At 39.9% G+C, this 60,309-nt stretch overlaps 1 protein-coding gene across 1 annotated transcript; it reads right to left on the bottom strand.

The window, feature by feature from the left end:
• Positions 1-13,830: 13,830 nt before the first annotated feature.
• On the bottom strand, positions 13,831-48,373 carry ANKRD55 (ankyrin repeat domain 55; the record flags this gene model as incomplete). The annotated part of the gene is made up of 11 exons (XM_083351174.1): positions 13,831-14,117; positions 18,948-19,049; positions 20,422-21,074; positions 23,387-23,554; positions 25,437-25,621; positions 26,863-26,991; positions 28,056-28,116; positions 33,792-33,901; positions 34,681-34,811; positions 38,715-38,837; positions 48,334-48,373. 11 exons carry the CDS (start codon positions 48,371-48,373, stop codon positions 13,831-13,833), a joined length of 1,989 nt encoding a protein of 662 aa, XP_083207300.1.
• Positions 48,374-60,309: the final 11,936 nt, after the last annotated feature.

Raw genomic sequence — 60,309 nt, 5'->3', positions numbered from 1 at the left:
AACCAGAGGGGCCAACGAGTGGCGGCGGCCAACCAGGACTGGAAGTGTTCCGGGTGTAGCTGCTGCACACCCAAGCCGAAATGCACCGGGTGTGGTGGCAACCACACCCGGGCTACCTGCAAGTTCCGAACGGCCAAATGCAGGGCATGTGGCAAAACCGGCCACATTGCGGCTGTATGCAGGAGCCGAAACCGCGATAGCCTGCATAACATGGACACGGAAGACCATCGACTGACAGGTGCACGTCAATTAAGTGTTCCGACGACCGGCGGGCCATCTGTAACACAGGGACCCGCCGACCATTACTCCCAAAAATCAGGCTGGACATCTGGCTACAAGGCGTCCCCTGTAAAATGGAGCTTGACTCCGGCTCAGCGGTCTCAGTGATCTCACATGAGACTTTTACTCAAATATGCAGCCGGAGTAGCAGAGGGCCACCTTGAGGCCATCCAGCCTCACACTAACCGATTTCCAGCAAGCACCAATCAAAATTAGGGGGGGACGCTACCCTCAGTGCAGTACGGGGAGTTCTAGAAGCAATTGGATGTCTTGGTGGTCGAGGGCCAGAGGACTAGCCTCATAGGGTTAAACTGGTTTAAGGCCCTAGGCATCGGCATCACAGGCATTAACAAGATCCAAACCCACAACATCGAAGCTGTCTGCAACGTGTTTGCAGATGTATTTGATGAGACCCTAGGGAAATACACAGGGCCACCCATCACCTTCAAATTAAACCCCAACGTTCCCCCCATTAAAATCAAGCCCCGGAGGGTACCATTTGCCCTGAAGCACAAGATAGAGTGGGAGCTAGATAAGCTAGTCGCGCAGGGAGTCCTAAAACCGGTTGAGGGAGCCGAGTGGGAGACTCCAATAGTCAACCCACTCAAGGCAAACGGAGAGGTGAGGATCTGTGTTGACTATAAATGTACAATCAATCTGGCACTAAATCAGCATGCTTACTCGATTCCAACAGTCAGCAGCATACTCGCGTCTCTCCAGGGTGGCACCATCTTTGCCACGCTCGATCTAGCGCAAGCGTATCAGCAGCTCCCAGTAAACAGGGAAACGGAGGACGCACAGACTATAGTTACCCACAAGGGGGCATTCAGGGTAGACTGGTTGCAGTTCGGAGTTAGCGTAGCTCCAGGCATCTTTCAGGAGATAATGGAGCGAATGCTCAAGGGCATCCCTGGAGTATGCCCTTACTTCGATGACATCCTAATCGCAGGGGATAATGAGGTTTTGGCTGAGCGTTTGCAGGAGGTTTTGGGAAGATTCAGGGCTGCAGGTCTCAAACTCAAAAAAGACAAGTGCAGCATTGGCGTGACAGAAACTGATTTTCTGGGGTTCAGGATAGATGCTCAGGGCATCCACACTGCAGCATCTAAGGTGGGAGCAATTAAAGGAGCTCCTACCCCCCAAAATAAGGCAGAGCTATAAGCTTTCTTAGATCTGCTCAATTTCTACCACACATTTTTACCCCACAAGGCATCCATTGCAGAACCCTTGCACAGGCTGCTGGATAAGAACACTGCATGGAACTGGACCAAGACACATGACAAGAGTTTCAGGGCTTTAAAGGACCTTTTAGCGAGTGATGCCACAATCACTCATTTTATAGAATCCAAGTCCATTTGCATCCCCTGTGATGCATCCCCTTATGGGGTGAGCGCTGTCCTAAACCACCTAGAAGACAGTGGGAAACAAGTTCCCATTGCCTATTACTCCAGGACGTTGTCAGTGGCAGAGCGGAATTATGCCCAGATAGACAAAGAAGCCCTGGCAATTGTTGCTGGAGTAAAGAAGTTCCATGATTACCTGTATGGCAGAGAATTCATTATATTCACTGACCATAAGCCCCTACTAGGTCTTTTCACCACAGATAAACAGACCCCCCAAATTCTGTCCCCCAGAATGCTCAGGTGGTCCATTTTCCTGTCGGCATACACTTGCAAGCTGGTCCATAAACCCGGCAAGGAAATGGGCCACACTGACGGGTTGAGCAGGCTACCTTTAGCCAACACTGAACCCGATCCGGCTCCCGCGGCTCAAATATTGGCATTACAGGATCTGCCTGAGTGTCCCATCAGTGCAAAGGACATTGCAGCAGAAATGCCTGCTGACAAAATTCTGAGTAGGGTTCAGACGTGGGTGAGCACGGGTTGGCAGGATAAGTCCCCAGGCCCAGAGTTCCAGGCATACTTCAACAGGCGTCACGAATTGTCTGCCCACAAGGGATGTTTGTTGTGGGGGTGCCAGGTCATCATTCCGAAAAAATTAAGGGATAGGGTCATACAGTCACTCCACGAGGGGCACCCCGGGATTGTGAGGATGAAAGCCTTAGCCAGAAGCTCCCTGTGGTGGCCAGGGTTAGACAAGGCAATAGAAGAACAGGTAGCTGGTTGTTACAACTGTCAGAGGTCCCGGCCTGAACAGCCCCATGCACCAGTCCACAAGTGGGAGGCCACGCACACTCCCTGGTCCCGAGTCCATATTGACTATGCGGGACCATTTCAGCAACAAACAGTGGTAGTGGACAGCCACTCGAAGTGGTTGGAGGTGGTGCCAGTAAGTAGCATGACCACCGTAAGGACGATCCAAGTGCTAAGGGAATTCTTTGCCACACATGGCCTCCCTGATGTGTTAGTCTCTGATAACGGTCCGCAATTTACTTCCACGGAATTCCAGGTGTTTACGAAGACTAACGGAATTAGACACATCACGGCCGCCCCGTTCCACCCGTCTTCTAACGGTATGGCAGAGCACATGGTGCGCACAACCAAAGACGCTCTGAGACGCATCATCCAGGGGGACTGGAGGCAAAGGTTAGCACAATTCTTACTCCATCAACACACCACACCCTGCACATCCACAGGGAAGAGCCCAGCTGAACTGCGTTGGGGTAGAAGGCTCATAATAAAACTAGACAGACTTCACCCCGACAGAGTGGCAGCAGAGACAGATCAACCCAAACGCCTCAGAGAATTCAGCAGCGGAGAGCTGGTCTGGATGAGAAACAATGGGACTGGACATGCATGGGTGCTGGGGGAAGTGATTGAGAGAACGGGGCCATTGTCTTTCATAGTAAGGGTGGAGGGGGGCCGTCAATGGAGAAGACATGTCGACCAGGTCAGGAGGTGAGCTCCTGAGATTGCACCAGGCAGCACCCATCAAACGGGCCTCCTGGCAACGCGCCCCAATCATCTCAACCAACCCGACACAGAGGAGGCCAGCGGGGACACTGACCTTTGGACCATAGGACCTACCAAGACATGTCAACAACAGAGCCAGGGGGACTGGGCGTCAGGAACAACTGTGGACCCTGGGGTTCCTCGTGCTCCTAGACAAACCAGCAACGGGGATAACATCACACAGGACTCGGGGGAAACCCTGAGGCGATCAGGCCGGGCGCACAGGCCCCCTACTTACCTCACAGACTATGTGCGGACGTGAGGAAAACAAGGGGCCAACAAACAAGTGTACATAGTATGTTGGGGGGGATGTTCAAATGGATCGGCAATGTCTATTCTTATGGGGGAAGGGGTGTAATGTATGGGGACCGACATACACTTACAATAATTCCAGGAGGCGCTGTGCTGGACAGCTCCGGCAAGGAGCTGCGCCTGGCGGGAAAACCAAGTAAACCTATTGGCTGCCAGCCAGGCGGGAAACCACGGTTTAAATCTATTGGCTGGTACCCACCTGGACAGGTATAAGAGGGCCCAGGTAGCCCCATTTTCCCCAGCTCTTTCCACCTGCCATCCAATAAAGATTCCATTGTAACCATCGCCTGCGTGACTCCCGACTTAACATCCCCCCCATGATAAAGGGAGGCGCCAGCAGTGGAATCTACATATCTGAGGGTTCCTTTCCTGATTTTACACGCACCTCAGTATCAAAGCCCAGACAAGAGCATACCAATTTGTACATCTTCAAAGGAAGGACACATTAAACCCACAGGTACACCCCCCCTCCAGATCACATCAAGGACCAGTCTATAAAAACAAGTCTTTGGACTCCATTTCTTCTTTAGCTACCCCTAAAAAACATATTTTTGTTTGTGGGAATAAAATCTTTCTTACGGTATGTCTGGATTTCATTTTTTATTTGTTCTTGTGCCACTCCACCCCAAATTATTCTTTGAACAATGTAATTGTAATTTCAAATAATTGTTCAGATAGGATTTATTGGGGAGGGCTTCAGGGGTTCCTAGTTCTTTTGGAATTATGAACAGAGCTGCAATGTTGAGTGTGTTTCTGAAGTATTGTTTCACGTAATTCTGGCTAAGCAGCAGCTGGGAAGGCTTTATCCATTCAGAAGATGGCTCTCATAGAGGATCTATTCTAACCAGTTATAAAGCACTGATTTACAAACATGTTACCTGATATTCTTCCTAGCCTACTTCTACTGGAGTCTTCTCCTATCTACTTTGACTTTCCTCCTTACAGCCACACTTACTTTCCTGAGAGTAGGAAAGCACTCCTGGAAGTGAAAGGTAATTCTCAATGTTTTATTTTCAGCTTCCCAGGTTTTAAACATTTTAAAAATAGAAATTACTGGAAGCAGATCCCTTTCTGAGAATGTTTGGCACCCCAATCTGCCTTTCTGGGAGCCCTAAATGTATCTTAAGATTTTATTTGGTGCAGTTATCTGTTATGTTTTGGCAACAAAACTAGTCGAAATAAATTCCTAAGTCACTTTTCCAGGTACATCAATGTACCTGGTGATGTATAGGCTGCCTGTGCCTCTCCCACAACCCTGGGGGCAGCCTTCCAAAGTTTTTGATTGTTATTTTACTTCATTTATTTTATGTATATCCTTTCTATTGGGAAATACAAAGGGCAGCTAACAAAATTTACTTTTTAACATGATCAACATTCATTAAACTCTTGGAATCAATGAAAAACATCTTAACTAATTAATTTACATTCAACAATATTTAGATTAAAATGAAAATAAAACAAATTTATTATTTTGAGAGTATGATCTTTGGCATGCCACTCAGCCAATATACCATAATCACCATAATCTATCTCAAAACAGGTTATGAAGTTTTGATTTAAATGTACTTCCTCAATTCCACTTGAACGTGAGATCTTTAGTCATCTCTATGAAGGCCACATGGTACTTCTTTTCTTGTTGCCTTGAGGGAAACATACTAGGAACTGGCTAAGTTTCTTGGAGAGAGTAGCCTTCCCTCTGCTCTAAGGATACATTAAGGACTAGGTTTCATTTCTCCCTTTTTGATTATTCTCTAGAAGCAATCTAGAAGTTGACTGCAATTTAGTGCAGGAAGCCAGATATGAGCTAACTGAAAATTAAATATTATATATATGTCTTGCCAGTACTTGTTTCAGCTTTTTGCTAGGTTTTCATAATTCTATAGTTAACAATATAGTTAACCAGGCTTCTCAGGCTGGTTCTTCCAATCATGGTGAAGTACAGCTCCCTCAGTCAGTATCATGGGAGCTGAGCCACCTCTGAAAAGTGCCAGGTTGGGAAAGGCTGCAACTGGGATGACTGAATTCAACTGAGGACCTTCCTTTGTGGTTTCAATTGTTGCACAGCTACAGGAGTTCCCTCATCTGCACAGCTCTTAATGGTTGTTGCCAGTATAATTGCCTGTAAGTCACTTCGGCTAACATACTGAAATGTAACTTCAATCCTATTGGTTACACATGGAGGGTGCTATAAACTCCTTATGATTTTTGTATTTTTTCCTGTTTTCCTTGTCCATTCCCAATACTATAGTGGCTACCCTCACTGAACTAAAAAAAATAAAAATAGTCCACTGTTATTCCAGTAAGGTATCCCTTTCCTGCCTCCTTTACTTACTGGATGCTCTTGGCAACATACATTACCTTTGTTTTTGTACCATTTCTAGTCCTATTTGTTGTGCTTGGATCTTTCCTATTCTTGGTCAGAATATGCCTTCTTTCATCTCATGTCTACTCTACATGGCGTGATACTTTGATTTCCATTCCCCCCCCCCCCTTAAAATCTGGTTATAAATTCCCAAACAAGCAACTATTGTCTGGAATATGTCATTGCTCAATTTCCGTTAAATCTATTTTTGTTATTATTGCTTAGGGGTTTCCAGCCTATTTAGCAAACTTTATAGATATCAACTGTCTCTAAACTAATTGGGAAATCATTGCTTCTGAGAACACAGAGTTTGGGCAGAAGATTTTTTAAAAGCTCTGGAAACAGTGATGATAATTCAAATATATGGATAATCTACATGTGGTCATTCCTATCCTGATTGTTTCCCATCCACCTGTCAATAGAAAGGATCCAACAGTCAGAAAAATTAGAAAACCAGGAGTATGATTTTGATTCCACTTCATGAGATCCAGTTGTTAAGGTTTTCCTAGGATAGGGTGCCTCTCTACTCAGCCTTCAGAATGATATGGCTGACAGTTTAGAAGGATGAAGGAAAGCAGATTTAGATTTTAGATTTTATTAGATTTATATACCGCCCTTTCCCGAAGGACTCAGGGCGGTTTACAGGGCATTTTAAAATCATATCAATATAAAATACAAAGTTAAAAGAGAATTAAAAGATTAAATTATCCCTGAAAATAAAACCCCAGTTAAAATTCTCAGCCTGGGTCAGAGAGCTCAAAGAGCCAGGTCTTCAGGTCCCGGCGGAATGAGCGTAGGTCAGGGGCAGTCCTAAGCTCCACGGGCAGCTGGTTCCAGAGGGCAGGCGCACCCACAGAGAAGGCCCTCTCCCTGGGTGTTATCCGCCGGCAATCTTTTACCGGCGGCACCCTGAGAAGACCCTCCCTCTGCGAGCGCACTGGACGAAGGGAACTTGATGCTGGCAGCAGGTGTTCCCTCAAATATCCCGGACCTAAGCCATACAGGGCTTTATAGGTCATCACCAGCACCTTGAATCTCACCCGGAGGGCAACCGGAAGCCAATGCAGCTCACGGAGTAGAGGTGTTACATGGGAGTATCGGGAAACCCCCATCACAACTCGCGAGGCCGCATTCTGCGGCAGTGTAGTCAAGAACGAAGCGTGAACTAGAAAGCTGGTTCTGCCTGCTTTATACCTTACCTGCTAAAGAAACCAAATATTGCCTAATTTAGATAGAACCCTTGCATATATTTTGCAAGCAAGAGCAGCTTGAGATAATGACTAAAAAGTCAAGGTGTGATTTTATCAGTTTAAATTCTAATTGCAATTCTGTGCTTTTATAACAAGAAATGGTGGTCTATTATACTGAGCTATACTGAGGTATAGCTAAGGTGTATCTGTGCCTCGCTACTACTGTATCACACTGTGCTACTGAATTTTAGTAGACTCCAGGTTTTAGGAGGTACTGGGAGAGGAACAAGCTATTTATTGCCTGCTGTAGTGGCCATATACAGTAGACCATTGCAACCAAACTGGATCTAGTTCCTGTAGTATGGTGTGTTTTAATTTGTTCCTTATTTGACTTCTTGGAAACCCTAATCTTTGCCTGAGTCTAGGAATATTGTAGTGTTCTAAATTCTGGCTCGGACCTAGTCTAGAACTTGGTATGTCTTGGTTCTTGGATCTGGCTATGTCTTTGCTTAATAGTTTCAGTGTCACACCCTCTTATAGTATAGACCTTGGACCATTTGGCTGTTCATAATCAAATAATCAAATGCTACTTTTTTATGTCATCTCTATGAGAATTCTTCAGGGTCCCATATATTCCACAGGCAACTTAGAAAATAGCCTATTGTCCCCACTTTCCCCCCTATTTTGTAACTCAGACTGGTTGTGTCCATTTTAGGAATTACAGGTAATCCTCGAGTTATGAGTGTAATGGAGCCTGCACATTCCACTCATAACTCGAAAATTCGGAGTGAATCTTGTACCTCGAACGAGATCACTCCCTTGCTCATTAAGACACATGCAGCTTGTTAAGTGCACATGAGGTATCTCAGGGTAGGGATGGAACAGGCCCCCAAGGCCTTCCCGACCAACTAAGATACCTCATGGTTCCTCCTCCCTTCCTGCTGCACCAGAATCACCTGGAAGAGATCTCTGCCACAGTTCCTGCTGCCACCCGGATCTGAGGCTAGAGGACACTTCCGTGGCCCGGTTTTGGCACCGGGTGCCTTCTTCAGGCCACTGCTGCCCGGATCTGAGGCTGGGGGATGCTTCTGCGGCCCTCCAGGGGCCCAATCCAGGCACCGGATGCCTTTTCCAGGCTGCTGCTGCCTGGATCTGAGGCCGGGGGATGCTTTCGTGGCCCTCCGGTGGACTGATCTGGGCACCAAAGGCCTTCTCCAGGCTGCTGCCACCTGGAAACATTATCTGTTGCAGAGAACAGAGGCCTAAAGTACAATGAGATCATGCGAGGTCAGCAGTGGGAGATCTTGCCCCACTGATCTTGCATGATCTTGCATTACTTTAGGCCTCCATTCTCTGTGAATGCACTGAAGGCCTGGAGCCAGGAATACTGTCCCATGATCCAAAGCATAACCTAGTTGTCCTGAACAATTAAATTAGATAGTTTCACACACAACAGTACACCAGTCTCCAATTGTTTTCCAAAGTAATAACCTTGGGTTTAATAGTGGTAAGAGGTAATATTTTTATAGAAATAACATATGCAGAGAATTATGATCTGTATGCCCTCTTCTTTGTACTAGCCTCCATTCTGCTGTTTAGCGCTATTTTCTGGATTTGGGGTAAATTAATTTAGAAGCTCTCTCATTTCCATCCATATACCAGAAGCTTTAGATTATTTTGGGTTAACCAGAAACTTGGTAATTTCTGATAGAGAGTAGAAAGGCAGAGCATACATTACAAAATATATCCCTAGTTCTTGTTTACAAAATTATATTTAGCATATTAACAGAAAAATAAACACAAAAAAGGATTAACCAGAATGATATTTATCTCTTCATAAACCCATAGTTGCTCCCCCATCTTTTCCCTTTAGTAAGAGCTCAATTTCTGCTTTATAAATTAAATTATAAATTTAATGAGCTCAACACATTTCATAGTACATTTGCAGATTTAAGACCAAACAAAATATTCACTTCTACTGACTGTCCTTCCAGCATTATCTCATTAACTTCATAATGAAAATAAGCTGAACATCTTTTATATCTTCATCATCGGACTGATCCTATCTCTATGGATGGTGAGCAACAGGAGGCTGAAGGCATACATTGGACATACTATTGAAACTGAGAAAGAGAGAAGTCTGAACTGTTTCTTCAGAATTCCTAAAATGTTGCATACTATGGGAAAGCAGAGTAGCACCTATTCCCGTGACATTTTGCCCCTTTATTGCCATGCTGTTTTCTCACCTATCAGACCTGTTAACATCTGCATGCTAAACAGAGAGAAGATTTCCTAAGCTTGTTTCTGCCAACTAAATACCTTGTGTTGGTTGTGCTTTGTAACTATAATTCTATCCTTTGTATCATTTATCAGTGCCAAAGTCACTGGGAAATGCATTTGTATTTCAGGGAAAGGAACATTTAGAAAAACGATACAATACTTCTGAAGAAACTTTTTTAAAACAACAAAATCTATTGACCAATAAAGTCACACATTCACAATAATATTTCCTCATCTGACCTTCCAGATACCCATTCAATTGACAAGCCAAACTTTTCTATATTTATATCATCCTTTCTCAGCAAGGCTATTGAGAAGGTCAGGGATTTTGGCAACAAAGCACTTGCATTTCCTAGGAAATTAATCTGTACTGGAAGCGAGGACCACAATCAACAGAGAAAAGCCACACAGCAGTCTATGGTTTGTTAGTTTACCACAGCTCAAAGCGTCAAGATTGGTTTTAAGAAGCTTGCCTTTTGGGCCAAATATTTGAATGCTGTATTCTGGAGCTTGTGAGGGTGAAGATTTCTTAACTAACAGACCGCAAATATATTTTCAAAGCCATTTTTTCTACTGGGACTGTCATTTTTAAATATTTTATTTTTAATCTACACTAAAGGTCAAAGGATGAGAGAATAATTCAAGATAAAATGCATGTTTGGTCTGTAGAAAGTCCCAGATTAAACATCTGGATCTCAAGAAAAGCTTTTAACCTACACTAAAGGTCCAAGAATGAGAGAATAATTCAAGATAAAATACATGTTTGGTCTGTAGAAAGTCCCAGATTGAACATCTGGATCTCAACAAAAGCATTTGAAAGGCTATTTCTTATGATCTAGAAGAGAATCCACTTTAGTGCCATCTGGACTAGGAAAATTGCCCTGCATTAGTGTAAAGGATTCACGTTGAGGAATAAAATAATTGAATTCAGTCAATCCCATATGAGGGAAGAGATGAAAGGGTTTGCAGATTCATTAACAAGGGTGAAAGGTTGAAGCTTGGCTCTTTGCTTGCAGATGTTTAGTACCTACCTAGGTAACATCATTAGTGCTTATGAATGGGGATTTGCCCCCTGTTTATGTATAGTAGCTTGCCCTGCCATTTGTGTATGTATGAGAGAGGGTTAGTATGGTTTTCTCTTTGGTAGCTCCTTGGTTAGGTTATTGTTTTCTGCTGGATTCTTTAGTGTTAATCTCTGCTTATCTGAGCGTTGGCTGGTTGAGGGGATGTCATCCCTATAATTTCATCTTCTGCAGCTTTTTGATCTTTGATTTTCTGGAGGCACTGTAGTAGATTATTGATAGAATATCTGCTCTTCTGTATGAGATATCCAAGCTTTTTTTTAAGTACTTTGGCTATGTTGAAAGTTGGGGTCCCCAGTTACACACCATTAAAAAAAAGACAAGAAAGAAACAAAAAAAGATCAGAACACATCTCTTTCAGTAACCAACATTATATGTGTAGGGTTTTTTAGGATGGCGGGAGGGAGAAGAGCCTTTAAATTAGTGTTGACTCCTGACAATTGTCTGGACTAATGTAATAGAATGTGTAGATGACCTTGGGGACTGAGATGCTGCCTAGGAAACAATCAACAAGAGAGGCAGGAAGGACCCACCCTAATGGGTAAAGCAGATTAATGTGGCAGCAGGAACTTTCAGGCTTGCAAGCCTCTGTTAATGTAGTTTTACAATAAATTAGTTTATCTAGCCTGATAGGGTTGACAGCTGCCCTTGCAATTTTCTTGGCAATGTTTTTTTCAGAAGTGGATTACCCTTGGCTCCCTCCTAGGGCTGAGAGAGAGTGACTGGCTCAAAGTCACCCAGCTGGCTTTGTGCCGAAGATGGGACTAGACCTGCCAATTTCTGGCTTCTTAGCTTGATGCCTTAACCGCTAAACAAAACTGGTTGTTATATATGTAGGATTTCATAAATTACACATGCTATATCTATTACAGAGATATAGGTAGGAAAATTATCCTGGTCACACTTTTGGCTTGTTATTTATATATCCCTTTTTATTACTAAGACATCAGCTGGATTCTTTTGTATGTCCAGTGTAAGATCTTTTTCCATGTGATTCCTATAGCCTGTCATTATTACCATAAATCCACTTTCAAACCAGTCTCAGTCATGTTATGTAATACTTGTTCCTCTTCCATAGCATCTTTTAAACACAGACTATAGAAGGAGACACTGTTAAAATTAACTTCTGGGTCAGTTATTCAAAAATATCCTTCAATATATCTAATGTTAACATTTTGGTTCATTCTGCATTAGAAGGTGTAAATGTTCTCCTTCAACTGTAATTTTTAGCTCCTTCTAGTTCTCTTTAGTGTCTATTTTTTAAAGTCTTACCTTATGATGATTTTTTTGAAAGAATTAAAAACAAAAACATTTTCTCATGGGAAGGATTCTTTATATTACAAAACCTTATTTCAAATTTATTGGTGCCTTAGTCCATTTATAATGTAAAATCAAAATTCTGATGACATTTTTGCTGTTTATTCCAGAATTTATTTTAAGTCCTTAAACTTGTATTTAAAACTTCTTTCACTAAGGACTGAAAGAAACTCATCTGGTACTGTAAAATGTATCAATCCAAAGCTTTCTAATAACTGAAAAATAGTTAGCAAGCAATTTCTGAAAATGATTAGGAGCTGTGGTGACACAGTGGTTAGAATGCAATATTGCAGGCTAATTCTCCTCACTGCCAGTAGTTTGATTCTGACTGGCTCAATATTGATTAGCCTTCCATTCTTCTGAGGTTGGTAAAATGAGGACCCAGATTGTTGGGGGCAATATGCTGATTCTGTAAACTCCCTAGCCTTAGAGAGTGTGGTAAAGCACTATGAAGTGGTATATAATCTAAGTGCTATTGGAAGTGCTATTAGAAGCTGAATTTTCTGCCAATCATGGCAAGAATTGATAATAAAACCCCAAAATGTGCATGATCAACTTGAAGCTTAGAGTGCAGATAATCTAAGACGGAAGCAGGGCCAGTCCTACTGTGACTATTGTGTACAGATTTTCATGCATACTTCCTTAAAAAATGGGAAACTGACAAAAATAACAGAAGGTTGGAAAAATGAGGAACTAATTGTACCCAGATTGATTCAGGCCTGAATGAATCTAGTATGCATACACACACAGAGACTGTTTTATGCACAGATTTTTTTTCTCACTTTTTGTGATCATCAGATCTATTTTCAATTGATAGTCTGTTTACAAACCTTCTGTCTTTATGAATTAAATATTGGTGTATAAATTACATATGTTATTAAGAATGCCATGCATTCTTTGTAGCAAAGAGCCTTGGTGGAGCAGTGGGCTAATGCCTCCTTAAGTAACACCAGCTGCCTGCAATTAGTGCAGGTTCGAGTCCCACCAGGCTCAAGGTTGACTCAGCCTTCCATCCTTCCAAGGTAGGTAAAATGAGGACCCAGATTGTTGGGGGCAATTAAGCTGACTTTGTAATAATGCTGCTTGGGGTGTGTGTGAAAAAACCCTAACAAGCAGGCATATACATAGAATGAAGGCTACTGCTAAGCTTATAAGCCACCCTGAGTCTTCGAAGAAGGGCGGGATATAAATGGAATTAAAATAAAAAATAAAAAAGAAACTGCAGCAGTAGATGATCATGAAAGTGCAGATGAGCATTATGTAACTATGCCTTCCATCCTTCTGAGGTAGGTAAAATGAGGACCCAGATTGTTGGGGGCAATTAAGCTGACTTTGTAATAATGCCGCTTTGCGGGGGGGGCGAAAGCCCTAACAAGCAGGCATATACATAGAATGAAGGCTACTGCTAAGCTTGTAAGCCGCCCTGAGTCTTCGGAGAAGGGCGGGATATAAATGGAATTAAAATAAAATAAAAAAATTAAAATAAATAAGACTAGCTGATGTTCCTTTAAAATGATTATATGGAAAATCCCTAAATGGGTAGATACATGTATTTGTTGATTTTTGCATATTATTTCTTTGCAATTAAAATTGCTGAAAGAAGAATCCTGTTATTTCGTTTCATGTCACCCCTGTTTTCAACTCACAGATGCCCTAATAGCCAACAGTTCCAAGAAGAAGAAATGTTGAAGTTGGTGCTTATTTAGAATTGAGAAAATAGCAATATTCATTCTCATTATGTCACACCACTTATTTGTACTGAAAAGAAAATAAAGTTTAACTTCTACTGAAATCAACAACACTTCAGAGGTGAAAGGCCTTTAATTGATCAGATATATTAGAATGTCATATTTAGAAACCTCTTGGGATTTATTAGACTTGTATTGTTTGATTACTTTGCAGTTAGAGCAAAATTTAGATAGTAAAATGAAGTTGCATTTCCTTGTCTTTGTTTCTCCATGTATTATGTTCCCAATACATGATAAAATTAAATGGATCAATACATTGGAGTAATAAATATCTGATTTTAGCCCTCCAGCAGTGGATTAGAAAGCAAACATTTAGTACTTTTAGTGCTTTTTATTCATTCATTCATTTTATTCATGGTCACTGAGTGAATCACAATGTGATTGATCAAGCATTTCACTCGTGAAGCTGGATCCTTTCTGGCTTGGAATGGCTGGCAGGACTTTGCTAGTTCCAAGAGGCTCAGTTGATTGCAAGGATAAGAATGAGAATGGAAAATAAATCTGGGAAAGGCTTGCTTTTGCAGACTTGGTAGCAAATGTTGGTGGCAAAACAGATGTGTCAGTTCTCAGTGAATTTAAGGACAGTAACTTCAACTCTTTGGCACTTTGAGGAATTTGGTTGATTGTTAGCTGGCCTGAAAGAAAGTACAAAGAGAGACATCAGAAACAAATAATAAATAATACAGACTGTGTAAAATGAATAATGTTGAAGTTAAGAAAAAGGTAGATTTTGTACTAAATGCATGTAACAATCTTAGCTGCGGCACTTGCAACACAGAATCACAAGTTGGATGAACCTATTTAGGCCACCAAATCCAACCAACAAATTAAAGCCCCTCCATAATACTTCTGCTTTAATGCAACTAAAGAAGCCCATCCCCTTATTAGGTAATTGGTTCCCATATTTTTATCTGCAAGAATACTGCATATTACATACAGATAGTCCTCAATTTACAACAGTCGGTTTAGTGACGATTCAAAGTTACAATACTGAAAATGTGACTTATGAATGTTTTTTTACACTCACGGCATCCACATGGTTATGTGATCAAAATGCAGATGCTTGGCTCATATTTATGATGGTTGCAGTGTCCTGAGGTCATGTGATCGCTTTTTGTTACTTTCTGACAAGCAAAGTCAGTAAGGGAAGTCAGGTTCAGTTAGCAACCATGTTACTAATGTAACAACTGCAGTGATTCACTTAACAACTGCGGCAAAACAGGTCGCAAAATGGAGCAAATTCACTTAACAACTGTCTCATTTAGCAACAGAAATGTTGGGTTCAATTGTGGTCATAAGTCAAGGACTGCCTGTGCTACCACAAGACCCTTGCTTGTTATAGTCCTTATTTTTCTTACCAGTTTTACTTTTTGCCATGCAGACCTGCACCCCTAGGGATAGTTCTTTATCTTACCTGCAGTAGGAAAGCCCATGGGGACTACAGGCACAGAAGAGTTCATCTGTCATCCTAAAATACCTTGAGATAAGAGGTGGCCATGACATACCTGCAACATTCAAATTATTTGAAGCCAAGCCAATAACAAAACTCTGTAATGGCCAGCTGGCCCTTATCCAATTCTGCACCATTAGAACTTACACAATCCACATTTTTAAGATCAGCCCTTCAGGATCCTAATTGTGTCTCTAATGCTATCCTGTTACTAGAGGCAGGCTTCATGAAAGTGGAAGCTAGAGTGTGGATGATCATACTCAGCTATTGGCTCCCTTCTTTTAGATCAGGGGTGTCAAACTTGCAACGTCACGTAATGTGTCACGAGATATTTCAACTTTTTTTCCATTGCCAGCAATGGGGTGGGCGCGGTTTCAGCATGACGCATCCGGCCCATGGGCCGGCAGTTTGACACCCGTTTTAGATCTTCAATTTTTATATACTCTTTTAGTTTTTAATTCATATATCTTTTATATCATCATAATTTGTTTAGATTTTTATTTTTTTACTCTTGATATATTCTTTATGATTTTTAACGCTGAACTCCAATTTCCTTATGCTGGTCTATGACCGTAATAAAGATCTAATTGGCTTTGAAGATCTACTGTGGAATTTCTTTTGGGAAGGTTTAATCTCTCCCTCTCTCTCTCATGAACTTTAAGAACTTTAAATCTCTGAGCAAAGTTCATAGTTCTTCACTGATATATGAATACTAAAGCAACATTTTTAACATCGGTAGATCTACCAGCTGCAACTGGTAGATTTATTTTGCACCTGTATAATTAATGTTATTTTTGTTTCTTTCAAAATCATATAATCACTAAATGAATTTCAGTTTGGTTGTCTGTACAGAAAATGCCATTGCAACCCTTTTTCTTCCATTCCTGCCTTGGCTGTGAAGGATATGAAATATTTCTGAATGCTTCAGATTTAACTATGTTAAAAATTTGTGAGGAATACATACAGAGTCATGCAAAGTACATGCAAATGTATTTTCTCAAGTGATTATCAATTTAACATTTGCATAAAAATGCAGCTAACAGGCTCATTTTCAAGAACAGTGTTGGATGTTTTAATCCAGTGAATGGATTAAATGTTATAATTTGAGATGTGCCTTGTAATATATGTTTAGCTATAAAAATCACAGGATGATTTATAATCTCTTATTACTTACTAGGGCACTTCCATATGGATTGAATTTCCTAGCCAGCATGGAGTCAACATGGAAGTAGATGGACCAGTCTCTGCTCAGTACAGGTAGTCCTTGACTTACAGCCACAATTGAGCCCAAATTTTCTGTTGCTAAGTGTGATATTTGTTAAGTGAATTTTCCTCCATTTTACGACCTTTCTTGCCACAGTTTTCAGGTGAATCACTGCAGTTGTTAAGTTAGCAACAGGGTTGTTAAATGAATCTGTCTTCCAAATTGACTTTGCTTGTCAAAAGGTCACAAAAGATGATCACATAACTCAGGGACAGTGCAACTGTCCTAAATATGAATCAGTTGCCAAGTCTGTGAATTTTGACCACATGACCATAGGAATGCTGCAATGGTCGTAAGTGTGAAAAACAAACATAAGTCACTTTTTCAGTGTAACTTCAAACAGTCATTAAACGAACTATTGTAAACCGAGGACTATCTGCATAACAATTTTCTATGTTTCTGAGTTGGCAGAAAAATAGCATGAGAAAAATGCAAGACTTTGCTCTCTACTGCATGCCATAATCCTGATCTGGATTGCTCATTTTCTCTCCTAGAAACACTGCATTTAGCTGCTATTCCTTTAAAAGAACTAGATATTTTAAAATAATGCTGATGATTTTAATTTTGTAGGTAGTCCTTGACTTATGATCATTTATTTAGTGGCTGTTTGAAGTTATAAAAGTGCTTAAGAAAGAGACTTACACCCTGTCCTCACATTTACTATTTTGCAGCATGCTTGCAGTCATGTGATCAAAATTCAGGGACATGGCAACCAGCATGTATTTACAAGGGTTGCAGTGTCCTGGGGGCTCACATAATTTGTCTCCTTCCCAGCTGGTTTCTGACAGGCAATATCAATGGGGAAAGCTGGATTCACTTAATGACTGTGTGATTCATTTAATAACTGTGTTGATTTGCTTAATGACCGCAGCAAAAAAGATAATAAAATTGGTGTAATTCATAGAACAGAATAGAATTGGAATGGAACACAACAGAACAGAACAGAATAGAAGACTTTATTGGCCAAGTGTGATCATACACACAAGAAATTTGTCTCTGGTGCCTAAGCTCACAGTGTACATATACTGTAAACAGCAAATAATAGGTCATAAGTTATAATGAATACTCATTTAGCGATGGAAGTTTTGATGTTAGCTCTGGTCGTAAGTTGAGGGTTACCTCTATCTTTTTGTTTCAGTATTCACTTTTGATATTCTTACTAGAAGATATCTTAATTGCACCTTCCTAATAAATAATTGCAATAAAAGCCCCATCTTGCATGTCAAAAGGTAAAGGGGCCGGTGCTCATCTCCATTTCAAAGCCGAAGAGCCATTGTCCAAAGACATCTCCATGGTCATGTGGCCGGCATGACTACATGCCAAAGGCACACGGAACGCTGTTACCTTCCCATGGTAGTGGTCCCTATTTTTCTACTTGCATTTTTACATGCTTTTGAACTGCTAGGTTGGCAGAAGCTGGGACGAATAACAGGCGCTCACTCTGTTACGCGGCACTCGGGATTTGACCCGCCAAACTGCCGACTTTCTGATTGAGAAGCTCAGCGTCCTAACCCACTGAGCCACTGCATCCCTTGCATGTGATAGCACTACCCAAAGAACCTAATTATCAAATTTTTAGAAGCATGCACTGTTCACAGACACTATAATGCTGAAGTATCTGGGAATTGTCTCAGATCAATAGGAAAAACCAGGTTCCCATACTACTACTACTACTACTACTACTACTACTACTACTACTAATAATAAGTTGAAAGGGACCTTGGAGGTCATCTAGTCCAACCCCCTGCTCAGGCAGGAAACCCTATACCATTTCAGGCAAATGGCTGTCCAGTCTCTTCTTAAAAACTTCCAGCGTTGGAGCATTCACCACTTCTGGAGGCAGGTTATTCCACTGGTTAATTGTTCTAACTGTCAGGAAGTTTCTCCTTAGTTCTAGGTTGCTTCTGTCCTTGACTAGTTTCCATCCATTGTTTCTTGTCCTGCTTTCAGGTGCTTTGGAGAATAGCTTGCCTCCCTCTTCTTTGTGGCAGCCCCTGAGATATTGGAACACTGCTATCATGTCACCTCTAGTCCTTCTCTTCATTCCCAATTCCAGCAACCGTTCCCTATATGTTTTAGCCTCCAGACCCCTAATCATCTTTGTTGCACTTTTCTGTACTCTTTCCAGAATCTGATACATATTGTAGAATATGTATGAAAGACATATTGCAAGTGTCTCTGTAGAGCTTTCATTGTCCTTGTATGAATGATAAACTATTGGTAACTGATATAAATGATGTAAACAAAAGCAAAGGGCAGGTAATGGAGAAAATTGTTGACAAAACCTTGAACAAATCAAAGACCATTGAAAAAGAGACTGACAAGAGTCAAAGTACTACATATTATCAGTAAAGACATAAACATAAGATTTTTTTTAAAAAAACAACAACCCAGAAGATAGTCTTGGAGAAATGATGTCTTCTGGGTCCAGAGTCAGAAGTATTAGACTGACCCAGATTGGATCCTGCAGAGTCAGAAGTTGACTGAATCAACAATAATTTGCTACACATGTTGTATGCACAAACCTTTGTATCCTCCTCTTGAAAGTACATAATGATAGGCTTGAGGTGGTCAATTACTGCAAGTGATGAATGCAGAAGACCTGCACTGTCATAGACCATTTTCTAATAGTAAAAAAAAAGGCAGCTCTGCAAAGGTATAATATTTTATATCATCTATATCATATATTTTCTGCATTAAGGGAAAACTTAGAAACCTTAAAAAGAAAAGATCTTATCCCATTGTTCTTACCTTTCTGATCATCGTGTTTTACTATGGGGGCCAAGTTGTTCCTTACAGCTGTTAGGGATTTTACACTAGGAAGTTCTAAAGTGGTACGCTGAAATGTTTTCCCTACAAAAGGAAGTATTATACACACACTTAAATAAGTTTCCTTTGAAAAGACATAGAAAACAATATATGAATGGGACTGAGAAGAGATTGGAGAATCCATATTCATTCTCTATGTCCACATAGCATATGATTAGTGCAAAGTATGATCACCCTGTATAAAGAATATATACTTAATAGAGGCTGGTACAAGACATTGCTTTCCTAACAGTTGCAAAAGTTTATTTAATCCTGCATTTAATCCTTACAACAGTAAAAAAAACCAGGGCTGTTTTCAGAAGCTGAAATTGCTGGGTATCTCCTAAAGAAGATTTTTGTTTTAAATTAAACTCAATAATTCATGCTGTACTCCATACAAACTATAGAATCATATAAAAATATTAAAAATCTGAGAAAATTGTTTTATCTTTTATCAGTACCTGGAAAATATAATAATACTAAAGTTAGTTTATCTGAATTTCATGTGAAACCATGAAACTGTTCTCATTTTATTTCTATTCTGAGAGCCTTAAAGAGATGGCTAATTCATATATATACTAGTAACCTACAGTATACTGCAATTTATTTAGTTCTGTGTCAGGACCCACCCCAAACCACGTCTTAGGAAGACAAAACTCTTGGAGTCAAATCTAGTCCAAAAAGAATCTTTACTATGACATGCTTGGTTGTAGGAATACAAGACAGGACTTATTATTTTCCACCAACTAAACCCTTATAAAGAGTTCCCGGTTTAACCCCCCTTAACCCCATTTGGTCAGTCCCCCATCATTTACCTCGTATCATCCCTCTCGTGGGAAAAAGGAACTTAGGACCTTTTATGTTTATTGCTCCCTTCCATGACACAAGCCAGATGCTAGCCCCCCCTTTTGTTTCCCCAGTTCAAAAGGCTTCTCTTTTCCTTTGAAATGCCTAATACCAGTTCAATACACATCCGTTTCCTCCTCTTCAGGAGATGGCAGAATCCATGGAATAATGTTTTAAACATACATTTATGAATATGATATAAATGGATTCTGACATTCTGTGTGTTCTGTAGTTTGACTTGTTCCTTACAAATTGATAATTTATAAACCAATATAATGATCATTATTGAATAAACCATGCTTTCCTGGTGACAGTGCATTGTGTGGGCAGATATACAGGTATGTGTTTTTAAGGACCAAAAGGGACCATGGTTGATAGTTGTCTGAAAAAAATCTACTGCATAAGCCCCTTTGGAAACTGAGTTCATTCCTATTTCTTAAGGGAAGAATCACTCTTCCGCATAGATTTGGATATTTCATTCTGGAAACTACTATATATTATGATACAATTATTTTCAGCATACCCAGAATTCCTTTAGCTCACACTAAATAAACAGTGTGGAAAAAATTACCTGGTGACAAATTAGGCAGATGGGGAAGATGGGGAGGACATACCACATGATGGGATCTGTTTGGAAACAATCCTTCTATCAGTTTATTATCGGAAGGCACAGACATCCAGAGTCTATATGTGGGTGTTTGGTTTTTGTCAATTTTCCAAGGGCTGTCAAAAGCTTGTTGGCTGGTTCTTTGGCTTGACAAATCATGTTCACTTCTGCTTTTTTGAGACCAAGTTGCAAAATCATTATCCATATTCATGCTGGAGATTGTAGTGAGAGAAGTTGTTAAAAAAGAATGACTCACAGTTATGGGTGGGAGACTTTCTGTTCTGACTGGTGGAAAGCCACTGCAATCTGGTGTATTGTTTTCTGAAATGAGGTATTTCTTGACGTCTGCATTTCTTTTCTTGAGGTCAATAGCTTTCATGTACTCCTTAGATGAGCCATCAAAGCTGGAATCCATTATGCAATCAAATGTGGTGATAATCTCATCTACTTCTGAGGTCTCTTCTCTCTGGGATCTGTCTCTTTTCTTCTCCTTCAAATTGACTTTCCAGTCCCCTTTTTTCTTTTTAGAGGAGAAGATTTGGTTAAGCATGCTGAATCTTCCTTCCTTCTTTGATAATTTATTGTTCTGGGAGGAAATGTGATGAAGTAGCTCAGGTCTTTAAAGAAAGAAAAGCAGATTGTATCAACATTGGAATTTTATTGTTAGGACCATAGATTAATATTTGGGGTTATTAGAAATGAAATTCCTTCTCCAAAGATCTTTAGTGTCAGTATGTATGTATGTATGTATGTATGTATATGTGCATGTGTGGGCATGTGTGTGTGTGTGTGTGCTGATACTGATTTTACAACATTCATATAAAAATACAGTATGTACAGCTGGAAGCACTTTACCAAGTATAAAATAACGTATAGAAATACAATATTTTACAATATTTTAAAAGATGTTATCAGGAAAAAGGAGAGGTCATCAAAAGAAGTAACAAAATCATAGGCAAATCTCTTTCATCTAATCTTCATAAAATGTGGGCAAATAAATATTAGGTGTAAAGAGAATCTTGAACTGCCTTAGCAGCTAAGTAGCTACCAGATAAACATAATATTGTGATTCTGCATAGAGAATTAATTTTAATTTCATAGTACCCACATAATGCTTGCATGGGATTCTTGTTTTAGCTTTTTTTAAAGTAACGTCACCCTAAGTAATATATTTTAGCTAATTTAATTAATTAATTAATTAGATTTATATTGTGCCTTTTCACCTTAAGCTGAGTTCTGCTTTCTTGGGTGATTAGTTGAAGTGGGTCCTGACAGTATCATACATATAAACATGCATTTTTTTCTCACAACAATCTTTAATGTAAGTTGATGTGAGAGAAAACAACTGGCTGAAGGCAAACATGAACAATCCAGCATTTAAGCTCAGTTCCACACTGTTAAGCCTGTGCTTAAATAGGTGGAGGAAAGTTTGTTAGATTAGATATATTCGCTGCCTTGAGTTATTTGTAAAACAGTAAAGATGGGATACAAATTAAATAAAATAAAAATTTCCACTGTTGAATTTTACAACCCAGGATATAATGCTGATTATACTTATTAACTGGAGTAAGACACGTTTAGCGTCCAGAAAATTAGAGAAAACTAATGCAAAAAATTATTTTCTAGCTGCGCTATTCAATTGCCAAGTTAAATAAATTTTTCAAATCTTTTAAAGTCCTACTAAAAGCTGATATATCTATTTGATCAGGTACTGCAAGGAAAAAAAAAGGTTATATGTGTGCGTGCATGTGTATGTATACCAGCAAATATTGATTTATTGAAGTGCTTTTAATACTTTAAAAAATGCTATCTTCTAAACTGCAATTTATTATATTTGTTCTGAACCTAATTTAAAATGTGTCCTAAACAGCTATGAAATATAATGATCAACTGATGCTGGTTTCATATTCCTAGTTAGAGTCATTGGTTGTGTACAGTATAACAGGATTTTTCAAACTGTTTTGCAGAATTTAATGTGGTTTCAGGTGGAGAATAAGGGTGGGGAATGGCCAATTTTTAGCACTAAAACTTTCCATATTTTTTTAAGTAATAGTTTCTGTGGCCCCAAAAAGTTTGGATATCTCTGCTATATTATACTCAAAGCTGTAAAACATGGTGGTATCAACAGTGGAATACAGAATAGAAGAAGCAAACCAAGAAAGTACTTTAAAAAGGATGTATAGTTTCCAACTTTCTGCACAAAGTACTTAATAGAACCTCTTCCCAAGATATAACAACAGGAAGTTCTGTTCATGAGTTATATAATTTTCTTTCTGAAAGAAAATTCATTTGGGCCAGGCATTAAACTATTTTGGTATAGCTATGATGGATTAAGATATAGCCTGGGATATCCACTTTGAATACAGAAATAGGAAAAAAAAACATTTAATATGTACATTGCATGGTAGCTTACAATGATCCTCAATGAAAAGCATAATCAGTCATTGATAAATTGCAGAATGCTCATATTCAGCAGTTTGAATATATTCATACTCAGCAATATGCTCATATTCAGCAGTATGAATATGAAAAAAATTGCAGGATTTGGGTATGGCTAGTCTAGAGAAAAGAAGGACTAGGGCTGATAAGATAGCAGTATCCCAGTATTTGAAGGGCTGTCACAAAAAAAAGGGGGTCAACTTATTTTCTAAAGCAGCAGGACAAGAAACAATGGATAGAAATTAATTAAGGAGAGAAGCAACCTGGAATTAAGGAGAAACTTCCTAACAGTGAGAACAATTAACCAGTGGAACAACCTGCCTCCAGAAGTGGTGGGTGCTTCATCACTGGACGTTTTTAAGAAGAGCCTGGACAACCATTTGTCTGAAATGGTATAAGTTTTTCTGCCTGAGCAGGGGGTTGGACTAGAAGACCTCCAACTCTGAATTGAAAAATTTGAATCTAGTTTATTATAAAGGAAAGACTCTACCTGTTTGCTTGAGAGAGCAGTGCAATGCATGCTGTGTGTCCACAATAGATGGCATACGATAGAGGTGTATTCTCATTGATATCCCTGGAGCTGCTTTCCACCCCCAGTTGTAGCAGAGTCTTAACACAGTCAGATTTTCCTGCAGCTGCAGCCCAATGCAAAGGTGTCCTAATGAAAATATTAAGTAAAGAAAAGTCCATACAGTAATGGGCAGTTTAAATTCAGAATTAGGTAAGAAAATTGGTATTGTTTTCATTAACATGCATGGTAGTTTCTGTGTCACCAAAATTCTTAAAGAGAGTTAATTGACCATGTAAAATTCAAGGGGATTAATATTAGCCATAAACAGACTTGGCCCTACATGGGATTTAATTCATTCTTCCATTCTGCCAGGTCAGTTACTATATGGAACTTCTGATAGCTGTGATTAACTAAGCCTTTCTTGATTTAAAGACAAAAAGATCTCTAGAAGTCTTTCATATATTTACATGGCCAGCTTAAATTAATCTGTTGAGATGATTAAGCTCTTTCAAAGTTTGACCTTGGCACATAGTACCAGTTCCTTTAAATGCACAGGCATGTCAGAGACAAATGGCAACAATACAGCTTACCCCAGCCTATAAAACAGGTTTCTTGGGAGCAGTGAGGTCAAAATCTTTTTTAACAATTGCATATGAATTGCCTCATTGTTTTACTCTGATAGCCTCCATGTAGTTGTTCTGATTCAAAAGAGTTAAATTAACTCCTTTAAACCTCAAGTTTATTTAATACAACAACTTACAACAACTTACGTTGAGAGGCTTCCCATTCTGATATAATTTGGCACTGGTCAGTAGGATTTTCTATCAATATTAATATTTTACCACATATGCCAATACTTGAATTTTGAATTCCCAGTATGAACTGAGTGCAATTTCTCAATCTGATAATTTAAATAAAAATATTTCCTTTACTGTATCATAAACTAGTCAGGGCTTGCAGTATTTTCCATCCAAGTGAATGGCCAGGTCTATACTAGCTTAGCTTTTCAGTTTCCAAATAATTCACACTAAATATCTGAACTTTATTATTTTGAAAATCAAAAATTAAATTGTTCTACATTGTGTTGTCCAGGTATTCATCTTCTTCTTATATACAAAACACAAAAATCCCAAATTGTTTTTCTGTGATTTTTCATTTAAAAATGCAGAAATAAAATTCACTATTAGTTTTAGTACTGCAATCCTTCAATTGATAACAAGGGGAAAGTTATAAAATGAGAATGCTAGAACTAAAGATCACCTAGATCAGGGGTCCTCAACCCCGAGTCCGTGGAACAGTACCGGCCTGCGACATGCCAGCAACTGGTCCGCACAAGCAAGGAAAGCAGGCAGTACACAAAACCACGCCCCCCCTCCAGTCCATGGAAAAACCTCTCTCCGCATAACCGGTCCCTGGTGCCCAAAAGGTTGGGGACTTCTGACCTAGATAGATGCACTGCTCTGCAGCATTTTTTCCCTATTAAGGACCTCTTTTCCTTGGGGAGAAAGATTTTACAGAAGGTAAAGCTAACACCCACAGGGAGTAGGACTAGAGCGAAAAATCAGTGGAGATAACCCCTTCCTTCTGAGAGGCTCCTTTGTTCCCATTTTCACATTACTTTTCCCTTCTATATTTTCTGACAATCAGCAGGATGGAGGAAAGGAAAATTTCCTCCCAACGTTTGAACTTGACAGGGTTCTTGGAAAGGGGCTGCCAGTTGCTCACCATGTTTTAGACGACATTTACAAGCCCTTCCCATTCCCTGTAATCCCAGTTTTGCAAGAGAGGCCTCCTACTTTATCTGACTTAATATGTCATGGGTAGTATGTGCATTTATTAAAAACGTGACTAGCTGATGACAGAATAGAGGTCCCACTGAATACTGTAGTTGCTGTTTAATAAAGAGTAGGCCAAGGAGAAACTCTTTCATTAGGATCCCTTGTTGCATTCAAAAGCAGTCAACCCTCTTTCAACTATGGGTTAGGCAAGCAAAGCCCCAGACAGCTCTTCTCTTTGTTTCCATGGCTACCTGTCATCCACATCCAGTGCCTGCAGGTTGCATTCTGGGATTTTAGCCAGCTCACTAATAACATCACTGTATCCTGAAGCAGCTGCAACATGAATGCAAGTCTTCCCATTCTCATCATCGAAGTTTATTATTGATGGGCTTTGATGGTGGTTCAGGATAATAGAACAAAGGATCCGGTTTCCACTCTGAAAACCAATCATAGAGAATATGTTATTTATCAACATTGCTAAGCAGAAATTCTAGATCTATAAGCATTTTTGACCTCCTTATCCCAGAAAGTAATATTGCTTTATTTACAAATGTTCTGTTAAAGGTAAAGGTAAAGGTTCCCTCGCACATGCGTGCTAGCTGTTTCTGACTCTAGGGGCCGGTGCTCATCTCCGTTTCAAAGCCGAAGAGCCAGCGCTTGTCTGAGGACATCTCCGTGGTCATGTGGCTGGCATGACTAGACGCCAAAGGCGCACGGAACGCTGTTACCTTCCCACCGTAGTGGTCCCTATTTTTTTACTTGCATTTTTACATGCTTTCGAACTGCTAGGTTGGCAGAAGCTGGGACGAGTAACAGGCATTCACTGTTACGCGGCACTCAGGATTCGACCCACCAAACTGCCGATCTTCTGATCGACAAGCTCAGCATCCTAACCCACTGAGCCACCACGTCCCTAATGTTCTGTTAGTGCTATCCAAACTGAATTATTACTCATTAAGTTCTTGGTTTTTAACCAGCTCAATAATTTGTTTAACTTAAATCAGACTTCAACTGTAACCATATTATTTTTCTAAAAATGCCTTTGGGCCCTGACATAATACCAGAGGAATATTACCTTGAAAATTAGCTAAGAACTTCAGAGATGGCAGTGGCATCAGACATTTCTTTTTCTAGTGCTGGATCCTAAGGTATTAATAACATTTTAAAAGTGGGGAAAGGGAGGTTAGTGCCTTTGTTAGCTTCCTTAGGCCATCTGGAACACTAGCGTGCTAACATTTGCCTGACAACACTGTGCTGTAATGTCACTTCAGAATATGAAAAAAGACCCAAGGTTGTAATTTGGTAATTTGATTCTCAGATATAGTGGTTTTAAGCAAAGCCATGTTTAGGTTCTTTTCTTTTTGTAACCTGAAGCCAGCATTTTTACATTTCTTGAATTTAAACAGCCTTATAGTAATGCAATTCTTACAAAGGGGAATCACCTTTTTTGCATGCTAAAGTTAGCTTTAAGAATATTAATATAACTGATCTTGAAATACTTTCACAAATTTTTGTAAAAAAATATGTAATGATGACTTGTTTTTCTACTGTACCCTACAGTGCCATTCCCAGTGTGAGGGGTATGAGACACAGCTGGATTAATCTTTGCTTATGTTCCTCCCCCACCCCTTCAAGATGCAATATAGGGACACTACATGGTTAGCAATTATTCCATACCTGAACTGCCCAGTGAAGTGCTGTTTTAAAATCTTTGTCCACCAGAGTTGGATCTGATCCTTTATGGAGTAATGTCTGAACATGCTGAGGTTGATTGTGGAATGCAGCCCAGTGGAGTGGTGTCATTCCCTGAAAATCACAACAAAATCATTAGATCTTTAGGTAACATATGTTTTTTGTAGAGCAATATTTTAATCTTGAAGATATGTGGACTTGAACTCCCAGAGTCCTCAGCCAACATAGCTGGCTAGGGAATTCTGGTAGTTCAATTCCACATATCTTCAAACTGCCAAGGTTGAGAAACACTGCTCTGGAAGGTAGGATTGGTCATAAATTGAGCAACCAACCAACGATGGTGTCGACCACTAGCCTACCTCACATGACAACCAGGGTGACCTTACCACCAGATGACCCCAGTCACATAAGACCGATAAAAGCAAAAGAGAACTAAAACAAGACACTTCAGCTGAAGTTCCCCTGGTGATGTTACTTAGTCTGGTGATGAAACGTTCGGAAACACGTACAAATATTTTCTACCATTTCTAATTGGGCATAAAGAAAAAATGTTTCTTATCTAGAATAAAATAGATACATCCTAATAATAATATGCTATTTTATATAGAATAAGATAGCAAAACAATGGAAAATTCCTTGCCTTGGCATAGAAGTTACTTTGTGAAAAATTGTTCCATTTTTCTATTTTTTTAAATACCTCTGGTAGGGTAAAGTTAAAAATATGCACAATAGAGTTTCTCATACTTTCTGTAGTTACTCTGACTTCAGCACGCTACAGTTTTCACACTATGGTTTCCATGTTTCCTGCTTAAAAATGGCAGGAAACTGTTGTCAGTTTTTAGCAATTGCAGTCAGAAGATTCAATTTTCTAGAAAAAGATACATCATCTAAATAAAGTGTTGTTCTTTCCTCCATCTCTCCCACTGCCCCCATTTCTTTTGCTATCCCTGCTGTCATTCATTTACCTATCAAATTCTGGTTAGGAGGAACTGAAAGGCACACTGCGCAAATTGCAAACAGGGCAGTTTGCTGGGGTTTTTGCTTTCATGATGCATTTCGGTCCAGAAAATAATACCAGAATATTAAATAGTATCAGTTGATTTTAGATCTTTTAGCATGAATCACTGTCTCAGGGACCATATCGTGGAATATATTTGGGTGGAGATTTGATTGCTTACCTCATTATCCTGATGATTAATTTCACTTAGATCTGACTGCTGAAGCAAGACAGATAAAAGTCTATGGAGAACAAAATTATATTCAATACATTAGAGGTTGTCCTCAACTTACTACCAATTGTTTAACAACTGCAGAAAGTTACAATGGTCCTGAAAAAAGTAACTCGCAAACTGTTTTCACACTTACAGCTGTCATAGTTCTCCCGCACTCATGTGATCAAAATTTGGGTGATATGTATTATGACATTTGCAACATTTTAGGGTCATGTGAATTGCCATTTACAGCTTCCCAAGGAGTTTCCAACAAGCTAAGTCAATGAGGGAAGCTAGATTCACTTAATTACCATGTGATTCACTTAACAACTGCCAGAGTCACTTAACTATGGCAAAAAAGTTGTAAAGTTGGGTGCATCTCACTTAATGACTGCATTGCATAACAACAGATGTTCCAGTCCCAATAGTGATCCTAAGTCAAAGACTCTCAATGTAATACATTATAATCCAGTACATCATAAACAAAAGTTCTCTGAGGATGGGCTCCAGCAAGAATCCAAAAGCTGGGAAGACTAAACCTCTGGTCCTGGTGATCAATGCAGATTGGCTGCTGTGTCATAAACAAAATTCAATAGCATTGAAATAGTCTTCTTTTGATCCTTTTTTGTCACTTATGGTTCTAGAAACAGTGGGACCACATAGATCAGGGGGCCACAACCCCCAATTTGTGGACTGGCACTGGTCCACCGCATGCCAGGAACCAGTCTATGCAAACAGGCAAAGCCCCATGCACAGGATGCAGGCAGCATGCGAAACCATGCCCCCTCCGGTCCACAGTAAACCTTTCTTCATGGAACTGGTCTGTGGTGCCCAGAAGGTTGGGGACCACTGACATAGATGATAAGAATAACATTTTTAAAGCAAGATATCTGAATTTACATAAGACTGTTTTCAATTTAATGGCTCAAGGAATAGTTCCATTGCAAGCTTTCTCATTTATTTTTTAGGCTAACACGTTTATTATTGCATAAGCTTTCATAGCTTACATTCACTATATTAGGTATCTAAAATATGCTGAATTATACAAGTATTTATGTGTTCTTGTACTCCTATGTGTTCATGGCCATCCAATAAAACTGCACAGATCTGTTTAGACTTAGATGCTAGGTGGCCGTGTTTTGAGGCAGTGTTTTGAGGCAGATCACATCTTGCTCTCTAAGATAAGTGGGAATCTATGAGTCCAAAGAAAGTGGACAAGAGTTCTCTGAGACATTGGCTATATCACCTGTACTCTGAACCTCTGTCCCTCTGAATTATGAAAGCTCCAGGGAGGTGACTGTGGGCAGGGTGAGGGCAGTGATAAATGCATCCTTGAAAGAAAGACTATGACTGCCTGCCTTGAAGATAGTGGCTGTGCGCAGCCTCCTCAGGAATAGCAATAGCAATAGCACTTAGACTTATATACTGCTTCACAATGCTTTACAACTCTCTCTAAGCGGTTTACAGGGTCAGCATATTTCCCCCAACAATTTGGGCCTTCATTTTACCAACCTCAGAAGGATGGAGGACTGAGTCAACCGTGAGCCAGTGAGAATTCAACTGCCGAACTGCTGGCAGCTGGCAGTCAGCAGAAGTAGCCTGCAGTACTGCACTGTAACCACTGCACTACCACAGCTCTGAAGCTGTAAATCTAGAAGTTCTAGATTCTGATAATTATTGACCAGTCTTCAACTTTCTCTTTCTGGACAACAGTTTTTATCAATGGTAAAATCAACCATTTGCAAAGAAAACACCACCGTTGTTCAAACTGTTCTTAACTGTTAGTTGCCCACAATCATGTGTATGAGATAGGTAGCTATATAAATTAAATAAATAAATAACATTTTTAAAAGCCTTTTGGATTAAAATTTGGTGGAATATGCAGAAAATATTTAAGAAAAAGATAAGGTTTTCTCCACAGTTATTTCTGTTGGGTATTATTATGTACTGTTATAGAAACCAAATTGATGTTGAATTTAATAAAGGCAGCAAGACTTTTGGTATCTCAATATTGGAAGAAGGAGGACCTGCCTACGATAGAAGAGTGGACTTTAAAAGTTTCAAACCTGGCATTAACGGCAAAAATTTCAGCATATTTGAAAGAACAATCGCAACAGAGATATATTTTGGAATGGAGAAGATGGATCGATTTTATTCAGAATAAATATGGGACTAAAAAGTTTCATTTAGCATATGAATAAGTATTACTATTATAAGATGTATTATTACTTAGTTATTATTATTTAGTTATTTAGTTATGTTTAAGGGGAGTTAAAGTGCGATAGAATTTAAAGTGCTTTTTTTAGTTAGCATATTTTAGCTTAAGTTTGTAAAAGTTAATACCCTGTATTCAGCTCTGGGAAGTCGGGGGGGGGGAGGGGGAGGGAGGGGAAATGGGGGGGAAGGGGAGGGAGGGAGTTTATATTTTTAAAATGTATTTTAAAACTTTTCAATAAAAAAATAAATAAATAACACTTTAAGAAGTGAGTAAAAAAAAAATCTCCCGCTTCAAGTCTGCTTTAATTTACAGAAGCTGAGAGAGGCCAAATATGATTTCTAATGCAGGTTATAGGTTTTCTGTCTTCTTTATGGATCTCTAGGATTATATAAAACAAAATAAGCATTACAAAGTAAATATCAATAAATATATTTACTTCAACTGCAGTATTACAGTTGTCAGAGATCAGTGTTTCCTGGCATTTAATCTGGATGTTTTAGGGCTGATTTTTAAAAATTGTTATTGGTATGATTGCTATCAATCTCGTCATAGTGTTATCACTGGAATACTGTTCTTGTTATTGCTTTCTGCAGTTAGATTTCCTGTCTCACTTAACTTGTTATGGTCAGGTTGAGCAAAGATAAAGAGAAAAACAAATATATAGTTTGAAGAACAGTGGCACTTCAACAGTGCCTTCCAGTAAGAGAGTGATCGTATTCAGCAGAACTAATTTTGTTGACTTGGGTTGATAGAAAATGAAGTGAGCAGCTGGCATACTTCCGTTCTGACCAAAGGTTTACCTGTTACCATGGGGATTGTAGAAACGATTTCTTTTCTAAACATCACTGGTTCATTTTCTGTGGATTTTTTATTTAATAATAGTGCTATTGTGATTGTGTTGAAAACTTCGAAGTGCACTGTTCAACTGATATAAAAGAAAAATGGAGATGGCAGGAAATTAACAAAATGGTGATGACAATAAGAAAAACTGAGATGTAGGTGCAAATAATGAATTAAGCATCATGTATGGCTGCACATTTAATTTTCATCAGTTCATCTATCATCTATCTTCTATCAGATGCTTTTTCTAAATTTTTATTTTTGGCATATCTCTCAAAATGTGATGTATATGCATGTAAAATATAACTGTACGGATTTAATTTAAGTCATAATGTGCACAGAATAAAACAAATAATACCAGGCAAATGGCACATATTGGTCAGTAACAGCTACACCTTTTGCTCTTAATCATGCTGGCTGGAGCTGAAGAGAGTTCAGGTCCAAAAGATCTGGATGGTATCAAGTTTTTATCTCTGGTTCATACTATTATTCCTTACCTACTTCAAGAAAATCAGTAAATAATTATTAATTATAAATGAATTTGATTTTGGTTTTTGCTTTATGTATACATAAATTCACTGAATGATTGGACTTGTGCAACTTCACAAGTGATTGATTACACACCACCCAGATAGATTTCCTCTATGACAATCTGTCTCTAATTGGTCCTTCAGATCTTCCAGTGGTGCACCCTTTGCTACTGTAATAGTCCACCCACCTTGCTGTTAGTGGTTATCTTCTTCTCTTTCCTTCCACCTTTCCCAGAACTAGAAAACTAGTTCTTTGTATAATGTGTCCAAAGTGTAATAATTCAAATTTGGTCATTTTTGTCTCAACTGAGAACTCTTGAGTTGTAATTTTATAAGTACTGCTTTATATACATTATAAACCACACAGAGATGGGCAGTATATCAATTTAATAAATAAGTGAATAAAGTAAAATCTAATATCTTAAATTACCACTTTGTCTATGTCAGAATAACAGAACAACAGAGTTGGAAGGGTTCTTGGAGGTCTTTCAGTTCAATCCTCTGCTCAAGTGGAAAACCTATACCATTTCAGACAAATGGTTGACCATTCTCTTCTTAAAAACCTCCAGTGTTGGAGCAAACACAAATTTTGTAGGGAAGTTGTTCCACTGATTAATTGTTCTAACTGTCAGGAAATTTCTTCTTAGTTCTAGTCTGCTTCTCTCCTTGATTAGTTTTCATCCATTGCTTCTTGTCCTGCCTTCATGTGTTTTGGAGAATAGGTTGACCCTCTCTTCTTTGTAGAAGCCCCTTATATATTGGAATTGCTATCATGTCACTCCCTAGACCTTCTTTTCATTAAACTAGATATACCCAATTCCAGCAACCATTCTTCATATGTTTTAGCGCCAATCCCCTAATCATCATTGTTGCTCTTCTTTGCAGAGTCTCACCATCTTTTTTATACTGTGGCAACCAAAACTGGATGCAATATTCTGAATGTGGTCTTATCAAGTCATTATAAAGTGCTATATTAATACTTCACATGATATTGATTCTATGCCTTTGTTAATGCAGTCTGGAACAGCATTGGCTTTTTTGGCAGCTGCAGCACCTGCTGGCTCATATTTAAGTGATTGTCCACTTGGACTCCAAGATCTCGCTCACAGTTAATACTGTTGAGCCAGGTTCCCCTTATTCTATGCCTGTGTATTTGGTTTTTCTTTCCTAAATGTAGAGCCTTACTTTGCTCATCATGACATGACAGAAAATTTAGTTTGGTTAGATAGGATCCTTCTGTATCTTGAGCCTATCTTTTGGGATGTTGGCTATTCCTTCCAGCTTGGTGTCATCTGCAAATTTGATGAATTTCCCTTTTCTCCCCTTGTCTAAATCATTGATGAGGATATTGAAGAGTATTGGGCTTAAGACAGAACCTTGGGGTATCCCGGTGCATATTTCCTTCTCTGTAGACACAGTTCCATTAAAGACCACATGTTGGTTGCAATTGGTCAACCAGTTATGAATCTATCTGATGGTGATGCTGTCTAATTTTTCAGGTGGTAGGTTGTGGTCTACTTTATCAAATGTCTTTCTGAAGTCCAAATAAGTTATACTCACAACACTTTCTCTGTCTCTGTTTCTCTCTTTACACTTATCTTTCTTTAGTTGGAGAAGATAAAGTATTTAAAGTGTATTTGTATTTGTGTTTTTGCAAGAACCATCTGACTTGTGCATATAGGCAGTATGTTGATGCTGGTTGCACACATTGCAGATGCAAATACCACCCATTGGAGTAACAGCCGAAATAAAATGGGGGTTACACATAGATGTCTGTTGGCCATACTCTGATTAACAGCCTTACAGATTTCTTGAATAAAAAGGGAGGAAGGATATATGCCTGAGATCTATTGGTCCAAACCCTTAGTACATTAACAGCATGATAGCTATGAAATTCTGCAATTCTTTATCTGTTTAACTGATAGCACAGGATGCTTAAGACTAATAGAAAACACAATGACTAACATTCTGATTGGGTAGAATCTAATGGAATTCTCATCTTACTCTACTATATGGATTGCCTAGGGGAGGTGACGTTACTTTTGCAATACAAGAACTAAAATTATTAGGGAACACTATTAAAAAAGTATCTCTGAGTAGCTTCAAGAAGGATACCTGACATTAGGGTCAGCAGTGGCAGCATGTAGGGGTAATCTTCCATTTTTATCTGGGATGTTCTGTCTGGCTCCATTTCTTAGCAGGCTAACACAACCCACAAGCCATCCCTGAAAATAGAACAAAGTTTCATTTACTCAGAAAATCTTGGGCACTGAGTAAAGATTCTGCATTGAATTCCCTCCCTTCTTCCCCAAATTATTGAGCACATTCATGTTATCCCATGGCCAATGTGGTACTACACACAGCAAGTTAACTAATACATTGTCTAGTGTTAGAAAACCCCACAAACCAATGCCATATCCTGTTTACTGTATTATTGTCATCATAGTCGGATACCCTAAATACCATTGTGGTGACTGACTGATCCTTCTCATATTTTTTTTCATTATTGTTTTTACTGTAGGATTAAAAATAAATCCTATACAATCTGACTGCAGTAAATTTGTCACTTTCTTTCCATGTAGATTTATTTAACTGGTCTACAGAAGAATTTTTTTGGGTCACTGGAGTATCGAGAGGACAGTTTTAGACATTTCAGTCTCTAAGTAGAGTGTTGGTAGAAATTATCTGAATTACTTCTGCACTCCTTCCAAGAGAAAGAAATGGAATATAATTCCAGTGAAGCTCCATCATTAAAATAATACATTATACATATTTTGAGAAACTGTTGAATATATTTCTCTTTTTGTCTCTCACAATTTCTCTCATAGAAGAGGCAATTAAATTAATATATACTGAGCTAAAATTGAGCAAGATTTTCTAGGTCTCACTTAACCAGTAACTTCTTTTGTTAGGCCTAACTACTGGCTCTAACAAAGAATATTCATTTCTCTATTTCAGCTCAACGCTTCCCTAAAACAATGTGTAAGACAAGGAAATTCTGTACCAGATAGGTTGCCAAAGATAAACTAGTGCGCCCTCGGGCATCTTGAGTGTTAATATTGGCTCCCATCTTTAGCAACAATTTCACTGTATCAAGTTGGCGCCCTGAAATGGCATGCATCAAAGGGGTAGAGCCTTGGAAAGAAAAAAAATGACATAAACATGAAGCATTTTCATAGTACAAAAAGTATTGTGCAGTCACCTTGTCCCATGTCTACATTTGAGGTTCCATTTCAACAAGCATTTGCTGGGGATTTAGCTAGCGAAGTTGTTTCTGTTCCTCTTTACGTATGAACAATTAGCCAACTTCAATGCAACAATAGCTGTGCCCACATAAAAGTTAAAGAGGCAAAGTTAAGAGAGGGTCTTAGAATACAGTGTCTTCTGACCTTTATTTCAATTGATACAACAATCACTTCTTTTTAAAAGAGAATTAGTATTGCTAAAAGATCTCATCCAGAAACTCCAACCTCAGTTATTACTGGATTAATTTTATTGTAATGCTGATTCCAAATCTCCCTTGTAGTTTTTCAATTTACTCCAACTCGAGTTTACCTTTACTCCAATATTTTGATTAAAGTAGATCCAGTTTCAACTCCATATTTTCACTTTTTCACAGAAATTCATGGAGTGACTTGATTCAACCTAACCTACTTCAGAGGGCTGTTGTGAGAGATTAAGTGGAGAAGGGAGTTCCATGCATGCCACACTGAATCCCCAAAGGAAAGGTGGGATACATATCAAATGAATGGACAGTTAAATATTGAATATGTTAAGTAAATCACAGTTTAGCATATGTGAACTTGGTTTATGCATCTGGAATTCAGATGCAAACTAAGGACTGTTGGAGAATTTGGCTTTTGTTCTTGATTGGAATCCCTACTTTCTTACTCTTCATATTAATAAGACAGTATTCATTGATTAAAACAGATTACATAGGATGTATGAACTCATATATCGTATATACAGGGTAGTCCTAAACTAAGGGCCAGTGTTCATTATTAAGGAAGGTAATAATTCAGTGAGATGTGCTTGATTTTACCATCTTAGTTGAATCACTGCAGTTTTTAAGCGAATCACATGGTTTTAAGTGAATCTGGGTTCCTCCTTGATTGCTTGTTGAAAACTGGCTGGAAGAGTTGCAAATAGCAATCACATGATGCTGTCACCATCATAGATACTTACTGGTTGCCAAGTGCTGAATTTTGATCATGTGATCATGGGGATGCTACAGCAGTCTTACGTGCGAGGATGAGTTGTAAGACACTTTTTTGTGCCATTGTAACTTCATGTAGTTGCTAAAAATACTTGCAAGATAAGGACTACCTATATCAGCTTTCAATCTGGGATATAGCCCTAAGGTGACATTATTTCGGTAGATTTGGTGTATCTATGTTGGTCCTCCTTGATATGAAGGTATCAAAGTGGTCTCTTCCTTGTTTGGCTTGAGGATAGCAATAGCACTTGGACTTCTATACTGCTTCACAATGCTTTACAGCTCTCTCTAAGCAGTTTACAAAGTCACCATATTGCCCCCAACAATCTGTATCCTCATTTTACCAACCTCTGAAGGATGGAAGGCTGAGTCAGCCTTGAGCTGGTGAGACTCGGAATTGCTGAACTGCTGGCAGCTGGCAATCAGCAGAAGTAGCTGCAGTACTGCATTCTAAACATTGCACAGCCTTGGATAAGAAGGAAGCATTGTTTTATGTTAGCTCTTCTCTTCAATCTTAGGCTGACTCCTGATGCTTGAGAAGGGGTAGGTCTAGCTCCAAGATTCTGTTTTATAGGGTTCTCGAGGATCAACACTCTTCCCACTGCTAGTTAAAGTCTACACATGGTCTCTTGGTGGGAATATTCATTAGCACATAGAATCTGGCATACCGTTTGCTGTTTCTTTGGAAAGTGAATGATGGCTGTTATGTTTCCTCTCTAGAATCTCATACACCATCTATTTGTGCTGGACAACCTATTCCTTTTTATCTTTTGCTGAGCAATATGCCAATCTTTGCCTATAAAGATTGCAGCTTAAAAATTGTACAGACAGCAAACAGAACAAATCAACAGCAAAATTTTGAAATGTGAGGCCCAGTTATGTTTATGTTCTTCTAATTGCTTTCTGTTTCAGGCAGGGCTTTTAAAAATGCTGACAAATCTTATACAGTAGGATTTTGTGGGCAAGAAGAGTTACTTATTCCGGTGCTTAGATTTTTGAGCTATCTCAGACAAGGGGAAGTAATAAACTTGTTTGCTTCCCCTTTTTAACTTCAGTTTTCTTTTGTGTAAATATTTGGCAATTCCATACTGTTGTCCCAGAAGCTCAAAAGGACCTGGGTATGCACAGGGTGTGGTAATAATAATAATAATAATAATAATAATAATAATAATAATAATAATAATAATAATAATAATAATAATAATAATAATAAAAAGTCAAGATAACAGTTGCAATGTTGCAATCAAAACTGCTGTTTTTAATGGGTGCTATGCATGTGACATACATAAAAAAACAGGAGTAGCTTCAGTTTCCCATTTTCTGCTTTTCTTAAATGACCTCAAATTGGTGATATGAAAAAAGAGACAATCTTCCACTTTCTCCTTTTTTCTTCCTAAATTATTTTTGCATCAACAAGGCCCAGATATTTATTTATTCACTTCTTACTGGAGAATGGCTTGGTCTGTTGATAAGTACATTTGGCTTGCCACAAAACTGATAGGTATCTTTTTCCTCATTACTCTTTTGGCCATCTTAACTGATTAGTGTTTTTAAGCAAGTTGTATTTGACCTCCAAACTGGATATTTTCTGCCCCATGAACTAGGCCAGATTAAAAACAGAGGTGTGAACTCAGACCTAACATGTCTGAACAATTCCTCAATCTCAAATGCCTCAAACACTCTGGAAATCTTGGCTCCACACACTTGCATGAAATTGTATACCACCACTTTGCCTATTGTGGCTACAATGTTCAGTGTAATTACATATTTTTATATTTTCATTTGAAATTATTAAATATCATTTATATTTATATTTATATTTATATTTATATACTGTTCAAAAAATAAAGGGAACACTTAAACAACACAATGTACTGTATTTAATAGTAGGATGTCTTATTTTCTGTTCCCTTTATTTTTTTGAGCAGTATATTTATATTTATATTTAATACCAGAGAAGTAGCGGCCTGTGCACCTAACGGCATGTGAATTATATAACTAATAATCATAAACAGCAGTGGTACATCCTTCTATCTAAAGATGTCAAGCTTAGTTCAGTGCAAACTTGTTTTGCAGCTGTCTTTCGCAGTACCTTTTTCAAACTTGGAAACTGTCCTATCTGTAAACAAATCACTAGTCTACAAGGACAGATTATTTATCTAGAGTCTGTAATCCGTGTTCTTCAGGCAGAAATTAGGTGTCCAGTTCAGCCCTCTGCGCTATCTGCCCCCACTACCACAAGTTCCTGCACTAGAGTTCCTATGGGTTCTGAAAGAATGCATAGCTATTCCTATATTTTTTCAAGAATGAGAAGCCATTGCGGCATGGTGGAATCAGTGGGATTTAGATTGTGGAGCTCACTGGGTGATTTTGAGTCAAACTCTTTCTCTGAATCTAAGCGAGCAACCTGTGGTTGTGCTGTTAAAGACAAGCTATACATGTCTAGTTGCAAGCTATCATCAAACCTTTGGTTTCCCCCCCTCCCCAGAGTTGTAGAGAAAGCTTACTATGTGCAGCTGCAGTAAATATGGAAATCCATATTGCCAATCAACAGTGTCAACCTGTCTAACATATTGTCTTTTGCTTGGCTTTCAGGATATATGATTCTGATGAACTCTTGTTATTTCACCTATTTCAGACACTTATGATTTCAGATCTGTTGTACCGATGACACATTTTAGTAGACAGAAATATAGTAAATGAGTGTGTAATGAAGCTATAAATAAAAGTGTTTAAAAAAACTCCATCACTTTTCTTCAGTAACATAGAAGATAGTCATACCAAAACTGGTGCTACAACAATAAGACCATAGGTTACCTTACCCTCATTATCACAGCATTCTAATATTGAAGGATCTTCACAGATGACAGCAGTTAATGTATTAATATCTCCATTAGCTGCTGCTTGATACACCAGAGTTAGGTCAATTTCTTCTGCTGAATCACCTGTGAAAATTAATGTTTGCGTTAGAATGAAGAATCTTGTCTCTTGGAAAGAAGGAAATAACCATGTTTAATAGTGAAACAAGAAGAGCCAACTTTGAAGATCCGTGGAACCAAATAATCTTTATGGATTCTCCTTCCTCTTTCTTCTCACTACTGTTGATACAACCTACTTCTGAGCCTAGGAAACCATACTGCATGACCTAAATATAGGAGGGAAGGGGATTTCTAAATGAAAAGGTACCTTAGCATCACTTATAGTCTAAAACAGGAAATTTAACTTAGTACTCTATGTTGTAGTAAAGTCTGAACCAATCTGGAATCTCCTGCTGTTCCACAAACAGAAATATTTCAGGTTCTCGCTGTTTCTTTAAGAAAAATCTCATTTTTATCCAAAGGCTGGTTGGCTAAACAGGTTTTTTTTTAAAAATTAAATCTTTGTGTCTGTTGTCTTTTGGAGCTGTTTTACTGGTCTTTGAAAAACAGAAGCTTAGAGAGTTAGAAGGACAGCAAACAATGGTTTGTTCCTTCTGTGGTTTTTGAGATATCTGCAAATTCTATAGCAGTCATATAGGGGAAACAACAAGATTGCTAAACTCAAATTTAGGACAATCTGCAATGTAGTGGGACCGACGCAAGGAAGAGATGCCAGCCGGAGTACGTGTTCAGCTCTTTATTGGGGGGGTAGCGTACTGAGGAATGAGGGTTACCTGGCCTCCTTAAATACCTAGCCAGGTAAGCAGACAGCCAATGGGGTTGGCCCTAGGTTTCCCGCCGAAACTGGGTTTCCCACCAAAATGGTTCAGGCCAACGCCCCCTGGTGGCTGTTGCTATGCAGGTGCCTGCATACATAACACCCCTCTCCCCCTTAGAGAAGAACCACATAACAACTATAGAACAAATTTGCAAGTAGCTACATAACTATATACACTGTGTGTCAATGCAACGCAACTGTGGGGTGGTCACTTGCACACATAGTCCACCAGGTAGGCAGGTGTCCTGTGGGGCTGGGTGGACTGTCTGGGCGTGGCTTGGTCCTGGGCTTGGACACCTGGTTCGTGAGGCCTCTGTGCTGGGTTGAACAGAGCTGGGTTCAGGAGGCCCTCCTCCTCTGGTTCCTGTTCTGTGTTGTTTCCAGTTGGGCTGACATCTCCTGGGGTGTGGCTATCCTGTTGGGTGTGTGTGGTGCACTCAGGGACCCTTCCTCTGAGCTGGTCGATGTGTCGCCTTATGTGTCTGTCCCCCTCCACCCCCACGATGTAAGAGAGGGGCCCAGTTTTCTCAACCACTGTCCCCAGAATCCATGGATGTCCTGCCCCATAGTTCCTCACCCAGACCAGGTCCCCCACATTGAGAACTCTGTGCGCGGATGCAGATGATGATGATGATGATGGTGATGATGGTGATGGTGGCCTATCCGTCTCAGCTGCTACTCGGTCTGGGTGTAAGCGGTCAAGCTTGGTGATGAGACGCCGTCCCCATCGCAGTTCTGCTGGGCTCTTTCCGGTAGCAACGCATGGTGTAGTGTGTTGGGCAAGTAGAAATTTTGGCAGTCTGTGATGCCAGTCCCCGCTGATGATGCGCTGGAGTGCGTCTTTGGTCATCCTTACCATCTGTTCAGCTTGCCCATTGGTCGATGGATGAAAGGGCGCGGAGGTGACGTGTCTAATCCAGTTCGCCTTCAAGAACGCCTGGAAATCAGTAGCGGTAAACTGAGGCCTGTTATCAGACACTATTACGTCGGGGAGGCCGTGTGTGGCAAAGAGAGCTCTGAGCACCTGGATTGTCCTAGCCGAGGTCATATTGGGGACAGGGACTACCTCCAGCCACTTGGAGTGGCTGTCCACTACTACTAGGAACAGTTGGCCCTGAAATGGCCCTGTGTAGTCAATGTGGATGCGGGACCAGGGTGTGTGTGTGGCCTCCCACCTGTGTACTGGTGCGAGTGGCATTTCTGGCCTGGATCTCTGGCACGTGTAACAGGCCTTGACCCATTCCTCAATGTCCTTGTCCAGCCCCGGCCACCAGAGGTAGCTTCTGGCCAGTGCCTTCATCCGAACCACCCCCGGGTGTCCCTCGTGTAAGGATTCCAATAACTTGCCCCGGACTGCGGTGGGAATGATGACTCTGCTACCCCAGAGGAGGCAACCCCTGTGTGTGGAGAGCTCGTGACGCCTGGTGAAATAGGCCTGGAATTCAGGCCCCGGGGACTTGTCCTGCCACCCTGTGCAAACCCATGAGTGTACCCTGCTCATGATGTTGTCGGTGGCTGTGTTGCTGGCAATGTCCTTGGCATGAACTGGGCATTCTGGTAATTCCTGCAAAGCTAGGATCTGTGTTGCTGGTGCCGGGTCTGGTTCAGTTGTATCGAGGAGAAGCCTACTTAAACCATCTGCGTGGCCCATCTCCTTTCCTGGCTTGTGCACCAGCTTGCAATTGTAAGCTGCAAGGAAGATGGACCACCGGAGCATTCTGGGGGACAGAATTTGGGGCGTCTGCCTGTCCGTTGTGAACAGGCCCAGGAGTGGTTTGTGGTCTGTGTAAACAGTGAACTCCCTGCCATACAGATAATCGTGGAACTTTTTAATTCCTGCCATGATTGCCAGGGCTTCCCTGTCAATTTGGGCGTAGTTCGTTTCTGCTCCAGACAGTGTCCTTGAATAGTAGGCAATGGGAATTTGAGCACCATTAGGCTCTAGGTGACTGAGAACAGCGCCCACACCATAAGGGGATGCATCGCACGCAATGCATATGGGCTTTGTTTCTATGAAGTGGGTTACTGTGGACTTGTCAGACAGTAGTGCTTTTAATGCTCTAAAGCTTTGCTCGTGGATGGAAGTCCAGGCCCATGCTGCCTTTTTATCCAGTAACCTGTGAAGTGGCTCTGCAATGGCTGCCTTGTGTGGGAGGAATGTATGATAGAAATTTAGCAGACCCAGGAATGCCTGTAGCTCTGCCTTGTTCTTGGGTGTGGGTGCTAGTTTGATGGCCCTTACCTTGGACTCTGTGGGGGTGGATTCCCCTGGCATCTACCCTGAATCCCAAGAATTCTGTGGAAGAAACACCTATGCTGCATTTCTCCCTCTTAAGTTTGAGGCCAGCTGTGCGCAGCCTGGACAGCACCTCCCTTAGCCTACCTGCCAGCTCTTCTGCTGATGCTCCTGCAATCAGGATGTCATCGAAATAGGGGCAGACTCCTGGGATGCCCCTGAGTGTCTTCTCCATAACTTCCTGGAAAATGCCAGGAGCAACGCTGACCCCAAACTGTAGCCTGTTCACCCGGAACGCTCCCCTGTGTGTTACTATAGTCTGAATGTCAGCTGTTGCCCTAGTAACTGTGAGTTGCTGGTATGCCTGTGCAAGATCGAGCCTTGCAAAGATGGTGCCACCTTGGAGGGAAGCGAGAACGTGGCTGACCGTGGGGACCGGGTAAGCGTGCGAGTTTAGGGCACGGTTCACCAAGCACTTGTAGTCGGCGCAGATCCTTATTTCCCCATTGGATTTAAGGGGGGGTGACGATTGGGGTTTCCCACTCCCCCCCATCTACAGGCTCTAAGATTCCCTGGGCCACCAGCTTATCCAGTTTGCACTCGATTTTGTGTTTGAGCGCGAAGGGGACTCACTGCGGCCGGAACCTAATGGGGGAAACGTTCGAGTTAAGCCTGAATGAGATGGGGGGCCCTGTGTACCTGCCCAGCGTCCCGTCGAAGACGTCTGCGAACTCCTTGCAGACGGCCTCGACGGAGTCTCCCTGGATCCAGTGGATCCCGGAGACTGTGATTCCCAGGGCCTCAAACCAGTCTAGACTGACCAGGCTGGCTCTCTGGCCCTCTACCACTACAACCTCCAGGTGCTCTTCACGACCCTTAAACCCCACCGAAACGGTAGCCTCCCCCTTTACCTTGACCGGCGATTTCTGAAAATTGGTCAGGGTTAAATTTGTAGGCCGTAATTTAATCCGCTGCTTGCTCCGGCTGTTAATATAGTTAAGGGTCTCGTCCGAAATGATTGAGACCGCTAATCCGGAGTCAAGCTCCATGCTACAAGGAACGCCTTGCAAGCGGATTGTTAATCTAATTTTGGGTTTGAGCAGCCGGCGGCTACCCGTGTGGTTAATGGCCAGCCGGCTCTCAACATAGCCAATTCATGTTTTGGTTGGGGCCCCAGTACCTTTGAACGGCGATTCCTCCAGTTGCAGCTCGTGGATCTCTTCTTGGGGGCGGCGGCTATGACAGACCACGGCTATGTGGCCTGTTTTCTTGCAGGCCCGACACGTGGCCGCCCGGAACTTACAGAGGCTGCGCACGTGGTTTCCACCACACCCTGTGCACTTCTGAGGGTTGGTGGCGTTGCTAGGAGGCCTGGGCTTGTCTGGGCGTCTGCCTCACTGCTCGGGGGTCGACTTCCGCTGGAGGAGGTCGATGCTTTGCTCGTCCTCGGCTGTGGCGACCTGCCGGTGGATGCTGGCTGCCTGGCTGCCGGTCCGGGTCTCCTGGACTGCTCGGACAGCCCCGCAGGCCGCTTCGTGGGCCAGGATGGCGTCTTCGGCTTCCTGGAGCGAAACCTCCTCTCTTTCGAACAGGCGCTCTTGCAGCCGCCTGTCCTGTAGGCTGCAAATCAGCTGGTCTCGTAGCCGCTCCTCCAAGTTTGAAAACTTGCAGGCGACAGCGGCTTCTCATAGGGTGGCGAGGAATTCGGCACCAGACTTGTCGGGGCGCTGGTCCCTTTTTTTGAACTGCAACCTCGCGGCCACTTTGGAGCGCCGGGGCCGGAAGTTGGCGTTGAGCTTGGCAACGAGGTCCCAGTATGTGACAGTATTGATGGCTTCTGGGGCGAACAGGTTTGCGGCGATCTCTAGGAGTGTGGGTCCTCTGATGCAGAGCAGGGCTGCCGCCTTTGCGCCATCCTCCGAGATCTGGTTGAACCGCATGTACAGTTTGGCGTGAGCGAGGTACCGGGCCCATGTCTCGGGGTGGCGGGTGTCGAATTCGTGGGGTTGTCCGGCCCTTGCCATCGCAGTGTAGGTTCGGGTCTTGAGTCACGGATGCGGTGACTGGCGTGGTCCGGTCGGCTGGTGGTCATGGGGGGGGGGGGAAGAGGAAGGAAAAATGCCTTTCCCTTCAGCTTGAGGTGCGTTCCCCCAGTGACTTCAGCTCTTCTGTTGGCAGGATCCCACCTTCGTCGCCACTGCAATGTAGTGAGTCCGACGCAAGGAAGAGATGCCAGCCAGAGTACGTGTTCAGCTCTTTATTGGGGGGGGGTAGCGTACTGAGGAATGAGGATTACCTGGCCTCCTTAAATACCTAGCCAGGTAAGCGGACAGCCAATGGGGTTGGCCCTAGGTTTCCCGCCGAAACTGGTTTTCCTGCCAAAACGGTTCAGGCCAACGCCCCCTGGTGGCTGTTGCTATGCAGGTGCCTGCATACATAACACAATCCTTTTTAAAACAAAGTGGAAGGTATGCTTTGCTTGCAGTTAAATCAAAAGGTAACCTAGCAACTAATGTTTCATTTTAGAGAAAAACAGTCCTATGTACTGTGGTCTTTGAACACTATTCATATTCACAGTGTACTGTGTGATTATTTCTTTTCCAATTGAAAGATAAACACATGGAAAAGAAAAGAACCGGACTATTCAATTGTTAGCATTCACTGAATATACATTTTCAGGATGGCATCTGCAAAGGATATTTTGCTTGTGCAAAGCAGCTCCATGCACAATGGTGCTTTATACCAGAGGTCCCCAACCTTTTGGGCACCAGGGACTGGTTCCGTGGAGGGAGATTTTTCTGTGGACCGGAGGGCCATGGTTTCATATACTGCCTGCATCCTGCAGATGGGGCTTTGTTTGTTTGCATGGACCGGTTTCTGGCATGCCGCGGCCCGGTGCCGGTCCTTGGACTGGGGGTTGGGGACCCCTGCTTTATACGACTGGGATACTATGTGATAGCAATTTATAATTATGATTGCAGGGAGCATCTTATGTACATTGGCTTCTCTCACTTTGTTTACACTTTAAAAACATAAGCAATGAGATGGAACCTCATGGCATAGCATAGAACGGTGATCACTGAATGGAACAGAAGATACCCAGCCAAGACCATATTCTGAGGCTCCTTTCTTCAGCCACTTTAACAATTGCAGATGCCTATGACATGGAACATAAACTCATTCACAGCTACAGTAAAAGGAATGTTGTGTCATTTCCCCTGCTTTTTCTATGGATTGATATTATCCATTCTTTAAAACCAGATTTGAACCGGATAGAGAGGATACTTAAAATACTTTGAATGAAGGCAAATATATGCATTCCAGGATAACGTTGGTCAGCAGGACAAGAGGTTTTGGGCTCATGCTGGATCCCATCTTCAGGGATTCTGTCTAGCAGAATAGATTGTTTTTCTTTAAAGTGGACTGCATAGTCAACCTATTTCTTTGGAAATGTGTATGAAAACATTACCTATATTTGCTGCTTCAGCATCATGAACATACTCTAATTAGCTTCTATCCCTTCAATTACTGGCAGGAGCTTTCATTACTCAGGCACCAAGGGCATGCTTGCACACAAATACCCAGCCAGGCCTGGCTCTGTAGCTTTAGGCGACAAGTGGCAATTTATTCCATCTGCAGAAATGATGGAATTATACAGGGATTTATTATAGTTCACTGCTGCTGCTAGTGGACTTTATTTATTCCTTATTTTAATTAATGCAGCTCAAAATAATTTCCCATATAGTTTTATTTTAGTGTACTTCACAATGGAAATTATAATGACACATTGTATAATGCCATGAAATCAGTGCCAACTTTTAATGACCATATGGATGTATCATTCCCCAGAATGTCCATGTATCTTTATTCTGTTTTTCTTCTCATAACACAATTCTGGCCAGTCTAACAGTCCAAAAGAAAAAAGGTGCTAGCAGAAATCTAAAATCAACCTACGTAACAGGAAGGTCTTTAAAAATCTCTCTTTTAAAAATGGGAGGTCAGGATATACCAAGTAACCGTTATCCTTTATATTAACACTAGTTATTGGCCTTTTAAAAAATACGGTAGATACAAAGGCTAGCAGAATCACAGGTAAAACATGGGATTGTTTTGAACAGGATGTATATTCCCCATGAAAAACATGTCCTTTGTGCATTGTAGGGAAAGGGGAGCAGGAATATCTAAGAGTTATCTGACTTGACCAGCGTTAACATTTAGCATTTAACATTCTTGGACACCTGCGAAGATCTGAATCACCAAAAATCACTGTCAATGACAGTTTTAGCCTTCTCACTTTCTCAAAGATCTGATATTTATATTTTCCATAATGACTTGGAATTTCCTCCAAGAAAAGTATAGCTCGTGGTTTTAACCCGTTGGCACTCTATTCAAAGCATTATTGTTACTCTTCTTTGCCTGCTAGTAAGTCTACCAGGTCCTGTAAGAGGGTTCTATGGCAATGCCTTTCTCCAATGCCTTTCTGTTCTTTCTGCTCTTGTGCATAAGAAGATCCAGAGAGCTCACTCAACGTGTGCATAATTGTTTATTCAACGGTAAGGAATCTGGATTGTATAAATAGCCTTTCACGTTTTGCATGCATTGGGGGGGAGGTTTAATGTGAATGTGTGAAAATCAGATGCATAAGATCTTAACTGCTATTCACAACCCCACTCTGCCATTCCATTATTCATAGACATGGAGCTTCAGGATTGCTTTTGGTAAGGTTGAGGATTTGGATGGAGCATGAAAATATATTGCTTGAGTAATATAAATGCTTATATTTCAAACTGTATATTTTTAGGTAACAACAACTTTTATTGATTAGCCCTTGGGCCATATCAAAGTACAAAGTTCCAGCAACAAACCGATATTTTTAGGTAGATATAAGCCACTGGGAACCTTAGGAAGTGAATGGCATAAAAGCCATAGAAAAAGCAAATAATAAAAATAAAGTAGGAGTGATGTTTGGTGCAATGAAATTTATGCAAACTGCATGGCCATCACATATTTTTATTTTGTACAAATTAACTTTATTATATGTAATATGCAAGTGCTGGTGAATCATGAAAAAAGCACCAGCGTGAAACAATGCAATGAAGAAAACATTGAAGTCAGTGATGGACAACAGGACAATGGACCATAAAAAAGATTGGGTTCTCTAATTTGCCTTTCTCTTTGAATACCCAAGAGAGAAAATTTATGCTTAAAAACAACTACAATAATCTTTACAGATGTTAATCCATGTGTCCAATTCTATTATATGAAGTTTTTGTTGAATAGTTGGAGGAAATTTATAAAATAATATCATTGGCCCAAGAATCTTGTTTCCACATTTCAATGGTGTAGCAGTTGCTTTTGATTTTTCAGTGAGAGTATTGGGTATACACTCTACCTATGGTCATCTTTGCTGTGAATGGGGATTCTCATCTTTCTGAAATTAGGAATAGAGAAATCCTTATCATGTTTGTCAATTCCCTTTTAATATGCGACTGTTTGTATCTGGAGATGGAGTCTTAGACGGCAAAGATTGTAATGCATGTAATTACCTTGGTGCGCTTCAGTGATTCATATGCACACTTGCTCTTAACCAAGTCCAAACCCTTGCGTCAAATTGCCCTTTAGACTGAATTAAATGGAGAAGCCTTGGAATTGAAGGATCCCTGATGGCTCATCTTAGCAACAAAATTAATAGAGTCTACAAGTAGTAGCACCGGAAACAACAATATAGATAACAAAAACAAAAAATGTTGAAATGCCAGGGGGAAGGGGGAAGTATGAAGATAGTTAAGGCAATATCAATCTGTAATGTTATTTCCCAGTAGAAATCTAATCCTTTAATTAATTACATAAAAAGTTAGATAAGAAATAGAATTGAACATATAGTATAAAGACCTTAAACAGAAAATTGAGACAAAAATATCACCTCCCACCCCCAAGAGATCATTACTACATCCACCAAGTGTTCCAGAAAAAAAATGTTTATTTTAAGACTCAGCAAATTTAATTATGCATTTTAACACAAACATTCCCAAACAGCTAATTTAAATAATTCTTCAAAGAAAATAATGACACCAGCCACACATTTTTCTATTACTTTCATTTTGTAGTTTCATAATCAGTTATTTTGATCAGGAAACACAATTCTTTACTAATGACAAAACATAGGAGGCAGGTTTTGAATGGCACAGAAAATCACAGATCAAAGATAAGAACAAATGACAGGCACTGTCAGGTTTTCTCTCCCCCCTCCAACAATACACCTGTTTCAATTAACAATTTAGGCAGCAGACGTAAATGGCTAATTTCAAAACTGACTGCAGAAAGAACCTGCTTTAAAAATCAACAAGTTCAGAAAATCAGATTGGACAATTTTAACTTAAAATTCATGTTACCCCAGATTTTCCCTATACAATGTAGAGCTTTTTGTACTGTGTTCATGAAATACAACTATAGGATAGGAGAAATATATTCAATGAATGAATCTTAGGATGAAAAAACAACTATCATACCTTTCTGATGATCAAACACCGACGAAGTGCTAAAATCCATGACTGATTCTGAAATCCTTACAGCTAGAGCCTATATTTTGTTAGTAAACAATGCATGTCTAGCAATTGCTGTCACCTGTCTTGTTTAATTTAAATCTGCCTTCTTTAAAAAAGACAAAGAACGGGAGCCTTATCCTACGCTGCCAATAGATCCAATGGAAAACAAGCCTTGCAAATACATTAATGCGTTACAGTTTCATGAAAAAAAAGCATTTTTATTCCTTTGCTTAGGAAGGAATCTGCTGGTAGTGCAGCATCAGCTCTCAAAACGCTGTACTTAAACTGCAATCTCTGGATGAATGAGCATCCACAATATCAGACAGAGCATGTGCAAAGCTTGCAATGCTATTTAAATACTAATGGGATTATTTCATAGATAATAAGATATGTGTGGTAGTGGTAAAAAGAGTAAAAACCCTCTCTGAAGATTGGAAAATTATGCCTACTGCTCATCATTATACAGTTTACTCCAGGAACAGACAATCTTTTACAGGATGAACAAGTATTTGTCTTTTCTTGTTTTGTGGGGAGTGGGGGGAGCAGAGAAGGCTACAGCAAGCAAGGGGTGATGTTGCGAAATTGGCTAGGCTGTGTCATGTAAATGGATGGGGATGGGACAAATCCACCTAGCAAGAATTACAGAAGCACTGCAATGCTACAAACAGTAGTGAATAGCTGCTTCCTCCCAGTAGCTATGGAATCAGACTTGATATATATGTTGATCTGAGATTGTGAGGGTAGAGAGGCTTGATCTGAGGTTGTGAGGATAGAGAGGGTGGCACAAATTCCATGGGGCTTCCAAGAGCCATGAACTAAAAACTTGCTTTATTTTCTAGTGGAAGCATTTGAAGACTGTTACACACCTCTCTCATGGATCTGATGCCAAATTTGGTAGTTCCTTCTGTAAATTATGTAAAGGTAAAGGTAAAGAAGTCCCTGCAGATTTTACTCTGCTATTTGTTGTCAGCTATAGGGGGTGATGCCCATTTCCATTTCAAGGCATTTGAGCCAGAGTTGTCTGAAGCATTTCTGCTGTCATGTGGCCAGCATGATGTCATGGAGCGCTGTTACTTTCTCACCAAAATGGTACCTAATTATCTATTTGCATTTGCATGCTTTTGAATTGCTAGTTTGGCAGAAGCTGGGGCAAGAATGGGAGCTCACCCCATCATGTGGCGCTTGGGTCTTGAACTTGAGTTGCTGGCTTTGTAGTTGACAATCCCAGTAACTTAACTAATGAGCCACCATGCCACCCTCTGTAAATTAAGGGGTTTACAATAAAAAGAACAAGGTAAGAATTTTTACTAAGCAAAAACAGTATCAGTAATGTCAGCTCTGGTAGGTAGACTAGGAAATTGACTCAACAGGAGGGCTAAAACAACTTTATTGAGATTGGTTGTAGTAACAATCTTGTATGTCTGATTCTGCTCTACTTTCTCTTTTTCTTAAACCCTAGTGAATTAGTGAGGCAACTGCCTGAGCTACTTCAAATGTTATCTCGTTGTTCTGGACTTTAAAAAAATGTTTAAGTCCTGTTTTCCTAAGTAATGGTTCCTTTATATCCCTAGTAGCAAGTATTGTTACAGTAGATAAAGCCTCAAATCTTTTTCTTATTAATAATAGTTATTTCTCCAGTATTTTACATTAGAGATAATAGTTGGAATCATGATAAAAATATACCCTCTTTCTCAAAAGAAGAAATAATTTCTAAATCTGTTGCATTTTAATGCGGTAAAGTTCTAGCACCTAAAAGTGGGACTGAATTATTACTCTGAAGAGTTGCAAGGATAACTTAAAATTTAATATGATTTGCTTTTATGATTGATTTACAGAAATAATACTGCATTACAATACTATACTTGATGAAAATCTAAGTTGTTCCCTATACTGAATTGATGTCTTATAACCAATCAATCAGTCAATAACCCTACATTAAAGATTGGATCTCTAGCAGTTTCTCTAACTAACACAGAGGGTGGATATTTACATGAAGAGTAAAGCACCAGATTAATCACATTACAAATAATAGGTATGGGCAAATTGATCAAAAGTATTTTATTTCCTCCCTCCACAATTTCAGGTTATTTTATTTTCCCTTTAAAAGTTCAGTTTCTGCCATTCCCATACTAGTTAGAAAATTTCTTTTTAAAAATTAGTACAACAAATTATCTGCTTTTTGTGAATATCTTCAGACATTTGCATTCATTTCTTTTTCAAAGAAAACAATGAAGACAGAATTTGCAAACAAATTGCCTTGATATAACATATTAAACATTATTTTTCATGAATGTATGTGTCTGTATTCTTATATATTTAAGTTTGTAATTATATTGCACACATATATATTGAAAAACATGTTTAATGTAAGTGAATTATATTGTAAAATTCAGAAAAGCATAAACGATAAAGGCTAAATATTTTTTATTTACGTACTGTGATTAATGGAGCCAAGATACCTTTCCATTTTTTAGTTTTTGGTTTTTCACATGATTGGTTAGGTTACTTTACTACTAGAAATACTAAATATCAAGTACCAAATTCTACTACTCAAGAACCTGACAGTCGTGTGAGCCTCTCCATCCTCCTCTTCTCGCCTCCCCACAAGTGTCAAGGATGATATTCTTTGTATTTGGCAGATCTTAAAAATGCCCTCATGGCCCTTGCCAGTTCTTCCTGCTTTTCTATTAAATCTTTTTTTGCCCATTTATAGCATTCCCTGGAAAGAAGCAAAGAAAAACGCTGTTACTTGTCTCTCATTCGTTGAGTTGTTTCAAGATGCAAACATCCACGGGGAGGGGGGAGGGAGTGGAGTGAGACAAGGGATGGGCCTCAGTCACATGCTTGCAGCCACAATCGTGATATTTTGATATTTCTCAGTGCTGCAATCCGAAGACCTCTGGAGATGCAATATTGAGAATGGGTTTGGTAATGTACAAATATATGTGAATGCAGTTTTGATTGCCTTAATCTGTTATAATAAAATATTTTTACATATAGCATTAACATTGCTTCAGTTATGACTCTAATGAATGATCTCATAATATAAAAAAGGGATGGAGTATATATATCATGTTTATTCATGAAACTTTAAACATGACTTTCAGTGTTGCTGAACAATACCAAAAGCATATTAACTTCAACTTAAGGACATGTCTCTTAAAATTCAGATTTAATCAATACATTTATATTTTATGCATCTATAGGAGAAACTCTCAGCTGGGCCCTCCACTTACCATGGGTTTGCTACCAGCGTGTAGCAAATTGGGACCAGAATTTCTGTTGCTGAGTAAGGTGGTTGTCAAGTGAGTCATGCCTAATTTCATGACTTTTTTTGCCATTCTTGTTGAGTGAATCATGAAGTTGTTAAGTGAATCCAGCTTTCCCCATTGACTTTGCTTGTTGGAAGCTGGACATTGCAAAGGGTGATCATAATGACACTGGAATGCTGCAAGTTTTATAAATGCATGCCGAATGTCCAGTGCCCAAATTTTGATCATGTTACCGTGGGGTGCTGTGACCGTTGCAAGTCATAAGTCACTTTTTTCGGTGCACTGTAATTTCAGACAATCACTAAACGAATGGTTGTAAGTTGAAGTATAGTATCCCCTGTCTCATTTCATTTGCAGAGGCTGATGAAGCTGATGATGCCTTCAGAAATTGTAGGTGCCCCATCGCTGGAAGCTTTTAAAAAGAAACTGGACAGCCACTTGTCTGAAATGGTGCAAGGTCTCCTACTTGAGCAGGGGGTTGGACTAGAACAATGGTGGCAAATCTATGGCACGCATGCCAGAGGCGGCAGTCAGAGCCCTCTCTGTGGGCACGCATGCTGTCACCCCAGCCCCACCACCCCCCGTGGCGCCCTCCTCACCATCAGCCCCCCCGGAGGAGAGTCGCCCAGTGCGCAGGCTGCACAGAGCAGCACAGCCAAGGACATGGCAGCTGAGCAGCGAGGACAAGACTCCGCCCTCGCACCCCATCGCGTGCAGATGCTGCTGCGAGGTGCGGACAGAGGGCCTGGCTGCCATGACACTGCTGGGCTGCCTGGGCAATCTGCGAGGCGGTTTTTAGGCATTCAGTCTCTAAAAGGTTCTCCATCACTGGACTAGACGTTCTCCAAGGTCCCTTCCAACTCTTATTATTCTATCCCCTATATGAGATTGGTGCTTATTCTAGAATTCGCCTGAAGAGGGCAATATACTCTACTTTTATGAATGAGCAAGGGAAGCACACCTGGCTGTTTTCCATTACCTCCCACTATCCCTGCTTCCATCATCTATTCTACAGTCTGAAGCATTTTCCTCATTCCAGCTAAGGACAGGACCAGCCTCTACTGATTTGCCATCTGTAGTAAGAAGAGGATCAGATCCTTTTTTTGTATTTAACTTCCTAATTTTTCAACATGGTTTTGAAAGGATGCATCTGTACTGCTGAATTTCTAACATTTTGCAAGAGTTCAGATTTCATTGCAACATTGTTTTAACTTGGCCCAAGCCCACGGATAACTTTTGGAAAAAAACCCTCTGCCTCCCAAAAATTTCTGAAAGTGAAGAAAATGGACTAAGCTTATGGCAAAGACAATGGAGATGATTTCAGGTGATTCTGTAAGCTCCTGGCAAGATTTTGGTGTCATCCAAACTGCAATGTTGATCTGATCATCACTGAAGCATTAGTGTCATATGACCCATCTTTAAAGAACTGCATGGCTTGACGCTTGCTTTGCAGGTGGAAATTAAGGCCTGTAAACATCTGAAATGCTTAAGGGCCTGCTTGTCTTAAGGACTGCCATCTTTTTTATGGCTATTGCCAAAGGTGAGAGTATTCTGATGCCTCCAGTTCTGGAAACACATTCCTTGGGCAGCCTGGACTATGCCTTTTTTTCCTGATACAACAGAGAAAACAGCTTTAAAATATGTCATGCAGGCTTGTTTTGTAATGGCTCCTCAGATTTTATCTGGCAAACACTTGTGTGCACACTCCAGCTTTCTGACTGACTGATTGAACAGTTATGCTGTCAACTACTGAATTTTTGATGGTTTATTATAAAGCCTGCTCATACTGAAGTGAAAATTAAGATCGAAATTAAATTGATCATCAGTCAAAATCCTATTTTAGAAGACACATTCTTCTGAATGCTTTTAAAAACCTCACAAAAAGTTTAATCCCTTCAGTTCTTCAGGAGCACATTCTTGATTGCAAGAGGAGATTTCCAAGCACTCACAAAACCATAAATGAATCTCCCAAAGATTTCAGTTTTGGGGTGGAGGGATCAGAAATGATTTAGAAGAATGACTGTACCGAGAAAAAAAAATTGGCAACAAATATGATGCTTTCAGCAGAAGAGTGCTTTGGTTTTCTTGATACCAACGTGACTGCTCTGTGCTTTATATTAACTGAAGACTAGATCCCACTAATTCCAGATAAAGCACTGCAAGCAATGTGACTGACCCTCCTGGGAAAATTTTGCAAGGCCCCAAATGATTAGTTTTGTGCCCAGGCTTGAGGTCCCAGAAGAGTGCCTGTCTCTTCGTTTTGTTGATGGTTATTTTATGATGTTTGACTGCTATGAATTTTATTTTATATTAAAATATATTATTATTTTTTATAATAAAAAATTACTTGTTTGATCTGTTTTATTATAAGCTGCCCAGCTTAGACATAAAAACCAACTGTGTGACTTTGGGCCAATCACCAGGAGACTGGGGTGAGATGGGCAGCTATATAAATAAAATAAATCGGATCAAAACGTCATCCCATTCAGCATTAGCTGAATTTAATACTCTCATTTAACACCAACTTGATAGTACATCATGAAAACTGTAGGAGACAGAAGGTCCAATGAAGCTCATCTGAAAAAAAACTTTCCAAATTTTAGTATTCTAAACTTGAGCCAACTACATTGTCTGAATTACGGCTTTCAGGACAGCAGATGATTTGATTGATTTAGGCCAGGGGTAGGCAACCTTGGCTCTTTTATGACTGGATGTAGTTATCTAAATTTCCAAAAGATGGCAGAGTTGAATCAGCATAAGATTTCAGACTTCAAGAGAAATAATGGTGACCCACAGAATAATTTTACTAATTAGAATTTCAAAGCTGAAGTGAATACTTTAGTAAACATATAGTAAAATATCATATTGTATATTGAGAAAAATGAAACGTAGGATTAGGAAAACATTCTGTAAGTTTAGGTTATTGCAAGAAAGAGATATATACATAAAAGTACACACCTTATATAGGCATTACTGTATATTTGCAACAGCTTTAAACCCTGAAAAGATGCAGTTCTTAGATGTTACAATTTTCAAGTTTCTTAAGCCTCAAATATCTTGAATAATAATAAATGAGGTTTTTATTTATTATTTGTCACATTGATAACCTGCTTGTGCATAGAAAAACTAGCCTCCAGTACAGCAGTATTGAGGACAAATAGTCCATATATGAATCTTGGTTTTACCAGATATCTTCTCAGCAAACTAGGTTTGCTTCTGATATGAAACAGAGTTTCATATGAAACTGAGATATGAACCTGAAGTCCCAGGCTGCAGCAGCTTCTAGCTGCGTCAGCAAATGTGGATTAAACAAAAACTTTATCTGCCTGTCCCTTTAAACAATGGTGGAAAGAAATGAAAAAAATCATGCTGGTCACATTTGGCATTATCATCTCACCCACTGTGATGTTCACTCGCGTTAAAATTATAAGTAGGGTTCCTGAGCCATCAAAACATTGTCCATCCAATTGTCTTGAAGTACAAGAGCATTATTTAAAACCATAATGATGCTTGTTCTTCATGTATCATAGTATGTGGAACATGGTTTGCCATTTGTTTTATAGGAAGCTGGTGACTTATGGTTTATTTTTTTAAAAATAATGGTTCAAGAAAATGTCTTACTGTTGTATGAGAATTCAGCGACTTACGGGATCGATTAACATTGTCCATTGCAGGATGCAACAGTGACCAGATGATGTCAGAGAAAACCTTCTTTTGACCAAGAATTCTCATTCTCTGAAGCATTTTCTCTCATTTGTGATTAATTTGAGTTTAGAAATCTGATGTTCTGTTGTCAGCAAAATATCTAATGTATATTCCCAATTACCCACTGGTTGTTATGTACAGCATTAGGCAGGAAGTGGGTTGAGTGATATATAGTCAAACAATGCATACTCTTTAACAATATAAAAAGATCAGAATTGCTATTAAAATTAGTCTGATGCTGACTGTGGTTGTTTACAAGAAAGAATAAGCATTTTGTAATTGCATATTTATGCAATTTACTTAAAGCACAGATTTGGAAATGAGTAGGGTATATTTGGATGAGGCGATAGATGGGGAACTCATCAAATCTGCAGATGACACCAAGCTGGCAGGAATAGCCAACAATCCAGAAGACAGGTTTAAGATACAGAAGGATCTTGATAGACTTGAACATTGGGTACTATCTAACACAATGAAATGTAATGGTGAAAAAAGTAAGGTTCTACATTTAGGCAAGAAAAACCAAATACACAGGTATAGTTTAGGAGGTACCTTGCTCAATAGTAGCAACTGTGAGAGGGATCTCAGAGTCCTAGTGGACAATCATTTAAATGCAGTATAAGCCAGCAGTGTGTTGCAGCTGACAAAAAAGCCAACACAGTGCTAGGCTGCATTAATAGAGGGATAGAATCAAGATCACATGAAGTGTTAATACAGTACCACTTTACAATGCCTTGGTAAGGCCACACTTGGAATACTGCATCCAGTTTTGGTCACCACGATGTAAAAAAGATGTTGAGACTCTAGAAAGAGTACAGAAAAGAGCAACAAAGATGATTAGGGGACTGGAGGCTAAAACGTACAAGAAACGGTTGCTGGAATTGGATATGTCTAGTTTAATGAAAAGAAAGATGAGGTGGGGGACATGATAGCAGTGTTCCAATATGTCAGGGGTTGCCACAAAGAAGAGGGAGCCAAGCTATTCTCCAAAGCACCTGAAGGCAAGACAAGAAGCAATGGATGGAAACTAACCAAAGAGAGAAGCAACCTAGAACTAAGGAGAAACTTCCTTACAGTTAGAACAATTAATCAGTGGAACAACCTGCCTCCAGAAGCTGTGAATGCTGCAACACTGGAAGTCTTTAAGAAGAGATTGGACAGCTATTTGTCTGAAATGGTATAGGATTTCCTGCCTGAGCAGGGGGTTGAACTAGATGACCTCCAAGGTCCCTTCCAATTTCATCATCATCATCATCATCATCATCATCATCATCATCGTCACCATTATTATTATTATTATTATTATTATTATTATTATTATTATTATTATTATTATTTCTTCATTAAACATGAACCTCAGTCAACTGAACATTCAAAATGACTGGTGCTGATGGTTGACACAGGTTGCTACCGGCATCCTAGGTATCAACCAGGCACCTCCTTAAAATGTAAGATGTTCCAAGTAGTGCAGTTTTTTGTAGCATTGCTGGAGTTATTGCAGGAAGCTGCAGTTTCTTGATGTATTTTGCAACATTTTTGGACATAGTTCCCAGTGCCCCGATGACAATGGGTATCACTGCTACACGTTTCATCCATAATCGCACAGTTTCGATGGCCAGGTTGTGATATTTCATAACTCTGGCATCTCCTGGTACAGCGATATCAATCAGCTGTACGCTTCAGTTCTTTACAACTGTGATATCTGGTGTGTTGTGTTCCAAATGGCTATCTGTCTGTATTCGAAAGTCCCACAAGATCTTCACCCTCTCATTCTCAACAACTTTTTCTACCCTATGTTCCCACGACTTTTCGGACACAGGCAAGTCGTATTTTTTACACAATGTCCAGTGGATTAATTAAGCAACTTGGTCATGTCTAGCTTTGCAATCAGTTTGTGCGATTTTGCTCCACTCACATATTAGATGTGAAACAGTTTCAACTCTGTCGTTGCAAAGTCGGCAATTTGGATTGTCAGTGGATTTCTGTATCTTCACTTTCATGGCATTAGTTTGTAGTGCTTGTTCTTGAGCAGCTATTATTATTATTATTATTATTATTATTATTATTATTATTATTATTATTATTTATTACTAATTAACTTGTTCTGTGATGTTTGGGGTTGATTTAACTTTCTTAGGTTCAGATTACATTTCTACAACCATTTGTGAGTTGAATTTGCTGTTAAAAGGAATGATTAAACAGAAGGTTAAGAAGTTTGCGAATATTCTGAATAAAAAATATATTACCCAAATATGCATTGTTGTTTTATTCATTTATCTATGTATATCGGTATCTACATTTATATCATTTATGGTCTGTATGCATAGCTATCTTCTTTGATTTATTAATGTAACTTCTTGTTATTTAATTAAACTTTCTAGGAAGGTTATACTAAGAATGTAAGTACTGTACTAGCTTTCTTCAAATTGATCTTCTCCAGCTGTATTGAGATTATGATTCCTAGAATTTGCAGATCACAAACCTATTGAGATCATGAATTTTCAGCAATCATAACTAGAAGCAGAATGTATATGGATGGATGCCCATTAATAACATTTAAGCATGTCACAGGTCTTTGACTATGATGAATGAAAAATGATAAAACACTTCTCTGCTCCCAAATAACATACACTAAACATCTGGGATCTGAGGCTATCTTACTTAATGGAGTTCTTAATTTCACATCTGCTAGGATTTTCTGCAGCAATATAATAACTGAGAGGGGAAGAAATAACTTAATGTTTAGGGCTTTTCTTGTCAAGAGTTTTTTTCTCTGACTGCCCAGTATTATCTATCAGTTATACACTTTCTAGGCAGGGAATTCACCACCAATCTGCATTTTTACATATCAAACCTTTGGCCCCTTTAGTGACATTATCAGAGTGAAAAACTCAGTGGAATAGTTGCTTTTGAAGGATCTCTCTATATTTTTTGACTGATGTCATCAAGGCGTTCCTGGTACCTGAAAAAGGACATTTCCCTGGAAACAGGCTAGCACCTTATCATGCCAACAGACTTTTTTCCTTCTTAGGTTAATACATCTGGCTAAGCTATAATGGCAGAGCCTTTTGGGGCTTAGGCTGTAACCATTGGTTCTGTGCGCAAAGGACATCTTATACAAAAGATGGTTCAATATTTAAAATGACTATATGGGATAGAATGTTCCATTCACTGCAGTAATACCAGTCAACAATAGTATACTTTAGTACTTTGTATTACTGCACACATTTCTATTTACTGGACAACACTTGCAAAAATTACACTGATACAATGTGTAGTGCATAGCAAGAGAGTTGTGGGATGTGTCTTAAAACAAGGCTCTTGCACCTGGGAGCCTGAAAAAGGGGAGGAAATGATGAAATGTGCACCACAAAGCAAACACTGTCCCTTTTGTACTTGGTTTTGATCTTGGTTTAAAGTGCTATGAGAGCTAAAGCTACAGTCCAGCCTTGGATGCCACTTCATTATCAGACTTAAAACAATCTCGGTAACTGCCAACTATAGAGTAATTGATTTATTGACATGTATTTTAAGTGAATAATAGTGCTCTGCACGAGTAGCTAAACATAGGTAAAGGTAAAGGTTCCCCCGCACATGCGTGCTAGTCGTTTCCGACTCTAGGGGCCAGTGCTCATCTCCGTTTCAAAGCCTAAGAGCCAGTGCTTGTACGAGGATGTCTCCGTGGTCATGTGGCCGGCATGACTAGACGCCAAAGGTACACGGAACGCTGTTACCTTCCCACCGTAGTGGTCCCTATTTTTCTACTTGCATTTTTACATGCTTTCGAACTGCTAGGTTGGCAGAAGCTGGGACACGTAACAGGCGCTCACTCTGTTACGCGGCACTCGGGATTCGACCCGCCAAACTGCCGGCCTTCTGATCGACAAGCTCAGCATCCTAACCCACTGAGCCACCGCGTCCCTTAGCTAAACATAACTCTCCCCTAATAATAAAGGATAATAAAGGATGACTAGATCTCAACATTTGCCTAAGACTGCTCAGTCTTTTTTTTCAAGTATACATTTGTTTCATCCTTTTTCTGTAGCTAAAAGCAAATGATAGGAAAAGTATGTGAAAAACAGTCAAGAAGGTCACCATAACAATATGGCCAGAGCTCTGCTTGTTTATTGTTTGTATCTCCACCCTGACTTTATTTCCTCATGCTCTGTGGATCCTCCTAAATAAAGCAGAGGAAGTCTGTGCACTTGAGCATACATCCCAAATATGGATATGATTAGGATAGCTTGAGATAATAGGTCTCTAATCCAGTTTGAAAGAAAAAAAAGGAATTGATAAAATATTTAGAAACCACTGAGGAAAGTATATTTTAAACAGGCAGGAACACTTGGCTAATAAATATACTGTGAAGAAATTTCACAAATCAACAACACAGACTTGGCCTCTGCCCAGATTTTCTGCAATTTTATGCAATAACTCACAGAAGGAAGTGTAACCAAGAAGGGCTATACTCTCAAGTAAAACACTGGAACATGAAGTTTAGATAAAAGTTCAAGCAGTGTGTAATTGCCAAGCACTCGACATCTAATTGCTGGCTAAGAGAGGATCCAACAGAGGAGAATTTATAAATAAGTATCCAGAAGCCAGGAAGCCAAGCCAGCGTAGTATTGCAGGCTAGTAGAATAACAAAGGAGAGAAATCAGCTATGAAGAGAATTTTATTTATTTATTTTTATTTTATTTTTATTACATTTATATCCCGCCCTTCTCCGAAGACTCAGGGCGGCTTACAAGCTTAGCAGTAGCCTTCATTCTATGTATATGCCTGCTTATTAGGGCTTTCACACACACCGCAAGCGGCATTATTACAAAGTCAGCTTAATTGCCCCCAACAATCTGGGTCCTCATTTTACCTACCTCGGAAGGATGGAAGGCTGAGTCAACCTTGAGCCTGGTGGGATGCGAACCTGCACTAATTGCAGGCAGCTGGTGTTACTTAAGGAGGC

This window comes from Vipera ursinii (genome assembly GCF_947247035.1).
Source record: "Vipera ursinii genome assembly, chromosome: 2".
Lineage (NCBI taxonomy): Eukaryota > Metazoa > Chordata > Lepidosauria > Squamata > Viperidae > Vipera > Vipera ursinii.
Note: the sequence above shows the minus strand (reverse complement) of the source record. Positions and strands in the feature narration are given on the sequence as shown.